Below are 72,089 nucleotides of genomic sequence, written 5' to 3' on the forward strand. Positions count from 1 at the left end.
TTCAATTTTATTTCTCAATAAATGGACTGTGGATAAGCTTCCAAAAAGATTGAATAAAATTATACTACCTATATATTTATATACGAAGTATATAAATTATTATAAAAGTATTAGATTGATTTAGATCGATATTCTATCGTGAGTTCGTGACAGTCATTTGGTAATGCCAGCCTCAAATAAAATTTCCAGCTATTATTCGAATGTCAATTGTCAATATTCTATCTCTTATTGATTTTGTTTCGGGTGCAGGATCCTTCGATGCTTTGACCCTTTCTCAAGGTTTATCTAAATTAATTTGTATGTGCATCTTTGCTTTTAATTTACCTAGATTACATTATGAATTTCTTAGTGATTATTTAGCAAACATGATTTTTTGCATAAATTAGCCCCCAAATATATATTTGAAAATGTAAACCAGATCACCAGATCATTATAGAGCTTGAAAAATGTTTTAGGTGATATCACTAGTGAAGAAAATAAGTTATGTTGTTGCTTAATAAATGGAGCAATGAGGAGTATCATTTATTTATATATATACACTACGCTATCTACTATATAACCTATATATATCCTGAAACTTTTTTGTTGCTTAAATTAATTGTTCGAATTTATCTTACACTTTTCTTCTCCTCTTATTATATGGTTAATTTGTTATTTATTTATTTAATATACTATGGCCACTCTAATCTAATGCATTTTTATTATCACATTCATCAATAATTAGGATGGATTATGTATAATTCAAATGTATGATAATAATAATCCTTTATTTAAAATACAATTTAGACCCCAATTAAATCGTCTCTAAATAATTACAAATTGTTAGGATTAAAATACAATATATAGTGGCTCATTAATCATCTTTTTTAATGAAAAAAGATATAACAAAGAATGATGCAGCAACCAAGATGGGGACCAAACTAGAGCTCACATCTTTTATTTAAGAAAGAAAAAAGTCGACCAATCTCTCAATTATAGCTTTAGAAAATTTCATGGGAAATATCTGTATGAGTTTATAGGAATTTTGTAAGACCATTCTTATAATTATATTAAGCAAAACTATATATTAGTATACAATAATACAACTATACATGCATATCACTTTCTGTGGTAGGACACGTAAAGATCTTTGTACGGTTGGTGTTCGATTAGTAGTACAAGTAAAACAAACGTAAAAGATTCACATAATCTTGAGCTAATTCCATGCCTACTAGCCAAGTAGATAGCAAATGCATATATATCGAATTTCATATTCATACAAATTTTCACAATTCGCCGCACCACATACAAAGTAGACTCTTATGTACTTGATAAAATTAACTACTTTTTAATTGATCGATCAAATTCTTTAGTCTAATTATCTTTTAGAGGCCTTCAATTGCATAATATTATATCGTTTAATTGACCGACACACATGTTACACACTTTTTTTTTTTTTTTTTTTTTTTTTTGGTGAAGGCACTTCCAATAATATAATGTGTTAAGTTCTTGTCAAAAAATAATGTGTTAAGTAATACTTTGTGAGTATGTATAGTATTAATAATTAAGATGTAATTGGATCATGTTGGCATGACTCGTAATCAAGTAAGTCCGCACATTGTATATAGTACGCGCGTAACCCTGAACATAAAAAAATGAGCAATAGCGAAATAGATAGTTAGCATGCGCGCGACTTCATATATATAGTGGATGCATCATGCATGCAATAATGATCTTTCGCGTTCATTATTGTGTTATGGTTTTGCAGCGCGACTTGATTATAATTTCTAGCTATATTAAAAGTTATGCTTGTGAGTTGGGTCAATTATTAAGATTACTAGGTTAGGTCCCGTGCAATAATGCACGGTTGTTTAAATTCCAATATATGTCATATAATTTTAAAATAAACTCTTGTTATATTGATTTAGTACATTTAAGGTTATTTACATTTTAGACAATCTTTATATACCTCTTATTAAAAATTTACATTAAATAAATTTTAATAAAAAAAAATAAAAAAACTCAAAACTAAAAGACACACCAGGACATGACACGTGTCATTGTTGGTGTGTCTTTTAGTATATAGTTATTTCAAAACTAAAAGACACACCAGGACATGACACGTGTCATTGTTGGTGTGTCTTTTAGTATATAGTTATTGATTGATTGGTTGATTCTTGGAAAATAATTTAAGGTCTTTTTTAGGTGTTTTTTTTTTTATTTATATAAATGAGATTATTGGGTGATCATTTAGCTTAGCTTGAGCTTTTAGCCTTCTAAGCTGTTAAGCCATTGGAAGACTACTTGTATATTACTGTTGTTTTCTCCATTAAAGTGAAAAAAAACTCTTAAACCCCCCACACATGAAATATGTCTAGTTGACCAAACTATGTACATCTGTTTTTATTATTTTCTTTATTTATTTTTCAACCTTTAATAATTCATTCATTGCCGCACAAGTCATACACATCATTTATTCCATAACAATCCACATACAGGAGTATCGTACATTTAATGCACATTATTAAACCATAAATTATCTTTATAATATTTCTTCCTTCAAATATGCATAGAAGAGTAAACGACAATAATGTAGTTGAGATTATATTCAATTCAATCATTGAAACATTGTGCATCACTCTCTAAAACTTTATCGACAAGATTAGTTAGTATCCCTTCCTAATATGTCATTGACTTATATTGTTAATGATGTACGTTTTAGGTGTTATGTTTGTATTTTGTACTCATTAATTTCATAACCTTTTGTACTTCGAAAAATTAACTTCTTTATAATAATCTTTGTTTGGCAATTAGCAAACTTAATTGGAAGACCAACCTGTAAAGCTACAGAGAAGAGTTGAATCAAAATCCTAAAACAAAGCAAAAAAAAGAAAAAATAAAGGAAGAAAGTGGAAGTAGTAGCAAATAGTGTGTGAGTTAGGAATACAAAAAAATGGGAGAAAGACAAAAAAAAATAACATAAAGCGATGATGAGTGGCACACGTAATTAGTTCCATAACATGTATCAAATCAAAAAGTAAAGCTAAATTCTCCATTAAACCCCAACCAATCACTTACTATACATTAATGATATCATAGCCCACCTTCGTCATTTTCATTTTCAACTGCTTCCACCAACCTGGTTTTCTAGTCAAATTTCTTATAAATTAATTTATACTTATATACTTTGTACTATACAATATGGTCGTTATTCAAAAACTATTGTATAATCTACATGACATAAACTAGCTAGTTATTTAAAAGTGTTTCAATTGAAGTCATATTTCACAAATAATGCTAGTATTTTTTCCGTCCTCAATTGTTAATAAATCGTTGTTTAAATCGCTTATAATTAAAAATATATATGATATTTTCGATTAATGACATAAGATAGATGTTACTAAAAATTTAGAAATTATGACTTTGATTTGAAAAGGTCGTCACACATCTAATTAATTATTTTATTCGTTCGATTATTATTTGGAAAGAAAAATAAAAAACTGATAATTGTATGTAATTTTATATAATTATGTCACTCAATCGAATTGTGTAACTATTGGAGGGAGCAATGAGAGTTTTACACTGTCACATAGATATTTTAGTAAAAAATACATGAGATTCTCAAGAGTATAATGTCTTAGGCAAGCAAACATATTCCATTGGTTCTTTAAGAATCAAGAGTCAATAAGTAGAGGTCATTATGCACTAAATCGTAAGCTAACTTTGGCTTTTTTACCAAGTTAATATAGTAGAAAAGCTACCATGCGCAGTGCCACCAACAAGTATACCTTGCAACTTGGCACAACTTGAAGGTTGTAACTTGTAACTTGTAACTTGCAAGGTATCCATATTTTTAATGTGTAAACATGTACATGTATTGGCAAATTGTGCTTGAAAGGAAGTCATTATTTATACGAACATACATCCTAATGAAGTTATTTTTCAACAAATGAATAACATTAGTAATAAATGACGTGTTTTTCCTTATCTTTTAAATATAAGCAACAATATCATAGAACATACATCTAGCGGACAAGGTGACTCCTAGGTCAATGCAATAGGAGGTCTTCCTCCTCATACAATGCTTTAATTGGCAAGGAAGATAAGTTCATAAACCAAATTCATCTTTGCAATAATATACAAAGTATATTACACCTAGTTAAATTTTCATCAATAAATTTGAATATATCCAAAGGACTAAAATACCTCAAGACCTTAACAATTAGAAAGTGTCTCACGCTAGGGTCTACTCCAACAAATAAAGATCTTTTTTATTATTGGTAGTAGTAGTATTAGCATCTCCCATAAAACAACTCACACTTCATATATATTATGCAATTTTATATCATAAAAAACATTATAATAACAACAAAATTCCAAAAACGCAAACTCACAAGAAATTTCCCTAATCACGTCTTTTGTCTCTATCTTTGGTGATGAGAACTTGGTTATAATGTCACACTTCACACCATGTCAACCTCACATATTGCTACATCTCATGACATTAACCTAGATCTTTTCTTCAAACCAAAACTTATCAAATTTTTCATTTTTTATTAAGGAGGTGCTTTTTCAACCTTCTTAAACGGGCAAGATAATAAATTAATTATCAAAAGATTCATGAATCAAGTTGAAAGATTCATTAACAAAGACTATTATTAGAAGTAATACATATCTCTAACCGACTTTTTCTTATTTAATTTCTATTTTAAGTAAAACTTTCACGTAACATATCACCTAACCTCCCAAATAGTATTGGGCCACACTTAGTTTCAAGCCCATTCAATACAACCAAGTCGGCCCAAGCCCAAAAACTCCATTGATTCTTTTGTATTTATTTGTGAAAATTTTCAAAATTTTCTCTGCTCCCGCCATTAACGTTTTTCTTCTTCAAGTTAGAGAGAGAAAGAATGGGAGATGTGAAGAAATGGACGGTGACGTACACAAAGCATGTTAAGCAGAAGAGAAAAGTTTATCAAGATGGCAGTCTTCATCTCCTTTCGAACAACAAGGTTTCGTCGTCTTCTTTCTGTTTAATGATCTCTCTAATTTTCCGATTCTACTGTTTTTTTTTTTTTTTTTTTTTTCTTTTTCATAATTTAATTTGATTCTGGAGATGAAATGCGCGTAAATTTATCTAAATTTTAAATGATTGCGATTAATCGATTTTTTTGTTGGTCAAATTGCAATACCTAAATTGTTTCCCGCGCAAAATTGAAGAAATTAGGTTATTTTCCCCTAATTTTTGAAAATTCGAGTTCAAATTGAATTGATTTAGCTGATCAACTAGCTTCGTGGCATATTTAGCTTGATCTTCTGTGTCATATGGACTAAAATCATGTAATATGAAGTTACTGATGCACTATCATTGTTTTATTTTTGGTAGAATTAATTTGATTTCGGAGCAAAGAATGCGTATAAAATTGTCAGCAATACGATCGATTTCCATTTTTTTATTGGTTTGCGAAATCGCAAAACCCTAAATCATTGGCGCGCACATTTCGATTAGCTGATTTGGCTAATTTTCCCTAAATTTTGATAAATTGTCGTCAAATTGACTCGATTTTAGCTGTAATCCACTAGGTTTTCGTCTATTTAGGCTAATATTTTACTACGTATACTGGAAATAATGTAATCTGAAGTTACCAGATAATAGTAGTTTGTCTATCAAATGTTCAATTTGGTTCTGAGAGTATTTCAGAACTGTTTCGGTTCAAAGTTGTTGCATTGTAGTTTGTTTGATTGTGTACAACTTTCAATTGCAATCTACCGATACCTAGTTACTTAGTTAGTATAGTAGCAGATTACTGTAATACCGTCATTGACTTTTTAGTGTGGAATGTCTGTGGAACAACATTTTTACCGGCATAATCCTTTAACAGGTGGTGCTGTATGATGAGGGTGAGCAGATATTAGACAGTAAATTCTTGACAAAAGATGAAGCAGTGAAATCAGGGGAGTCATTAACATTTGCTTCATTTCTTGTTGATATTGGTGATCTTGAAAACAACTGTAATCCAATCTCCAATCCGAATCCCAAATCCGAACGTGATTTTAAGCCTCGTGAAAACTCAAATGCCTCAAGGAGGGAAATTAAGACATACTTTTACTGGTTAGGACTTAGGTGGAAGTCCTGTTTTGTGTTTGGATTTTCAGCTTTACTAGACCTTATATGATTCTCATTTGCTATTGTTTTTATTTTCTAAGGTACGAAGCCTAATACAGCAGGAAGAAAGAACACAACAGTCTGCTTAAGTCCGTCTCAGAAGATTATCAGAGGTTTTCGCTGTTGCTTTTCATATCTACTTAAGCTTGATATTTTGTTAAGTTGTTACTTGTATATGTCATGTAAAATGGATGATTTGGAGAATGCTTTCATAGTTTCATTAGCATATGTGTGGGACAAGGAGTTGTTATTTAAATTTCTGTTGAATTTGACATTAATGTCCTTAATTATATTTAGAGTAACTTATTGCTAACTTATGGCAGCACATTGCAGAGTTCAAGAAAAATGAAGTTCTCAAGTATGGTGCACACAGCCCAACAAGTCCAGTGACTCTGTCTGCTAAAGGTTGGCATGTACATATGTAGCCACCTCATGATTTTTAAATTTTTGCATGGATGTGCTACTTTATTTTTATATGTTGTTTTGTCAAGTACATAGTCTAAATATTCAAGTTTTTTCTGAGACTGTAATTCTATGTTTAGTATCAGTAGTTTTGCAGATACAACATAGCACTGGCAGATAGACAAGTGCACCTTTTCCCTCATCAATCTTGGATTTCCACAATACTGTTGAAAATTTGAAAAGCTGAGGCACAAACTGTTCACGCATTACAGTCTCTCTTAAGCTGATGCATTTCCCCTCTTTCAGCTAAAATCCTTGTCTTGCATTGCAGAGTGGGAAGCATTGTATACAACGCAACTTACACAAAAGGCCAAGAAGTATCATGATGGCTTCATACGCATGATCTTTTGTGGTTCGCAGGGGAGGCAGGTTCTATTATATTTCATCTCTGTACTATTTTACTACAATGGATTTGAATTGCTGGAAACACACTAGTGACTAAAGCTTGATGAAGTTGAGTAGATGAAGAAAGCATGTGTAGAAATATTGTTGAAATTTATGTTCTAGCGCAAATTGTGGTCTAAAGTACACTTTCACACTCTCTGTGAGATATACTAATTCCTATTATTGTCAGTGGAAAGTTCATTGTTATGCGAGTAGTACACTTAGCACACTGATAATCTGATATGGAGTTACAGAAATCACAAAAACCACAACCACAACCTGTGGCTTGGTTGAGAAGAGCAACTTGTATGCATTCTTATTGTTAATCAGTAAGCTGCTAGTCCTATACATTAGCCTTTGGATCTGTGGATCTTGAGTAAGAGCTTTAGAGCAATGTGCTACATAACATTTACAAATTTAATGGTTCCAATCTCTGTCACTATTTATTCATTTCTTCGCCTGTTGTTGGTGATGGTGATCCTCCTTTCCATCCTGTAAAAAAATATTTCCCCCCTGCTCTATCTTAGTTGATTTTTGGTGGGTTTCACTTGGGTAGGCTGAATCAATTTTTCTGTTTTGGGTTTTGCTATGTTAATCCTTGTCTCTTTGCTGTTCACATAGACCCCTTTCTCACCTCCTTTCAGATTATGCTGTATGACTCCAGCAAAAATCAAATAGATAAGAGATTTTTGAAGAAAGATGAAGTTATCAATTCTGGTGGATCATTGACATTTGATGCTCATTTGGTTGATATTGGAGATCCTGTGGGGACCAGCTCAGATGATGCAGATGTGACGATAAAAGGAAGAAACAGCAATTCTATTGAAAAATCAGAGATACTTTCTGGTCGCCAATGGCAAAAGCCGTTTAGTGGTATCTAGCCTATCTGCACTCACAGTTGGACCAAACTGCTAAATGACTTATATAATCCCAATAATGTGTGATATAAAAAATTTCAGGCTGTTACAGTGTTTCATTCAATTTGACCATGCCACCAGAGCAATTGGCTGAATTGTTTATCTCTTCTGACAGCAGATTTTAAGGCTTCAAAAGCCAAAAGAAGCATAGAAACTAAACTGATGGATCAAGTTGGTTCTGGCAATTCCTTTGAGATAGGTCTGTTGGCAGTTACTTTCTACAATATTATGCATTAGTGGTAGAAATTATTTTCCAAATTAGCCTTGTTTTCTTTGTGGCATGTGCTAAAATACAACTCAAGTATATTTTCTATTCGTTCCTAACTTCATTGATTTTCTCACCAAATTAGAGATCATCAAGCTTCCAGTATGCATATCTTTGTTGTGAACTTCGTTGGCTGATGGATAAGTTATGTGACATCTATGCTTGTTTACAAGCTTATATTTGTTTACTCAATCACCACTTGCAGGGCAACCTCAAAATACCAAACATGTTAACTCTATTGCAGGAAGAATTGGATTTGATAAGATTAAACAGAAGAAGAATACTGCTTCTCACTTGCCTATTCGTGATGGTATGTAGCCTCTACCTCTCTGCACATTGTAGTCCAACGGGCTTTAACCTTTTCCTCTTAATGCATCTTGCTTTGAGAAATAAGGGGGAAAGTTAGTTCTGGAATTTTGTTACTGTATTTTATTCTAAACCTCTTTAAAGTAAAATGCCTTAAAGAGGTGCTCTGCTTTGGCCTTTGCCTTATAATTTTATGTTTTCTTTCCATAGTCCCCGGATTAATGGTTAAGAGTGAAAATTATTAATATTTGCGCCTGTGGTTTTGACCGTTTTGTATCATATTGGATCTGATCTGGGTCTATGTTCATGCCCGAGCATGAACTTGTGGGTGTCAAGACTGTTAGTCAACTATACATGTAGACTGGCTTTTTTAGCCTGTTATAGAAACATCACCTGATCTATTTCAAGAGCAGTGACTTTATGATTCATTATAGCTCTCTAGCACTAGCAGTTAAAACAGTTTCTGATTCGTTCTTTCTTCTGCAGCCAATCAAATCTTATCAATTATGAGGAAACCTATTACTCAGGAAACCCTTACCTCTGTCAAAGATGCTCCTGTGCAACAATGCCCTTCAAGTGCTTCAGTGCTGGTTCAGTTACATGATTATAGTCAACCAAGTCAGACATTTGACAGTTCACTTCCAGTTGATCAGTGTCAAGTGATAGAGGCAGATCAGGCAGTGGAGAAGCATAACAATGAGAAGGCTGCATCTGGAGAGCGCATTAACAATGAGAAGGCTGCAGCTGGAGAGCGCAGTAGCTCATTTTCTGAAGGCATTTGTAATAACCTTGAAAGGCCAGATTCCACAGAAGGGACTGCAATAATCAGATCCAATGCATATGAATCTCCTTGCAAGAACAAATCTGCTGCTGAATCAAGTGCTGATGAAAATATCAGCTGTCCTTCAATCTTCTGAAGGCAAGTTTAGCCTAACTAACATGCAATTAACGGCTTATGATATAATAAGCACTATCTCACCTTACTTAAAACAAAATTTGACTGAACTTCTTCAGGAACAAGCTTCATAGATGGTCCTTCACCTGTGGTTAGTGAAACTACAACCCATCAGGTCTGCAACTACTCACTTAGCATTCCTCGTCTTTTCTAAAATTTTAAGTCTAATTTATAGTTCAATTTGCTAAAGTTTACCTATTTCATGTTCTTATGTAGCCTTCTACAAAGTTGCCGAAGACAGACCCAAAAGGTAAAGAGCAAACAACTTCCACCAGAGACATGTCAAAATGGTTTGGTAATCTGGTTGGCATGAAGAAACCGAAATCTGTGAACACTGAAAAGTCGAATATTACAATGGACTGCCCAAGTTTCGATTTGGGAATTTAATGTGAGTTTGCAACGTGTTATTATAGCTGGTCTTGCATAACTTGCCTTTTTTTGCAACAAGTTGTTATAGCTGGTCTTGCATAACTTGCAATTTATTAGATACTTATTTGCTTTACTAATGTTTATAATTGAACGTGTAGGTGTTGAAAAAAGAAAGAAAGAAAGAAGTATACGAAGTAGTTAGTAAAGGAAAAGTATTTGAATTGCGGTACACAATTACACAAAACCTGGGTTTCAAACCCATCTTTAGATTATATATCAAATCCATTATTTTAGAAAATTCTTCAAATGCAGCATTGTGTTTTTAAAAAAGCATTTGTATCCAGTTATTCTTTCACCCAGCAATCAAGCTTAGGCAATTTTACACCCAAATGATAGGCAAGGATGATTAAACAAAAACAAATATTGACACAAATACTGGATTACTAGGTATCTTTAGAATAAATCTTGGCAGCACAATTGAAAAGAGATAAATCACTTTGAAAGAGCAAAGAGATCTTAAAAAAAGTAGACAACAAAAGGGTTAAATGACAATTTTAATTGTTACTGCATGAGAAATGACCTTACAATGCAATGCTAAAATCAAAATACAAATCACTCCCGCAAGAATGTGTGCATATGCACCTTCTCCGGCTCAACTAATTCTGTCTACAGGAAGTAGTAGGCTGTGCATTAAAACATCTTGCATCAATTGTTGCACTGGATATAGAATTGTTTAAAGCTAATCCACTACACGATCCTCTCGAGTTCCCTAGCATAACTGAGGGTTTGGTTGATAAGTAGCAGAGATGGAATCTCCTTGCATGGTGCAGATTCTTTTGCCTTCTGGAAATAAACACATCCATCTTTGATCTCCCAGTCAGGATGTTCCTGGAAGCGACATGCAGATCTTTGGTTAGAAAGAGTTCTATTTAATTAAAAAGGGCAACGCAAAATTAGGAATAGCATTCAAGTGGATAGAATTCATACTAACTTAACATTCAGCAAATAGGAGAATCATGCTAGAGCATATTAGTAGAATTTGCAGCATTCAAGCGGCTTAAGTTTTCAACCTATGCAGTATACACTATCACAGCCAATCTTTTCATGGAACACAGCTTACATACAATAGTTTCCCCTTACAAAAGTTGCTGGTTCAAATTCTTCAAACATTTGGTTTTTGTAATAGTGGCAGAAATCACGCATCAGCTCTAATCTTATCTGGTCTTTCTCAATCTATTGAGCTTCTAGAGGGGGAACAACAAATCATCCGTCCCCAGCAACACCCCCCCCCCCCCCCCCGGCTGAAAATATAGTGGACAGAAAAACACTAAACCACAATTTTGTTATGCTTACCTCGTTGATATACTCGAGCAAATCCTTGTCAGATGAAAAAAGCAACAATTCTTTAGCATCATTCAGTGAAAGAGAATCATATGCCTTTTCACTGCACCCAGCAATTTCATCTCTGCATTTACAGAGAATGCATTAATACCAAGAAGCATAGCAAAGAATGCCACCCCATAAAAGATAAAAAAGAGGCAAATATACAAATTTACAATCACACAGAGAGTCATACAAGAGAAAGTACCTCACAGTTTTGGCCAATAAATCCATGAAGTGCACGTAAGTTTCATGAGGAACAGACTGCCTAGCACTTAAAACACGGTTGTATGCTCCTTCCATGAAGGACTGCTCCAGCTCTACAGCATGTTTAATGCAAGGATTATCCAGGGCAGTAGATGAAAGCAACTCCAATTCAGTGTGAAACTCTGCTATTCTGTTTTGGACAAGAAGCCTTAACAAGTTCAGACCCAAGATTGGGTACTCCTGTGGAGATTGTGGTATACGACCCCTGTCCAAAAAAAAAAAAAAAAAAAAAAGTCAGCACTTGTCTTTTAAAAAAAACGCTACTAAATTGGTAGAAAAGAATGTGTAACAAAAAACACAACCTTCAGATTCTATTTTGGGACCTTAGAGGAATTTAGAAATACCTATTAACTTAACCCACTATATCAGAACCCAGCTGCATAAATATGACTTGTTAAAGGATGATCAACTCAATTGGTTCCCCCTCCCTCCCATGAGTTTTAACAGCTAATTTTAATTCCTGCATAACTCCTGTTCAGGATTGCTTTTGAAGGTAAGTAGATTATCTTGTTGAGGCAATAAGACCATTTGGATAAAAAGACTTCAGGAGCAATGAAAATTAGGAGAAATATTCTCCTGTGGTTGTGGGACTGTTGCAATACCACCAAGTAGGGTGACAAACTCCATTGCAGACTTGCTAAGATAAGCAGTCACAAATTTCACAGAATATGGCTAGCAAATCAACTCAAGGCGGCCTGAATTTCCTAGCCTACAACAATTTCTTAGCCTTCTGAAAAAAACACACATCAAGTGTGACCAGACACTCAGACAGTGCCAAGTTATAGGCCAAAAAGAACCAGATGGGTATGACTCAAACTGTGTCAAAGTGACAAGCCAACCCATATTTACGGAAAAGGTAGTTATGCCCTTATTACACCTCAATCTAAGGGGTGGAGTTTCACTTTTTTATCTGTACATCAGACAAATATTGTAAACTCTCTCAAGTTTCAACAACTACAAACTTCTCAAACAAAGACCTCAAATATTTCTATTATGCTAGTGAATAGTGCTACCTCTTCCACTTCCCCTAACCTTACTTTTTATCAGGTAAGACAGCATGACAACAAAGAACACGATTATCACCAACCTGGGGGGTTGGTAAGAGAAAGGGATTGGGGATGGGAAGATCAAGAACATTATGTTTGTTCCAACAGCCTAATGAACACAATAATATTGCTTGGTAAGTGAGCAGAATAAAGTACAAAATTGAACACCATTTACCTCATTTTCAGTTTTCACAGTATAATTAAGGTATTTTCAGATCCACAGAGATAGTTTGCGTGTCATTAACTCAAATTTCTACTGAACATCTATTTCTTAAGAACCTTTTGTACAATTTGAGAGGGAGCTACAAAAGAATTAAAAGTAACATCATTTAAATTGTCATTTCAGATTCACCTATTTAGGATTTCTTTGGAGCCTCGATAATTTGGCAAAATTCAGAATTTGAAACAACATTCCCAAGCATAGATACTCACAACTATGTTACAGGATTTTTATATTCGCTGACAATCAAAGAATCGGAGGACCAAATAGGAGAATTAGTCCAACACGCCAAAGCATAAGGGGAGTTCCCCTGTAAACCCAATTCAAAAAGTAGGGGTTTTCAACACTTGCATATCTAGGGCATACCTAACACTAACAATTGAAGTAACCTTTCCTAGAGCCAGTTGACAATTTACCTGGCATCGGTGTAGTAAGGTTTCAGTTGGCAGAAATCCCTCTCAAATGCTTCCTGATCCTCCATCTTGACACTTAGAACAACAGCATGCTCATAAATATCCCCTGAAGATTATCAAACAATCAATAAAAATTTGTAAATGACCATAAGTGATTAAATATCAAATATAAAGAGAGAATAAGATGAAAATACTTTATATGTCACAACATTGAAGGAGAAATACGGACACAATAAGGTCAAGAGAGTTACTTGCTAAGCTCAATTCGTGAACAGCATTTGGTGTTGCTTCAAACAATGGAGGAAGGCTTCGGAATTCTGTCAGTGATACCTGCAAAGCACAAGTAAATTGGTCCCAAAATAAATACACAAAGTCAAAATGCCAACCACGCAACTAATCTTATTAGATGAAGAAGGGACTATGACAATTGATCTACATGATCAGCAATCATACTTTAAGAACTCTATCAAACATATGCTCTTCTAAAAGCTCACACGTTCCTCTCTATTCAGCCATAAAGGAGCATGCCACAATGGTAAAGGAACAAAGTCAACGCTCGCAGATAACGAAAAATCTAGGAAGCAAAAACATGCTTTAAAATAGTTTGCTAATAACATATGGAATCTTCAGATTCCCTCCCAATGCATAAAAAAGCTCAAGGCGCGCTGAGGCGATAAGGGCTATGCAGCGCCTAGGTGCGCCTAAGGCGCGCCTCAATGCGCCTCCTTGAAGTGAGGCGCACTATATAAACAGTTGGCAGAATTTTGCTTAAGGTAAGGAGGCGCACTATATAAACAGTTGGCAGAATTTTGCTTCAGGTGCGCCTCAAGTGCGCCTTGGGTGCACCTCAGGCGCCTCAAGTGCGCTGCGCCTTATTAAAATCGCCTCGCCTAGACCCAAAAAGGCGCTTACCCCCTATCGCCTTGCGCCTCAGGGCCTAGGCACGCTTTTTCAAACACTGTTCCCTCCCATAACTTGATTAAAAGATCTCTTGTGCTTTTCCTTCCTTAACATATAACATGCAGTGATGTAGGTACTTGCGGCATAGAAAATAAGAAAACTACACTAAAAACTACGATTCTCTTAAATTTCAGTGCTGCCTTCTTTTTTCCATCAAAAATTAGCTGTAAAAATACTACTTACCTTCTTTATCTAGCTGTGCGTGATATCCTTGAACATTCAACTTATACTAAAGATAAAAATCTCTAATGTACTACACAATATATGTTGACACACAAATACACACTTACACTTTGTTAGGACAAGAAGGGATTGAGAGAAAGAGAGTGAAGGGAACAAGATCCCCCTTCCCTTCCTTTCTCTTCTAATTTGCTATCCAAACAAAGTGATAATTAGCATGTCAATCAAGTAGATAACTACATTCAGTAGAGAGGACCGCCAAAATTGATCATCAAGTAAAGCAATCCATAATTCAGGAATATTATTAACCTAAGAAATATTTCAAACTACTCATATAAATCCTCTATTCCTCTTTTTTAGTTTGCATCATTCCAGGCAAGAGCACCTCACAGAAAAGAAAGACTCAATCTAGACTAAGAATTAGGGTTTTCTTAAAATTCCACAATGTATTCTTCATCTCATCAATAATCGAACCAATTAACTTGTTTTGCATAATCTTCTCGTGCCTCCGATTAGAAAAGAGTAAGTGAAAATAGGCCAAATCAATTAAATTCACTTCGCTTAAATCTATATCAACCTATAATTCCTTCATCTGCAATCAATAATCGACATCAACTGTTTCAACAAACACAAAAAATTCAATCCCCAGTCTTCGATCCTAACTACAAAATGAAAGCTTCCTACAATCAAAAATCGAGATAATCGGCGGTCGAATTCAACACTCCAACTAAATTCAATCAATAAACCATCACTTACAGCAAAATCAACCCGAAATCTACACTTAATGCCGCATAAAACATAATAAAACCCTAAAAACCGACAAAATGGAGCAAACAAGTAGCAAATTGAACAAAAATTCAACAAAATCTCGTCAATTAAAGAAAACCATAGTAATAGTACGAATTCACAAAACAATAAAGAAAATTAAGGATCTAGGGTTTGAAATGGAGAGCAAATAAACCTTAAGTTGAGAAAGGAGACGAGTAGAGGTGTCGAAATCATTGCGAACAGAAGCAGCTTTGAAACGTTCGAAGGTCTGGGCAATCTCAGTGACTTTGGGATCCATTGTTACTGAATTTGCAAATTTCTCTCTCCTCTTTTCTGAGTTTTGCTCTTGTTCTTCCTTTCTTTACCAACAAGCCAGTTATTTTGCTCTACTTCAGCTCTTTGGGTTATTTATACCAAAGCTACTCCCTTTGTTAGAATAAGAAAATTTTGACTTTTGCTACCTATCAAATAGGTCGATTTCATTTTTGCTACCTATGAAAACTTTTATTTTATTTTACTACCTAACATATGCCCTTTTTTAACTTTTGCTACCAGTTAACGGAATCTGTTAGGGTTCCGTTAAGTTTATTTTAAAAATAAATAAATAATAATAAAATTAAAATAAAAATTAAAAAAAAAAACCCCAAATGCCCAGCCCTCCCGTCAGCCACTCAGCCACCCTCCCCTCTCCCCCCTGCCGGCGACCGATGCCGGCGACCCTCTTCCTCACCCTTTCCCCACCAACGCATCCCAGCCCCCTCCTTTTTCCCCTTGTTGTTGCCCCGATCCCAACCACCACACCGAAACCACAATCACCACACATCAATCTCTCTCCTCTGTCCTCTCAGCGTTTCTCCGGCGAACCTACAATCGCTACTCTGGTATCGAGCTCGGTTCTTCAGTCAACATCATCATCATTCGTAGTAGAAGGAGCTTCTTCTTCAACCTCAGAGCTTAATCAACTGAATATCCTGGAAATTCTTCAAAGTATTTCCAACCCATTTCATAATATCAACCCCACCTCCATTTTTAGCCATCTCCTTGCTTGAAGTCGCTTGTTGCAGAAGATTAAGGCTTACAGATGAACTTAAAGATAGAATTCTTGAAAAATTCTTCGACCCAGTTGATTATTTCGCAGATTCTTCACTGGGTTTCTTCGATTTCGGCTAATTATTACTTCCATTACTATGATTATTACTCATTTGGATTGAGATTGAATCAACCTTAGAAACGCACAATTGCAATCGCGAACCCAGAATTCATGATTAAATTGATTGATTGAAGAAGAAAACCTAGATTGAAGGAGGCAAAGCATTTCGTTGTTTGGCGATTATGATGGTTTCGGTGTGGCGGATGGGGTCGGGGCAGCAAGAAGGGGAAAAGGGAGGGGGATGGGTTGCCGTAGGTAGGGGAAAGGGAGTGAGATGATGTCGCCGGCGTCGGCCGCCGGCAGGGGGGGAGGGGCTGGGTGGCTAACGGGACTACGGGAGGGCTGGGCTTGGTGGCTGCTTTTTTAAAAAAAATTTATTTTTTTAAATTTTGGTGGCTGACGGGGAGGCATTTAGGGTGGCTAAGGAGGTAGTGGTGGTCGGAAGGTGGTAATGAGGGTGGTTGGATCTCACTAACGGAATTATTAACTGAAAACGTTAACTGGTAGCAAAAGTTAAAAAAAAGGGCATATGTTTGGTAGTAAAATAAAATAAAAGTTTTCATAGGTAGCAAAAATGAAATCGATGTGTTTGATAGGTAGCAAAAGTCAAAATTTCCTTAGAATAATTAAAATGGCTTGACTTTTTACATTATTCACCTACTTGACTACTTGTATGTATTAACTTCGATGGTAAATTGTGTCAATTATTCTCAAACAAAGCAATTATCCAACCAGAGTAATAACAAAAATGTAAATGAAAATATTTAAATAAAACTATAAACACGAGATTTGACATGCATTCCTAAATAAATTCTGCTTTTGAAAGTACTAGTATTATACAAGTAAAATAAAATTTTAAAAAAAAAATTATACAATGCTTATCGAATCCCCAGAGGCGTTCGTTAGTAAGATCCAATAAAAATTAAGAATTAGGGCCTGTTCTCTTCAGCTTATTTCCAGTTCAGTTCAGTTCAGCTCCAATAAGTTCAATTTAGTTCAATTCTTAATTTCCTTCTCTCATAAAATATTCAGTTTAGTTCAGTTCAGTTTAGTCAATCAGTTTAGCCCGTACTTCATATTAAGCAATTTTCTTTGAGAGTATATCTTTTTAGAAAAAATGTTTGTGGAGTTTGAAGATTTGAATATTATTTAATGTTAAAAGTTGAAAAAAATGACCATATACATAAAAAGTGGCTTGTTGGTAAATAAAGGTTAATGCTCTTTTTACTTCTTGTCGATCGTATGTTTAAGGTTAAAAATATTTTGCTCTCACAAACAACAAACCTTGAAGGTTTAAGGTTAAAAGAGCATTAAAAACTATGCTATCATAATAGGTGTGCCAAAATTAATTTTAAATGAGTATTAACTCAGTATGTGCTCTTTACAATGGCTAATGTTTTTAACATTGATAAAGATAACCAAACTATACTCTTCCACATCCATTGCTTGCCAAACACTACTTTTTTTTTTCTAGTTTGTAAAATGCTAACCACCACATCAAACACCACGTCGTCACGTTGAACAAGTTCATAAATACTTCTATGTCCAAGCTTTAAGTATAAAAACTAATCACCTCGAAACCGTCTGATATAGGACAATAGGAGAGCCACCCCAAAAGCCAGCTCAAGGGAGGAGAGCCCATTGTCCTATATAAATTCCACATCAACCCCCCATATGACTGATGTGGCCATGTGGGACTCAAGTCCCATACCTTGCAATGGATAGTCCTATAACACCGTCCTAAACTAAAATCGTTTTAAACTTCGACTTGTATTGATAATTGGATAAAGAATTTAGTACTAATGTACTATGTAGGAGTCAAATTTAAATTAGACACGATCTGACCTCACATAACCCCGACCCTAATTGACACCTCTCCAAGCCTAGTCAAAGACTCAAAATAGTTCACTCAAGTAAATAAATAAAAGGCTCCTTATCTACATCCATTATCAGACCATCGCAAAGATAGCAAGAAGCAGAGCCCAAAAACAATGGCGACATTTTCTCTCACCTCAACACTCCCTACTTCTTCACCCACTTCCCTCCACTCCATCTCCAAACTCAAACCCTTATCCTCTTTCACCCACACTTTCAACCCCAACCCAAGACCCGGTCGCCAGCCCAATTACGGCCCATGTATTAAGGCCCTATCTCTGGACTTCTCCGGCTCATTCTTCGAGGGTGGGTTCAGTGGCTTGGACGAAGACCCGCCTTCAACCCCGCCGTCTGGGTTAGCCGTTGAAGATAAGCCGGAACCCCAGTGTCCGCCGGGGCTCCGACAGTATGAAACCATGGCTGTTCTTAGACCTGATATGACTGAAGATGAGCGTCTTACTCTTACCCAGAAATATGAAGAGGTACAATTTTATTTTTATCTAAATTTTGTTTGGAGGTTTTTGGGGATGGATAATTTGGTGAAGTTTTTGTTGGTTTAGATTTTGTGGGTTGTTATTAGGGTAGAGTTTAGTGATGTTAATTGTTGATTAGTAGAAATAATTGATGATGAAAGTGGGGATTAACATTGCCCCTATAGCTCAGTGGTAGAGCGTCAGTCTTGTAAACTGAAGGTCTGTAGTTCGATCCTGCATGGGGGCATTATCAATTTTTATTTTTTTAAAATTTTTTTAGGGGTTATATATATTGGTGATAATGGTGAATGCATTGAATGTATGTAGTTAATTTGCTTAATTTCATGTCCTGTATGTTGCAAAGAATACCCTTTTGTTTTGAGTTGATGGCAAGGTATATAACTAATATAAGTATATTGCATAGACTTGATTGGTTCATTCATAGAGTCCACATTTGCGTGATTGCAAAAGACATGAGTCTATTTAATTAAAAAAAAAAAAAAAAATTAATCAGAATTACTTTAACACAACTGAATTTATTGCAAATGTATTGTGAGGATGAAAAGAAAAAGAATGAAGGGATTCTTAAAACATGGGTGTTGTGTAGTCTCCAATAACAAAGAACAAGGAAGAGATGTGGGAAGTTGATATTTTTATCCAATGGTTTGATACTAACACTTTGTTTGGATTGAAGGAAATGGAGGGAAAGTAAGGGAAGTGAAATGAGGGAAAGGAAGGGAAGTGAAAGGAAGGGATGAATTATCTTTGATTTGGATAACAAATAAGGGAAGAAGAGAATTGGAAGGGGAGAGAAATGGAGGGGTTAAATTGAAGAAATTGATTTCTTCAACAATGCAGAAATTGGAAGGAAAACTCTTCATTTTTCCCTTCCCTTCCCTCCCTTTCCTTTCCTTCCCCTTTCTTTATCCAAACACATCGTAAGAAGAAAGCGCATGATTGTTTCTGTGTTAGTTTATGACACATGTTAAAAACCTGGTGGGAAATAAGTCAATGTTCAGAGAATAGATTTTATGCAGCAAAGAAAGTTAGAAAGTTGAGGTGCTAATAATAATATTCTGGAAAATCAAGGTACTATTTAACAAGATAAATCCAATAAGGTACTTACTCACAAATCGACCTAAGTAAGGTACAATCTGACAACTCTACCAATTAAAATTGCTGAACTATAAAAAGTAGGGGAAAAAGAAATAAGGTTTGGATGATCTGGTGTGGTGTGTGTGATGCTGCAGCTATGTATGTAATGTATCATTTGTGTCTTTGAGGAGTAGAGATGCTTGATGTGTGTATAACAGTGAAGGTGAAAAAATGTTTACTTTTACGATATATTGCTGTACAACAAGGGACTAGGGGAGCATGAGTTTGATTATTAAGCCTTTTTTTTTCCCCAAACTTTTAATAATTAATAAGTAGTATTTCCCTTTACTACTGAAGCAATGACACTATCACTCTCTGTCTTAAAATTGTCATTTTATTTGTTCCTCCTTTGTCTATATACATTTCCCTATTTCAGATATTTCATATTAATTGCCGCATATCCATCATGAAATATGTTCTCTACATATCTCTCTTCATCATATGCGTCCTTCTCATCTTTCTCTCACTCTCTTATTCCCTAATTTTTACATCTGTATGTCTCCCCCGCATGTAATAGAGAATGGAGGAAAAAATACCATTAGTTTTATTTATTTAATATTTTTTTGATGGGGGTGGGGTGTGAGAGTATGGGTGGATTTTTTTTTTTTTTTGGGGGGGGGGGGGGGGGGGGGAAGGAGGATGTATAACAAGTTCAAATTTGCATTACCTATGGTTTTTAACAGGTATTTAGGAAGCTCAAAGGGAACTATGGCTTTCCTTTACCCTGTATTCATATCCACTGATTGGGAGGGGAGTATGTAATATGTACACATATTTGCATAACCTATGGTTTTTAACAGGTACATTGGGAACTATGGTTTCCCTTGTCCTCGTACCATATGACCGTATCCACTGACTGGGAGGGGGCATAGTAACTAATAAGTAAAAAGATTTGCATCATATGTGGGTTTTAACAGATACATTAGGAAGCTTAAAGGGGACTATGGCTTCCCTCGACCCTGTAAATTCATCCACTGATTGGGAGGGGGTGGAGTAGGAAGGAGGGAATTTGAATGCATACTCCTTTTTAATTTCCTATGAATTTTACTGGAGGAGATCTTGAAGAGCATTGTTCATTAGAGTAAAACTCTGTAAAACACCCTCTGAAGATTTTATATGGTTAAATACATTGGCATGACGTGTAAGTATTTACTGCAAGAAAATATGCTAATGCTCTAGTGCTTTGGGAGTATATCTATGCTGTTTAATTTTGCCCCTAGTTAACTGCATTGACATGTCAGTGTGGCTTTCTCCTTGAGATTTGTAGTGGAGGGAATATATCTTGACCAACATGCCTTTTTAAGGGACTCGAGAAGAAGGGGAGGGAGTATTGTTGAGGTACTGACTTTATCATTGCGTGGGCATTTGAAGTCTAGACTCAAGTTTCTTGGATTCACTCTAAGTTAGGCTAGTTGCATTTCGTGAAAAGCTAGATATTAGAGTAAACTATGTATATTGGAAAATGTATTAGAGATGTAGGAAAATATCTTATGTCGTAATATACTCTAATACTAGATATTTAATAAACTTGGAATTGCACTGATGCTGGTGTGGTGGAAAACACTGGCTATGCCATCTAACATATGGAATATCACCTCGAAGTATACTATGTAATTAGCACATAACAATATTTTATATATTTCCTGACAAAAAGAAGAAAAACAACTGTTAAATATTGAGTGGGAGAACCACTGAACCACATTACATAAATTGAAAGCCTAAGAATGAAAAAGTCATTTTCTAAGATAAGATTTTGAATTTTATAACACCTCACTGTTGATATGAGTTCTCCTGTAGATGCTACATTTATTTACCGGAAGGACTTGGATCTGATCAAAACATCGAATTAGGGATTGTAGAGATAATTTAAAATGACTTTCTGGTGGAATTTCATTGTGGATTAACTAATTTAGTTTTATGTATGTTGGACATGGACTATTTGCATACAGTTTTTATTGTTCTTACAATGGTTTGTGTTCCTAATCCATGTCCTCCTCCTCATTAATTACTTAGAAGGTTTGATTTATATACAAAGATGTATCTCTTCGACTGTTTGTTGCTGATGTTTCACTTCTACTTTCAGATCAACTCATCATAGTTAAGGATATGGCATATGGTATACATGATTTTACTTTTTTAATTTTTATTTTTTTTTTGGTGATAGCTGCCTTTTGTATTCTCTAAGCCACCGATTAGTTGGGGCAACTAATTACAGACCATTATAATGAAATGTGACAATAATTTCTAGACATCTATATATGTGGTTTTTAATGTGAGAAGAAGCGAGTGTTATGTAGGGTGAGAGTGGTTCTTACTCAGCTCTTAGATCTCACTCACATTAAGAGTACCAACATGCTGTGTTATTGACCACGATCGCCTGTTTAACTTTTGCAGTTGCTTGTTGCTGGGGGAGCCATGTACGTAGAAGTCTTCAACAGAGGGGTGATTCCACTAGCCTACAGCATCAAAAAGAAGAACAAAGCAGGAGAAACCAACACTTACTTGGATGGCATCTACCTACTCTTCACCTATTTCACTAAGCCTGAATCCATTTCTGCTCTCGAGGCAACACTCCAAACTGACGACGATGTCATAAGGTCAACAAGCTTCAAGATTCGTAAGAGAAAATACTGAAAAGTATATTTCGAACAGTAGTCTCTACTCTCTAGGTTCCAATCGAATGTCAATGAGGAGAATTTGTAGATTTCATCTGGATGTTGTGTACCCTACACACTGTTGCCTACTTGCCTTAGTTGGTCATTACTTTAAATTATGTAGCATATCATTTTTTGGAAATTTTAAGGGCATGTAAGTTCAATTTGAATCAATTTGTAAGTCATGTTTGAACTACAGTTTTTCTCCTTCCCATTACTGATATTCCTTTGAAATGACCCAACTTGGCCTCGAATAGAAATTCTTTTTCCTGTTGGTATGTTCCATGTGCAGCAATGACTTTAGTGTAAGGTACTCATGCTGATTATGACAGCCATTATCTTATGATGGCTTTAGCTGTGTTTGTTACCTCGATTAGACTGAGGTTGAATAGCACAAGTTATGATTACTTATAATGAAGATTTCTCTGATTTGGGATCGAAAAATTCTTCAGATAGGTGATTAATGCCAGATTTGGCTAATCAGCAGACTTGAACCAACCAATCTTGTCAAGATCCACTAGAGCTAGTCCCAGTTGGAAAGTTATTCTTGATGATGAACTGATCTTCCCAGCCGAAAAACGGACAGTTGTACCGCTGTTGGCTTGTGAACGTGGAACAAATTTTCTTGCTGTCTTGCTCATTCGACATAGAATAGATCCACTATGGCCGTATTTCCAACTTTCTTCAGTGCTATCTTTTTCTTTCCAAGGGAGGAAGTTTAAGTTTATATGAAGTACTTCGTATATTTTTTTTTTCTTTTCAAAATGCCCTAGAAGAACTCCTAGATCAATCAAATAAGTAGATTCTGTTGGAACCTCGTGTCAAAAAGAAAAGGTCTAGAGGAGGCCTTCATTCCTCATACTCGTAATAATTTTCAACTCTTGTAAAGCTCACTCGAGATTTTCTTTCTTATGTTTACCCTAATGTACAAGTCTCTAACCAATAATTTGAGTTTGAAAACACTATATTTTCATGGTGTATGATTAAATTTGATGAAATAGTCAAAAATTTTAAGCCATACAATATAATATAGAAAAGATCATGTATATATTAAGAAAAGGTATTCCTTAATCTGTATCAGACAGCACTAATCATGTATATTGATGCTGTTCAGTGAGTTGCAAGATATTTTGTTCACTCGACACTTTAAAGAGCCGCATATATAAAGCACTAAAGCCATAACCCATGATAATTTATAAGTACTAAACCTATATATTTGATTGGAAATTTGCGATTCTATGTATTAACTTTTTGTACGTTTTTCCGCAGCTCAATCATAGTCTCTTTGGTTGCTAATAGGAACAAGCTAACCCTCCACTTCATCCCCAATTTTAATAGAAAAAAAGTTGTACGTGTAAGATTCATACAATTTTTGGGCATATTAGAGAATCAGATTTGATGATGTTGTTCCATGATCTTATTGTTTATTGTTCTAGACATGACTTCTTTCTCATTTATCGGATTTAGACTAGAGGTTGTTTACTTTTTGATCCACTAACTCCGGTGGATGCCAATTATATGCACACAATATCGAGTAACCCCTAGTTAAGGTCATTGGTTATTATATATGGATGTCAACTAGCGCAAGTAGGTGGTAAAGTCATGTGATCGGCGATACATATTCGCCACTATCTAGCTATATTACTTGTAATAATTTGACGATATCCAATTGTATCCAATTATATCCAATTGTAGTCTGTATTTGCCACTATCTAGCTATTGCGTAATACTTCCTTCGTCCTATAATACTTGGGACATTGGGTGGACACGTAGTTTAAGAAAACTACAAGTGAGTTTATTTAAAACATTTGTTTATTGAGTTAAGTACAGAAGTGGGGTCTATGTGGTGTGTAGCACACCACGTAACTGCCAGTTTTTTTTACAGGTTCGGCTTTTGGAGAGGACAATGGAGGCTTCAACTTTGCATCTGATTGTATTTATACTCCCTGTAATCTACAACGGCTAGTTTTTTTTCTCTTTTTTGGATTTGTGTCTGTTTAAAAAAATTGTCCCTAAATGTCCTTCACTTATTTTTGGTTTGGATAAGATTCAAGAACCTGTATTTTTTGGTTTGACAAAATTGATGAAGGGACTATGTATGTTTTTATGAAGGGATTATGTTTTTTTGGCCAATATATAATGCTAAGGGACTAAGTTTTTACTCAGGTGAGTTAACTTGTCGGATTCTGAACTTTAGGTACAAAAGGTGAACATAAAAAACTTAGGCCCCAAAAGATAAAAAACTTAAAAACTTAAACCCCAACATTGTACTTAACTCTTTGTTTATTGTATAAAAGATTTTTTTTATATTTTTATATTACAATAAAACAACAATTGGGGTGGGAGTGGATTGTATAAAAGATTCTCTTTGGTGTTTTTATAGAGTACTCCCTCCATTCCACAATGATGTTCTTGTTTGGAATCTTTGACTTTTTTAAGAAAGAAAAAATCTTCTAAATTTCTAACTTTTATAATTTTTGCTAGTGTGAGATTAAAGATATTTACGGTCAAAGTTGGATAAAAAATTGCATCGATTTACGAAACAGGAACATCATTATCAAACGGAGGGAGTATAAGAAAACAACAAGTAGGGTGGGAGTGGGGTAGGTGAGGGGGGAGAAAATGTGGAAAAAAAAATATATTTTTTTTAATTATTGGTCTCATTTCATATTTAGTAATGTGTCAAGTTTGGTGGGACGGACGAAAATGAGAACTGTGTCAAGTATTATGGGACGGAGAGAGTACCACTATATAAGTGCAATTTTACTACAAATAGATATACAAACCTTTGAGTCGAAATAATGCATACATTTATTGATTTTTTTTTTTTTTTTTTTTTTTCATAAAGCACATTTAAGAAACTCATCTACTCATGCGATAACTACTGGTTTATGAGATCATTAAAGATCTTAATAAGGTGAATTAGGAGTATATATAAGATTACAATTTTGTCTTAAGGTGATAATGGCTGCCATGTCAGAGTTCTTCTGATGTTAAGAGCTGATGATGTGAAAGTATGCAGTGTGTTAATTGGTGAATTTTTAATTTTTAAGAGTTGATAATCTTAACCACTCCAACTAACTTTTTAAGTCCGTCTTCACAAATTCCTACAATCCTACATGAAAGACTTTATGACAACACTTTCGTATAAAAAATTAAAACTTTACTGTTTAGTTCAACAATGTCTCAAACTCAAGTTTGTGTAAACAAATGTATGTAGGACAAATTAGTCAAGTTCTAAAAGTTATAAAAATCTTTGTAGGTTAATTTGCCCCTTGAATTAAGTATATATTGCATGAGAGTCATTTCATTAGATGTTGTTATTTGATTCGTAACAACTTACTTCCATTAATTTACATACAAAAGAAAAAGTTTTCTATGCTTGTACTGTTGTACATATAGAGTAAAACAAGTTTGTACGTTGTAATCCTTAGCTAGTTAGCTATAGGTAATTTTTGGTCACTTTAAGATAGAGGTGAATAGGTGATCATTAAATGGGTCAGATCGGGTTTGAGCTGAGCCAAAGCATAAAAAAAAAAAAAAAAAAAACCCGACTTCTTGGATCAGACCGGGCCGGGTCAAGTTTCGGGACATAATTTTTGTGCCCGAACCCGCAAAAAATGATCGGGCTGTACGGGCTTTAATTTTCAAACCGGGCCTAAAAACAACTAATATGCATAAAAACGCATTCCCAAATCTACAAATTCTTGGCTGCATTCTAAATTTCTAATGCAGCCAAGATAGCTGCAACACCCACAAAACGCATTTTGTTATTAATAAAACGCATGCTACGTACCTTCATCTTCCTTCTTTCTTTATGTTCTTCCTGCAATTTTCTTCTTTCCTTTTTCTTTCCTTTTTTTTTTTATGATACATTCTTCTCTTTCATTTCCTTTCTCCTCTTTCATTTTCTCTTTCCTCTTTCTTCTCCATTTGACACTTTCTCTTCCTCTGTTTGTTACATTGTTTTGGGTTTGATTGTTGTTCTTGAAGAGACCATCAATGGAGATTAGTTTTTATGTTGTTGATTTCTAAGTAATTAGTTTAATTAGATTATATTTTGGTTAAAATTGAAATTGATTTTGTGATTTTTTACTAGATAGATTTCAATTGATTTTTTTTTATCAATTTGATGAATAGACTATCCTCAATTGAATTTTTGAATTTTGTTATGAATATTGATTTAATTGATGAGTTACTGATAATAGCGATGAATTTGATTTTCGTGATGAATTATTGAGTTGTTGCATTTGTTATGAATTTCTTTGAACGAAGATTATGTAGGGCTCTCGGTAAGCCCGCGCCGTGGGAGCATAGGGGGGAATGAAACCGGATGATGGAAGAACCGGGTCATTTACGCTTTGTTTGGATAGGAAGAAATGGATGGAAAAGAAGAGAAGAGAAATGGAGGGGGACAAAATCTCTTATTAAGGTAAAAGATTGGGGGAAGGAGAGGGAGGGATCCATTTTCCCTCTCTCTATAATAACCATAATCTCTCCAAAATTGGAGAGATTTGGAGGGAAAATGGAGCTCACCTCCCCCTCCCTTTCTTTTCCCTTCCCTTCCTCCATTTTCCCTCCCCTTCTTTTCCTTCTTTCATTGCTATCCAAACGATGCGTTAAGCTCAAGTTGGTCGAACATCCAATTATTTCGATTTGAATTATTCGGCCAAAGCCTGTTGGGATTCAGTGATCAAAAGCACGCTTAATATATATGATTATGTGTACAAGTTATAATTTCTTTTATTTAAAAGAAATCATTTTTTAGTGATGATAAAATTGTTTAGTTGCTAAAATAATGTGATAATTGAAAGTAGTATTCTGTCTATTACTTGGATCGAATACAATTTGAAAATACAATTGGAATAAACTATATAGCACAATAATGAAAAAGTATGCAACTATGCATTATATATACTAAGGGCCTGTTCACATTTACTTCAGTTCAGTTCAGTTCAGCTCCAATCAGTTCAGTTCCAATCAGTTCAGTTCAGTTCCGCTCTTAATTTCCCTCTCTCATAAAATATTCATTTCAGCTCAATTCAGTTCAGTTCAGTTCCAATCAGTTTAGTTCAGTTCAGTTCAGCTCCAATCAGTTTAGTTCAGTTCAGTTCAGCTCAGTTCAGTAAATGTGAACAGGCCCTAAGGGCTTGTTCTCTTCAACTTAATTTTAATTCAGTTCTATTCAGCTCCAATTAGTTCAGTTTAGTTCAGTTTTTAGTTTCCTTCTCTCATAAACAATTCATTTCAGTTCAGTTCAGTTCAGTTCAGTTCAGCTCAGTTTAATAAATCAAAACATAACTTTGTTATGATAGGAAAAATATGATCTATTCCATTATTATTGTCTTTTAATATGATAAATCTACGAGTATAGTTGATGAAAACCAAGAAACTTCGAACCGTTCCTTTAAAATCCATAACATTATCTCAAACTAATCATTAATTAATTTATTTATATCTATTTATATCAATTCTCATTTCCACGATAAAAGACAAAGTAGCAAATTTTTGGTGGTTAGGTTCTAACTGAAACACCACCAACCACTAATCAATAATCATAATCATGGTTTTCAAATGTACGTAGTATTCAAAGACAATATGTTTACTTACCTAGCTATTTAAAATTTAAGGTGGTGTGGTGTTGTGGTGGTGATTTGTCATTTGAATTGAAGATCTGTTAAACCAAACTTCTTGTCTAGCTCTATGCTAGGTCTTCAACAACATTTGCTCCTAACATTGGTTTAAATATTTATCTTCCGACAATTTTATCTTATTATTAAGATTGATAACTAACCTTGTCAAAAAAAGTGAAACAAACAATATTGGTAGATCAAAACTAAGATTCAATTTGTAGAAGGAAAAGTCAATTGCTAAGAAGTAACATGTTTAAGTTCCCAAAATAAATATAAAAAAATAAAAAAATAAAAATCAATGCAAATGGTATTTATTATTATGGTTAGTTATATTGATAATAATATTATAAAATGAAAATACCCTCTATACTTAAAGAAAGCTTTTATAACATTTGTGTCCAACCAAATTAAGACGATTTTCAAAAATCAAATTCACAACCAAATTATCATTTACATAAATCATACGGAGTAATTGATTATCGTTACAAGCCATTTTAAAAACAAAGGCATCATACTCCATGATAGACATTAAATGATGTTGTCCCATCTTTCATGTACTTTAATGTCACACCCATAAGCAATTAAGCATGACTAAAAACCTCAATTTACAAGAACTCCATTCTCAAATGGCAAAAAATAGAATTAACATTAAAAAAATAAATTAATTTTCAACTTTAGAACCACTCAATATTCTATATTTTTATTTCATTAATTTTAATTTTTAGTTTTTTACCCCTATACATTCTCCAATCATTTTAACTATCTTCCCTATCATCCACAGTTGAAAATGTAAGATAATGATTGGGCTCCATTTGGGCTAAAAGATTAGCATCAAGTAGGCCCCCAATTGTGCTTAATGTGTTACATTGGGCCCATAAAATATTTTTGATTTTGTATAAACTTTTTTCTCTCTCCTTTCTTTTTCCTCTCTTAGTGGAGAATTATGGGCTTGTCCCATCAAAATAATATAAATTGAATAAACACAGAGAATAATAATATTTCATCATTTGTGGTTCATTAAAAAAAAAAAAGAAAAAACACCCTTCTCGCCTCCTATTTTGTGTACAAAAGTTACTTATTTTTAATCGTCGTTTTCTCAACTGATCTTCTAAATTATTAAATCAATTGATAAATTGAAACCTCTTTATATATAAATAGAGCTGAATTGAAGCACCAAAATCCTCCTCCTCTTTCTCTTTCAACTCTAAATATCTAAAAAAAAAAAACTCATTTTTGTGCATTATTATTAATTTTAGTTTGATTGAATATTATTATGGGGAGACATGAAGATGAAATTCCTACAAATCCAAATTTATACCCAGAAGAATTACAGCTTAAATTATATCAAGCATTTATATTTTCAATACCAATATTATTTGCCATCATTTTGTTTCTTTTATTTTATCTCTTTTATCTCAAGAGAAGGGCCAACAATAATATGTCAACACATCCAAGATTACAGCAATCTGTTCATCATCACTCTGTCTCTTTCCTTTCCCCTGTAAGCTTTCTTCACTTACTTATTTTAGTACTTTACTATTGCTTCTTTGCGAACTTCATAGTTATACGGAGTATATATTGTTATCGAGCAATGATAAAACACTCTTAGAAATCCGACTTTTTAAGTGATCATCTTCAAATTTTTGTGTTCAAGAGGCAATTCAATATTTATTTTTATTATTTTTTGAAATAAAGTTTCTGATTTTTTTTTTTTTTTTTTTTTGTTGGGTTGTAGCCATGGAGTATAGGGATCAAAGGAGAAATAAAAGACAAGTTACAAGTAATCCATTTTGATGAAGAATTAAGAGCAAAAGATTCACTGTAAGTAAATGATTAATTACTGTGCTTAGTCTAATAATCATTATTATCAAAGCTTAATTAGTTTAAATATGCTAAAGATAATGCTATACTTTATGAGTTAGTGATTGTGTCACTTCTTTTACCTTCTTAAAAAGTGCATGCTTTATTTATATTCTTCCTTATTTTAGCCGATGTGTTAAATCTAGGTGGCCAAAATGAGGTTTAATTAGTGGAGGTTTTAATCTTTTAAGCTAGCATATATTATATTCTCATCTCCTGCCTTCTCAATCTAATGAAATTCCAAAAGAATATATTGTTAAGAAGCTTTTATCACAATTGCGGTCGACCGAGCTTAAAAAAAAGTAGCTGGAGTTTAGTAGGCTATGAATTATCTGATTAGAACTATTATATACTCATATTTTATTCATATTTAAATTTTGTTTTAGGTAAAGGAGTAGAAAGAATAACTCACACATCATCATATCATGCTTACAACTTACTCAAAAAGTTTTTACAAAGTACTTTTTAGGCTACTAACACTTTTGATGCGTATAAGGAAGAAATATTGACGCTTAGATACATTTGTTAGATTCTCTCTATTTTTGCTGTAAAACTTTGGTGTAGATTATGGCCAAAGTAAGAAAGAAAAGGGAAAAAAGTGTAAATTGTTGCCTATTTTTGTATTTTGCCTTATATTGAAGAATGTCATAATGCACTACCAGTACTGCCACTTGTATGTATATAAGTTTTGTTTTGCTTGTTTGATTGAACACGATAGTAAGCTAATTGCCTAATAGTTAGGTATTCAAAAGAAAACGAATGTTAAAAAGTCTACCATAATATCGTATATTCTTTTAATTTGCTTACCTTTTTACCCCTTTAATTAAAAATTAACTCTTATTTGTTTCCCTTCTTCAGATGTTGTGTTTGCTTGGGAGAGTTTGAGTTGAAGGAGGAGCTAAGACAATTGCCAATGTGCAAACACGTGTTCCATGGAGATTGCATCCGACTCTGGCTCCGAGCCAATGCTACGTGTCCACTATGCAGGTGCCATGTCATGCCTGCCCTAAAGATGGGCCGGCCTGTTGGGCTTGGTCCAGACCTTGTAAGCCTAGGAAATGATAACCCTATCTCACAGCTTGAGTTAGAAAACGTTGGAAGTAGTAGTACCTCAGAAGTTCACAACTCATCAACAAGAACAGAAGAGCATGTAATTGAAATTCCTGATGAGCTACCTTCAAGTAGCAACAATGCTTCATAAAATACCTATAAATATAATCCTAATTCAAACCAAGTAATGTCCAATAAATTATATTTGTCGTCCAAGTCCATGTTAGGACTTAGGAGGTATGAAAAAAAAACCAATTCCATCCAAATTTTGTACATGTGGTAGTACCTAGGATAGTTGCGGTGATACGTGACCTATGAGTATAGTGTACATGTTTGTATTGGCTTATAACTTCGACGGACTAGCACTGAAAATTTGTATCTGTTGAGAAGGATCTTAGTGTTGGTCTATAAGTTAAGGGGGAAAAGGTTGCCCCAAATTTTTGTAGCTTAGGATGAATATGAAATTGAATAAAGATTTGTAGCTTATACAGTTATTAATGTCTTTAATCCTTAGTTTATCAAGACATGAGGCAACAATGCCTTTAGTATTTAAGACTTTAAGAGTGCCAAATGAAACGATAAAATATATGTCTCACTTTTATGTATCACAACTTGTGTGCAATTTTGTACTCGTGCAGTATGCTTTTGGTTTTAAATTGAATGTGCTATACAATAATTTTGCCGGGAGAATAGGAAAATTTTCATTTAATTTGAATGAAACGGAGAAACAAATACTTTATCAATCATATTCTTAACATACATACAGTGTATGCCATACTACTTCCGTTTTTATTTAGTTGACACGTTTTGACTTTAGCACTATTCACACACCTTCCTTTGACTGTGTTTTGTATTATATACGTAATGAAAAATATAGTCATGTAAGATCTTGTTAGATTCGTCACGTTATATACTTTCAAAATATCAACTTTTCATAATTTTTGCTTATCGATAATTAAAGATATTAATGATTAAATCAGTGCATTGACAAATGTGACTAAAGAAACGTGTCAACTAAAAAGAAATAGAGGAAGTACATACATTATACTTATATTGTTATTTTAATGGTAATAATGACTGTTTACATGTTTTAAGATAGGATAAGCATAAGAGTATAAGACTTTGTTAAACTTGTCTCAATATATTGTAAAATGTGTCACTTAATATAGTACAACAAACTAAAAAGTAGTTGTATAAAACAGAGGAAGAAACATATAAGATGGTCATAGGATATAATCCAATGTAAACCAACTAAGAAACATACTTGCTTGTGCATGCATGTTTCAACTTGGATCAGACGTACGGTATGTGGTCAACTCAAATTTTATTTATAATTAATAGGGGAATTCCATTATAATTATATTACTAGTACAAACAAGTGTTTATAAACCACAGTTTAGCTTCCCACAATCAAAATTGAAGCTAGAAAAGCAGCAATTAAGGTGATTTTAGTAGGCATCCTCCCTTTGTCACTCCTAAACACCATAGCCTGATAAAGTGGCCAGCAATTAATCACCACAAATCCAGACAACAAAATCTGCAAAATTAGCCCTTCCATATTTTCCATTCCCTTTCTAAACACCCCTACAAGTCCCATAACAAAGGATATCAGATTGATTATGGCTGCCATTGTCATTGGCACAAACATAGGTGACGCGACACCAAACTCAAATGTCCCTTGATCGTACCTCTTGCTTAGTTCATCGTCTTGTAGTTTGCTAGTGACATCAAATCCACGAACCGTGATGCCTAAGGAGCCAAGGGTGTAGTCCATGCATCCAAAGAGGAAACTTGAGAGTCCACAAATCATCAACATTCTTTGAGAATTCCACCACCTTTCAAATGTTCCTTTCTCTAGAAGAAAGTCTATTAGGTCTTTTCCATTGGCCCCAATGAATAGAAATATGTACAAGAGAAACCTTGGGTCTGAAATCTGTACCATAACACACGTTGATTAGTTACTTGAACAATAGATTTAATTGTGTGTGATATTTTAAAAACACAAATGACAACTTACTAAGGACAATTTTGGTAGTTCAAAATTTTGAACACCAACTCGTCATGAGTTGGGTTATGTAATAGAGACATTAGTATATACTTTTGTTTTGTAAGCTTATAATTGTACCTTGTCATTTTAAAAGTATAATATATATCATTGTATTAAAATTTGGCATATCGAAAATAATAGTTACATATATACGAGTGCATACTATTTAGGATGGTCGGAAAAATTGTAACGTACGGAGTAGAAATTATATATTCCTTACCTCTGGGAAGGTGGAAATCCCTTTGATGAGAGCAAGTTGAGGGATGAAAGCATAAATGGTGAATGGAATAGAGATAATGGGCCAAAGTGTGTAATGTGTATAAGTGAAACTCATGACTAGGCCCAATTTCTGAATACCATAAGTTATTGTACTATATCTTGAGAAGAGAACGTCAAGAAGCCCATTCATCCACCTCTTACATTGGCTTAGCAAGTCAATTAGTGTCACTGGTGAATCCCCCAAGTAAGCCGGCCTTTGTGGGTTGCAAAACATGGACCTCCATCCCTCACATTGCATCCGGTAGCCCGTATAATAGTCCTCCACTAACGACCCGTATCGGAACCCCAACTATACAAACATTAGTAAATTACATTTTAGTATGAGTTAAATATGTTGCATACTCACAATAATTTATTGGTGGGTGACGTTTAATATCACAGATTAAATTAGTATAAGACAGTCTCAGCCAGTACTTAAAATTCTCAAAAGTATAAAATGAAAACGACATTAAATTAGTGAAAGACAGTCTCACCTTCTCACCCCACTCTTTGTTCTCATAATTGCAAGCAGCGACGAAGTGGGCCAAATCGAGAATCTCTTGTGATCTAATGGGCTTACTTACGACATGATCAGGGCTAAGTTCGGTGGTTTCAGGCTGGATCAAAGACGACGGACTTCCAAAGAAGGCTCGACGTTGAAAGAAGCATCCAGTTCCAACATAATTCGGGCCAGAAAGCCCATCCATTCCCAATGGGTTAATCTGGAAAAGACGTTTATGTTCACTGAAATAGATGTCACCTTTGTTAAGCCCACGAAAGATTTGTGGAAATTGAAGATATGCTAATGTGGGCTGAATTTCAGGGTCCAAAAAGTAACATAAAGCCCGTTTGATGGTTTGTGGATCGTTAGAGTATGTGTCACAGTCCAAGGTTAGCATTATTGGTGCATTTGTCATTATTGCTGATACACGAACCTATTATTAAATTTAAACAACAAAGTCAGTATATTAATATGAAACTGGAAATTTAGCACGGAAAAAATAAAAATTCAAACACTTTGTTCATTAATAGACAATTGACATTTTTTTTGACGGGGACAATTGACATTAATACATAGTACAAATATATAAGAACATATGCACTATGATACACAAAAATTGAAAGAAGTGTTAGACAAATCAAACTGAAAGCTAGTGGTGTATACAAAGGCAGGATAAGATTTTTTATTATTAATTTTTTTTAAAAAAAATAATTCATAATTTTGTGGTCAACAATCTTGATTGTTTTCTCTACAATTATTGTGGACATATTTCAATATTTGACCGGTTAGACTGGCGGAGTAATTTTCTTATAAGTGTTAATATGTTAAAGGACTTCAAAAGGTTACATGTTACTACTCATTTTATCTCATTTTACGTGTCTTATTATATTATCTTAAATGATCTCACAAAGAGGAGATATACAAAGTAGGGGTTTCTAGTCTAAATTGCTTGGGTAATGTCTTATTAGTTGAGCACTTGACCTGGTAAAAGAGTTTATCGACCCCTTCATTTCTAGGAGAACACATAGATGTATGCGAAATTGAGACTTACCAAAGCATTGAGGGCACCTGCCTTGAAGTGATGGTGATGGACCTTACTTTTCTCTCTTGATAAATAAATTAAGTTTGGCATCAATTTACCAGTAACATCTTTGTCCTTCGTAGTAGCTAGTAAAACCTATATACAGTTAATATAACACCATAAAATATCTGATTAATGATTTTAAAATAATAAATAAGAGGATTATTTTAACAAATCTTACATGAGTATGTTTTTTTTATAATTTACAAAAGTTAGTCAAACTAAAGTTTGTAAATAGTGTCAAAAGTCAAAATGTGACATCCAATTAGGAGCAGAAGAAATATGATTTAAAAGATGAAATTGACCTGTATTACGGTAGGATGAACTTGACGTGTAAAGTTGTCGGTCCATTTGGCTAAGGCGTCTAGCATTTCGTCGTCAATATGCCTTTGTTCAACCTTCCCTCTTTCTTGTGCATTTTCTACTCTTACCTTCATGCTTTCGTACATTGTCTGCAACCATAAATAATTACAAATTGTATAAATAGACAAAAAAAAAAAAAAAAAAAAATCTAATTAATTGCGCATGTGAGTCGATTTTATAAACATGTGGGTTGTGAAGAGCTAGATTAAATATGATCATTCAAATCAATACTAGGGTGGTAAAATAGTCTTTAAGATGTACTTTAATTTGAAAAACTCCAAACAAGGACATTTACGAAGTAACAGTAAAAATAAATCGTAAAATAAAGCTATAAAAATGTACAGTTATTCTTATGAAACAAGGAGATCACTTCAACTGCTAATTAGATATCCTTGTGTTAGTTGTGTACATTTACATTCTTAGCTTAGAGTTTACTTTCCGGCCTTATCTCATACGAAGTAATAGTTAAAACAATTTAACTTTAACATCTCTTTAAGTCTTTAACATATAACTTAATTATTAATCAACATTTTGATATTGTTAATGTAATTATTACAATACAACTAATCTAACTAGGAGTAATACAAAGTATTTATTATGTATATACAAAAGAATATGGAAGCATAGGAATAGTAAAAGTTAATTAATTCTGAAAAATACCGATTAAAAGAATTTAGAGTCTTATTACAAATTGTACACATAAAAACAAAAACAAATTGTGCAGGGGCATATTGACATATTGTACACTATCGAAGTAGACAAACCTCGTCCAAGTTAAAATTGAAAAATATACCGAGAAAGTTGGCTCATACAAACATTTTAAAGCTATCACCTTGAAGTTGAGCAAATACAAACTCGTATTTCGTATAATAATTGCGGTTCTACCGCTTCCATTATTGGTCAGCTCACGTGAACTTCCATTGCTTTACTAAATCCAAAATCTTGTTTTATGTGCACAACATGACCTAAATTGAGTTGATAAAATTATAAGTTAATTGATAAGTTTCTGTCTAAGATTTTTTTTTTTTTTTTTTCAAACTAATGCATTAACACGCATGTGTGTAATATTTGACTGTGTCATATATTATGAGACACAGAAAGTATATAAATATATAATAATGATGAGTTTGATCTATAAGAGAGTTATCAAGTACATACATACAATAATTGGTGTTCTTTGAACAAACAATTTTTTTTAAAATGATTTTTTTTCAAACGATTTTATGTTTGTAAGTTTAAAATGTTGTATTCTTGTAATTTGTCTCTAAATATTTTTGTAAGTCGAATATTTTACTTTAAGACAATCATTTATAAAAGTAGGAATCAAACAACATTTAGAGACGGATACAAAGAGATTAATAAAGTATAATACTTGTAACAAAGTAGTAAAATGTAAATAAAATACCTTCATTTTGTCAGCTTCAAGTGAACGACTAGTATTGTAGAAACCGCCATTAAAGTAAGCTTCAGGACACCTTTCAACCACACTATTTTCCCTACAAAAAGGTAACCAATGGCGGCCAAACTTAGCAGCTTCCATGAAAGCAAATAGAGTAACCTGGGACCCACCATCGTCGGACACGTAAACCGATATCTTCTCCGGTGGGTAATCATAAGCCATGACCGACAACGCCGTGTTCACCGTCCCCATGGGTGGCTCCTTGTCAGGATCCGCTGTACATATGAATATGTCAACCGATGGGAATGCTTCCTCTCCTTTGCTTAAGGTTAGTGTTTCGAGGTTTTCAAGGTGTTCTTGGCGGCGAATAGGGCGGATGTGGTAGGATTGGGTGCAGACCCACCAGAAGGCGAGGACAAGGTCAGAGATGAGGAGGAGGAATAGGGGGAGAGTAAAGGATGAGTTGAGGAGTGTGTGTATATGGTGGTAGAGAAGGGTTAGTAAAGCCGTTGCGTAAACCGCCGTGTAAAGGCGGTTAAAGGTGGCTCGACGGAGAAGCTTGTGAGTGTGGAGTGGAGGGTTGGTGGTAGTGGTGGACATTTTTTCACCTTCCATGTTTGTTCACTTGTGTAATACTTTGTATGGAATGTGGGAAGGGTGCCTAGATATAGTGTTGCTATATACGGAGTACTAGTACTTTGTATATTGACAAATTATACAAAGTATTTATTATATTTTAAAGGTAATTAAACAGACGGCTTTATTGATGGAAACTTCTCATTGGTTAACCTAAGTCGATTTAAATAGACATTAGTCTTAGGAATGCGACCTAAAATGTACTTAGTATTTTTATATTGCTACGTATTTTTGAAAGGTTCCACAAAAGTTGGAGTATAATATAAGTACAAGGCGCGGTATGAAATACTTTGTCATGTTATTGTTAATTTGTTACTTAGTGATCTAAAAGTGTAGTTATACACTTATGCTCGACTCTATATCTAGATTATGAGGAGTGGAGCTCTTAATATTTGGTAAGAATGATTACTATTACTTGATCAAGAATTTTTACAAGTCAACTTCGTAAAATGCAAGTACGTATTATACTTCTTCGATTATTACTAAATTTTACAAGTTTTTCCACTTGACAATTACTATTGGATTTTGTTTTGTATTGTTTATGTAATTTTTTTTTTTTTTTTTTTTTTTGTGTCCCTATTAAGTGACAAATACAATCACGCAATCACGCACTAATAGTCACTTAATCATATACTTTGACGCATTCGGAATTAATATTTATAACTCACTTTTTTTCTTAAATAATGTAATACTGGTATATATTTGTAGCTTTAAGAATTGATATTTAAATATATGGTCTTGAATTTGTATCCCTATATATCTTTGTTGATATTGATGTATCATCAAATCATTGTTTTCCAGTTGAGAGGTACATACACTTTGTTGAAGTACTGATAATGGAGTTATGGATTATTTTGGGTGCAATTTGATTATATACGACTATTCTGTAACTTTTTCCCCACACGACTGAGTCTTTGTTTTAGATCTACAATAATTGGAAGTTTCGTGGATATTTTTCTCATCATCACTTTCAATGTCTCTTATGTTTGTTTGTGGTCATGTCTAAATAGAATAAAAACAAATTGAGAAGATATATAATGACTAATTAATTAGTTTAACTTTATATTATGAAAAGGATTAGCATTACGATTAGGAGGGCACTCCATGTATGACTAAGTACATGACTAGTGATGATAACAAAAAAAAAAAAAAAAAAAAAAAAATATGAACTCATTCGATAAAAAGTTAATTACAAAGCAAATGTATCAACCAATAATCATGAATTTCTGATGGAATCGTATAAGTTTAAAATCAAACATATTGTATTCTTACTAATTAATATAAGGGATACTATAACATTTAAATTACATACACTGCAAACCTTGAAGGCGTTGAAGCAAGAGAAAGTATTATTGCATAGAGTTTTAATTTATTGGAATATTAAAAACCAAAATTTGTGCTCTTCATACTTCGGTGGCTAACATGATTGATGTATTATTGCCTTGTTATTTTACAGAAAGCTTTAACTAATTGGTGACTTCTTTTGCCCTTTGCTATGTCTACTAGTACCGAGTATTTTTTTTAGACAAGATAACTTGTATTGATGGTCGAAATCTCTCACAAATTAATTCAGTTGTATTACTCATTCTATATCTTAATATGTGCTCCATTTTGACTTTTGTCCTTTTCATATATGCCATTTTAACCAATTTTAATTTTATACTTTATTATAGATAAGATACATACCAGTAATTTAAATTTATACTTAACGCTAATTAAAGATATTATTGGTCAAAGAAACACGTTGTCAACTTGTCAAGTGTGCTAATTAAAGACACAGACTTTGTGATGGAGGAAGGATAAGGGGATTCTTACTGCTGAAGTGCCCTATCCTTTCCTTACACTAGGTTGGCCAACACTAGGGGTGTTCGGTTCGGACCGAAAAAAAAGTCCGGACCAGGCCGGACAGGTCCGGTCTTTGGGTCTTAAAATTCATTTTCCCGGTCTTTGGTCCGGTCTAAAACCCTATAATGATCGGTTTTGGACCGGGCCGATTTTTTCATTGATTAAAAATATATCCGTGAAAACTGAATTAAATAATGGTTAAAATTATCCTTAATAAGCTTAGAAACTTTAACTTTATAAGTTTTTTTATACTAAACATATAAAAAAAAAAGACGTTAAAATATAGTTTTTCCTTTACTTTTTTCGTGTTTTTCATAATTTTATTAAAAATTTAGTATTCTTTTTTAAAAAAATTCTTAAATCGGTCCAAAGCGGTCTGGTCCGGGTTTTAGACCAATTCTTTCAATCCAGTCCTAACTTAATCAGTCCGATCTTCGGTTTTTAAAATTCTAATTTTCGGTCTTGGACCGATAAACAGCCCTAGCCAACACTTGGTTGGTATATGGTGCTATGTCCAATCCAATTAAATTGGTTTCGTTTATGTTAAATCCCATTATCACAAATTCTCTGTATATCCTCTACATAGTAAATACCAAAGTTTTGTTTGGGCACGCACTCACGCAGTTCTTTGCCGAAGCGAGTATATATTATCGAAGACACTAGTTTCTCTCCTCACTCAATTTCATTATATGAGTATTTAATATATTTATCGAAAGGCAAATCACTCAGCAAATTGGGTAGCTTAATAATGTAAGTCACTTAGGGCCTGTTCACATTTACTGACCTGAGCTGAACTGAACTGATTGGAGCTAAACTAAACTGAATTGAACTAATTGGAGCTGAACTGAACTAAATTGAGCTGAACTGAAAATTTTATGAGAGAAGAAAATTAGGAGCTGAACTGAACTGAACTGAACTGAACTTATTGGAGCTGAACTGAACTGAAATTGTAAATATGAACAGGCCCTTAGTATTTAAATAATATGATATTAATGTTTGTAATAATTCTAACATGTTTACTATTCTTTCTTCTGATAGGAATTCTCCTCATGACGAGGGCTTTCAAATAATTACAAACTTATTTTATTTTATTTTTTTAACCTTTACCTAAAAACTAGGATCAAGATAAAGAAAAAGTTAAGTTTACTGGTCCTTGGAAGATTGAAAGACTTGTACTATAAATATAATTGTAGATTTTTTTTTTTTTTTTTTTTTTTTTTTTTTTGGCAAATACTTGCATGAATTGGGCAGTTATCATGGGCCAAAAACTCAAGGTCGTTTAGGACAAGCAAGACCTGGCCCAAGTGCCGGGCCCTAACAATAACTGCTACAATCCCTCTATATATAATAAAACGTTGAAAAATACCACTTACAAAATGTCGACGAATTCTATATTTTTGTGGATATCAAATTATCAACTATCAAGCTAATTAGCTAAGTGATAATGTTTCTACTTTCGAAACACTTGGTCAGGGTGTGCTCATCTTCCATCAATTCAAATATTTTTTCCCCTAAATTAGGAATACGGAGTACGACTATTTGGGAACTTAAAAAAGCCCAACATTACCAAATTAACAATTGGATAAAAAAAAAATTAAAACTATTTGGCTTCTTGCTTCTTCAATATTCCTGTCAAATCTATACCTATATATTTTAAAATTCTAAAAAAAGCACTTTAAATTTAATTGTTAAAATAAAAGTTAAATACTGTAACAAGATATTTGGGCTTTGTTGATTAAAAACAAATGAAATACAACAATTATTACGTTGTTTATTTTCCTCAAAAAAAAAAAAAAATGTTGTTTATTTACATTAACATCATTGCTTCAAAAAAAAAAAAAAAAAAAAATTACATCAACATCATATGTGATTTAAAATTACACAAAAAAGGTTAAAAGTTAACACAAATGACATACACAAAAGCTTTTGTAATACTAATGGACGAAAAGCCCACTATTTTTCAAAAATATATACAAATATACAATAGTTCAAATTTCACACTTGGCAACATAAAATTTTGACCATTAACATTTTTTATTGTATGTTTTAGAGGTATAAATATAAAATATGGTAAAATAGGTCAATTTCTATTCCTACCTTTTAATTTTAAACCATCAAATTTCACACTTGGCAATATAAAATTTTGACCATTATCATATATAATTGTATGTTTTGGAGGTATAAATTTGAAATATGGTAAAATATGTCAATTTCTATTCCAAACCTATAATTTAAACCAACTATAGGTTGCATTGCATGCCTTATATTCCGAAAATTTTCCTCTTATACATAGATAAGTTAAATGAAACTTTTCATTGACACACATATATATACTAAATTACTAATAGAGTGGATTAAAACATGAATTTGATTATTAAATTACATATTATGACATCGGCATTGCATGGATCTAACTTATTTTGTATGCCTTTTCTAACATCACATAGGGAATAGAATACAGGATATACTACTAATTTAATATGCATGCGGTTGTGTATGATGACTACGTAAAATCTTGAATATCAAACATTAAAGTCTTATACTCCTTTTAAACACTTTTTATTATATGGATTAGATTGAACTAAAATTGAATTCACTTTGTATTTTTTTCCTTCTTAATTTAGAATCAATTCATTAAATGAAAGTCACATATAAATATAGTTCAATAATTATCTCATATATACTACGTACGCGTATATCAAATTGAATAATCGAAATCTTCCCTAACAGTGTGTTTGGATAGATTATTGGCCGGAGAGGAAAAGAAGGGGAGGGAAAATATATGAGTTTTCCTTTTAAATCTAGAGAGATCAATATCTTACAAATTAATCTCTTCATTTTTCTCCCCTTCAACTCCCTTCCTTCCTCATTGATTTAATGTTTTTACATGTGCAATTTTTCATGTTATTATTTCATACAATCATCTAAAAAAAAAAGGCACATTCTATATTTCTAGTGTAGTTTTGAAATTATAAGCTATATTTTGTTTTATTTGATTAATATTGACGAAAACCAATATATCACCTAATTAAACTCCCATCACTACCATTATTGAACAATGTAGACGTTGCATAAAATAACATAGGTACTCCCTAAATTCTCACAAACTTGATAAAAAAAAAGAAATTTCATTGTGAACTTTAGCCTAATAAGCAATTAATAACGTTACGATCAATTGCCTAGAAGCTAAGACCAACGATAAACCGATAGTCTCTAGAGTTACAAAGAAATAGCAAGGATTTTGATTTTTGAGAGATAGAAAAGAAAGAAAATTGACCAAATTGCTAACTAATTAAGTACATAATTACGGATAATGCATGCATATATGTAAATAATCTTGTTGACTAGAGAAAAATCGAATGAAGTTCGGTCACCAAATCTTCTTGACTCAGACTGAAATCCGATTTCATCTACAAGTAAGAAAAATATGATTGCATAAGGTTGTAACTCTATATATATTATATATAAAAACTACTTTAAAACAAAGATTCTAACGCCATCATATACAATATACTCTTTCCGCAAACTTTTTTTTTATTTTTTAATTTTTCTCAAAAGACTACCTTTGTTTCAAATTATTTACAACTGAAATCGATGCAAATAATTTGAAATAGTTCACCAACAAAAATTCTAAACATAAATAACTTTGAAGGAAGATCGATGAAAATACATACCTCAGCGACAACTGTTATATGGGATACATTACCATTGACAGGTACAACATTCATGTTTGTAATAAAGAGATGACAATCTTCAATCTTCATGGTTATTTTACTGAAAACTCCCTTTTGTATGACACAAGTAATTCTGATTAGGACATTTTTATCACCTAATTGAGCATTGATCTCTGGTGGATTGATTTCTGGAATTGGCTTGTTGTCATTATCCATTTTATCTGCGCTCACATTTGAGGAAAAAAAAAAAAGTAAAAAAATATGGTCCTTTATTTAATGATATTGTTGAAACTTGCTCTAGCATATTAATAAAGATTTCATTTGTTTGTCCCATAAAAAAAATTGAAGGTTTCATTTATAAACAAAAAAAATGTTAACTTCAAGATCTTCACTTTCATCAATTCTAATTTCTCACCATGTAACAACAGCAAGAAATATCAATTAGTTGGATGGAGAATCTTAGGCTATGTGACATTGTGACTTATCCAGCTAATGGATGGAGAATCTTAGGCTATGTTTAATTGATATATCTAATCAGACAAGGATAAGTTACATTAGATCAGATCAAATCAACATCTCCAACTTAATAATTAGGGTTTGTTCTGTTCATCTTATTTTCACTGAGGGCTTGTTCACTTCAGCTTAATTTCAGTTCAGTTCCAATCAGTTCAGTAAATGTGAATATGTACTGAACTAAGCTGAACTGAACTGATTGGAGATAAAGTGAATTGAACTGAAATAAAATTAAGCTGAAGTAAGCAGGCCCTTATTTCAAATCTAATAAGTACAAATAATAAGTGCATATAAGTTTAGTTAAATTCAGATAAGTTCAATTCAGAATTAAAATGTTCTAATAAGGATTATCTAAGTTCAAGTTACAACTAAATTACGAGTAAGTTTTAATAATAAGTTCAAATAAGTTTAAATAAATTAATATAAGAAAAAAATAAGGTAGAGTATTTTTCAAAAAAAAAAAAAAAAAGTTAATAGAATACCCCCTCCTTACTAAATTGTTGACTACATTTAGTTTATTGGTGTAATAATAGTTGAATTATGGACAATATTTGATAATTTGAAATTGTTTCCATCGGATCTAAAAAAATAGAAATATCAAAAATAATTCTTGTGCATTAGTGAAAAATTACAATGAAAGCTATAAATGGGAAATTTTTGACCCGGCATCAATAATTCAATACTATCCCGATAAAATTTGGTCATGAACACAAAGCTCAAAAAATTAAATTTATGTGTGAATATGAAGTATCGTAAGTCGAAACCTATCCAAAACTACCCAAACCCAATTAAAATTGATCGAAAAACAGTTCTAATATTTAAACTTAAAAATTGATCTTAGCATTCAAATTTCAACACTTATTTTCAAATGGTGCTAAATTTATTAGAAACTCCATCTAAGAAAATCAAATACAATAATAACTATCTACTGTATAATATCATATCAAATTTATAAACAAAAAAATAATAATAATAACACCAAATAAATCCAAATCGGATAAGATCATATCACATGAAACTGAAAAAGTTTAGATTATATGAACAAATTTCATATAAAATCAGATTAGCTAAACTGAACGAACATAATGGCCATAGTCCATAGATAGTCATATATATAAAAGACTTAAAGACATGCAATCTATCATAACTTCAAGAGATAAAATTAAAAGAAAATTTACACCAAACTTTAATAGTTCCACAAAAACAAAACCAAAAAAAAAAAAAATTAAATTAATGAAACCCCCAATAATTTTTATGTAGTAAGTCATGAAATGGGCATTTATATACAAATATATGCCGTTCATACATGTGAATGAAGTAATCATGACATGATTTAGATGAATGATACTTCCTCCGTTCTATTAATATTGCAACAAGGAAGAAATTACACATCCCAATGCACATTTTATATGCTAAATATCTATAATTGTGTAAGAGTAAAAATTATAAAAACTTAATATTGTAAAAGTATTTTATGAGACGAATCCAACAAAATCCCACATGACTATATTTTATTTAACGTATAAATCATAATTATATAGTCAAACAAGAGTGATGAATAGTGCAAAAAGTCTATTGTTGCAATATTAATAGAACGGAGGAAGTATAAGTTACAAAACACTGTAACAAACTAATCTACTCCATATGAAAAGATTGGATGATTACGAGCATAATTAGCCTTAGCTTAGATGGATGAATGAAGTAGAAACATACATATATATCCAGATTTACAATATAATTAAAAGAGATTACCTGAATTTTCTAGAGCCTTTCAAGCTAAGGTCACAAACTAACCTCTTGGCCTCTTGTTGAATGTAGCAAGCCTTGTAAAATCAACTTATAAAGTAATAGAAATAGATACTGTCATATGTGGTCCTACATTTATTTTCATTATCACCCTTCCATTTCAAAGTCAATCAACTAGGGTACCACTCTTACCATAATAAGGCTATATAATGCTTTATCTTAATAATTAATAAGAATAATAATATATGGTAAAGGCCTGTTCACAATTACTGAACTGAACTGATTGGAGCTGAACTGAACTGATTGGAGCTGAACTGAACTAAACTGGTTGGAGCTGAACTGAAATTAAGTAAATGTGAACAGACCCTAATACTATATATAGCCCTTAGGAGTTAGGGCTATGAATAAGCATTTAATAATGATACATACATTTAAAAGAATGTATTCTAATCTTTCATTTTTCTTTTTCTCCGCTGAAGTATTTTTTTTGTCGATCCATTATACTTTTATTACATACTCCCTTCATATATGATTGTTCGTAACACTATGCTTGTCACATGGTTTAAGAAAATATAGGGAGAAGACTAGAGTAATATGTTTCTGATAATTCATAAGTATAAAATATAGCTGGTGGAATATATATGTAATTGTTAATGGGATGGATAGTATTTTGTAGGCCTTTATAAAGTAAATAAGTGGTGCAATAATTAATCTAAAACTGATAAAAAACAGAAAGTGTTGCACTTAAATTAGAGATCAAAGTGTATCAAATATGTTTTTGACTGGCATATATTTTAATAACGTTTGATTTGATCGATCTCCAATAGATGATATGTATGTAGGGAATATCTTGCAACTCTAGCTTGATCATTGGGTCAGAGCCAAAAATAGTTTGGCCAATCAAATTGTTATACTAATAAGCAATAAAACAGAATTAACTTATCTCTTGATGCGTGAACCAAACTGACAATAGCCGCGTCGTGGAGAACCACTGACCTGAACCACTGACCTAAAAGACGATTCCGCGCTACCTCCCGGTGCAGTAGACAATTGCGGTCGCCCTCCAGGATAAGCACGGCGCCGGAGTTTATGTGCACTCACAAACCCGACTGGAACTCAAAATACTTGCCCAGAAAACAGAACGAAAAGAACATGTGTTTAGATAATTTTAGAGAGGAAAGAAGACTGTTTGTGTTGTGTGTTCAACTGACAAAAAGGAATATTCCGTCCCAAGACACCAAGTCCCGAGGCCCGAGCCCAACTCGACGCGCGCGCTTGTGTGTTTGGAGTAACACACACCTCCAACTCACTCAACTAAGTAGTGTTAAAACACTACAATATAAAAACAAGGAAAAACCTCATTCCCCAACCAATGTGGGACTTTTTCTCCTCAATTGTTTTTTCTCTCTCTTTGTTTTTTCCCAACACTGTTGTTTTATATCTTGAACTTTCAACACAAATTAGTTTGTTTAAGGATAAAAAAAAGGAATAAAAAAACTTTAAAAGATTGGAGATTGGTACATAAACAACAATTAATTTTAAAACTTACTTGTAAGAGTTCCTCCATGCATTTCTAATTTAAGTTGCTCCCTTTTTGACGATTTTCTATAATTAATTGACACATTCTTAAACATTGCGAGAGATTTCTGATATCTAACCTACTATATACTATAGACTATAGAGTACCTCAAGCCAATAGTTCCACATGTCACACCCCTTATTTAATTTATTTGTAAACGTCTATGATTTATAATAGTAAAAGTAATTAGTCTTAAAACTAAATCCCACTATGTCCCACTAAAACTACAATTGTATATATTATTTTATCACAAAGAGCGTATACGTTGCACAGACCATTCGCTAGTTTTTAATATATTTGCAAATCCCACTATGTCCCACTACTTAGGCAACAAGTGATGCACGGTTCAGCAAAAAGCAAATCATGTTATTTGGCTCATTGATTATTTACATACAAAAATTGATTACTAATAGTTAACACCAACTAACAAGAGAGAAATGAAAAAAGTAGTGATAAGAAATCTGAGGTAGAAAAAAAAAAGTTTGTTGTCTGCTGCTGGAAAGGAAAACACATATTGTCTGTGTGATGCCTGAATAAGATTTAAGTGTGTCTATCCTATGTTATACGTGCAACAAGCTAATAAGCATAAAACATTGTTAAATACAAGGTATACAACACACAATGATATGTATTTTGATAGAATGGACAAGCATAGAGTTGTTGCCTCATTTAATTTTGACTTTTTACACCATAACTTACATTGGAAAATGGGACATAATTAGCAACGTGTGGAATTGTGGTAAATGTTGACATATCAAGATAGGTGCCTATGTTGTATTCCCATCCAGTCTTCCATGTACAAAGTAAAAACAATTTATGAACCCTTTGTTATCTTTTTTATTTGCCCCATTGAAATAAATACAACCTCCGGTCCAATTTACTTGCAACAAGGGAATATTTTATGTCTCACAAATAATATCCCTTTGTTGCGAGTAAATTGGACCGGAGGTAGTATAATCATTCTTTCCCTTTTTTTTGAGTGGCTAGAGTTGATGAGAGAAAATTAATGAAACCAATCGTTAGACTGAAATTAAAGTGAGATTATTAAGAACGATACTATTGTACCTAAACTTGTAGACTTTTAGCTAGCTAGACTAGAAGGAAAGTAGGGCTACCTAAAATTAATGATACTATTGACGTTCTTATTTCCAAAGCTATTTGTTACTATCTCCCGTCCCACAAAATTTCCTAAGCTAAGAGATCGAGCAAACAGATCAAGTTACAACTTACAAGCGAGAAAATTTAGTTCCTTAATAAGAGAATGAATTGAAACAACTTTCAAGGGCATTAAACAATAAAAAAACCCCCCAAATCAGGATGTAACTTTTGTAATTTTGAATGACCCTCCTGAGTTAATTGAGGATGTATTATTGGAGGATAAACCTCCCTAACTTTCGTGTAACTTTGCTAAAATTTTAATCTAATTTCTTGCCCCCGGCTTTGCATAAAATATATATATATATATAGGGGAAGACTCTCGTGAGAATTTTTCTTATGTGAGAACACTCTTTATGTTCTAAATTTTTATTCATATGTTCTAAATTTTAAATCTGATAATCTAAACTTTTCTTAGGTGTTCTAAATTAAATTAAATTTTCTAATTTAGTACTCTCATGTTCTAAACCATAAATTAGTTAAGTTTGATGTCATAAATTTTAAATAACTTGTTCCAAAATTTTAACTTATATGTTCTAAATTTTAAAACGTGTGTCTAAGAATTTTAATTATATGTTCCAGATTTCAAAGCATATGTTCTATTTTTTAACTCGTATGTTCTAAATACTTTACTCATACTTTCTATATTCTATATTAGTTTGTTTTAAATTTTTATTCACATGTTTATAATCTTAAATCAGATGTTCTAAATTTTTACTCACATGTTCATAATCTTAAATCAGATGTTCTAAATTTTACTAGTATGTTTAAAATTTCATAAAGCAAATTTTATAAATTTTTAATCACTTGTTCTAATTCTTAAATCAGATGTTCTAAACTTATTACTCACACAAATGTTCTAAATTATTACTCATATGTTCAAAATTTTAATTTGAGTCACATGTTCTAAATTTTAACTCGCATGTTCTAAATTTTTATTCACATGTTCTTAATTTTTACTCACATGTTTTAAATTTTAAATCAGTTCTCATATAAGTAAGAATTCTCACATATGAAGCTATTCTCACCGGATCCCTCCCCTATATATATATATATATATATATATATATATATATGTAAAATAAATAACCGAGACGAAAAAGGAATGGAGCAAGTAAGTGTCGGTTTTACCGAATATGTGGTGTGAAATACAGGGTTTGCTGGAGTTTTGGATAACAGCAGTCAGCAAGGCCCAACCTTGCTCCTAGGCCGTAGCATTATATTGGTACCATATCAAAATTAGTAGTGGACCACTACAACTGCGGCTGTCGTAACTTCTTAAAAACTAACGGTTGAAATTCATACAAACAATTCATTTATGATTGCATCTAAGGGCAGTAATGGACTAATGGTACTCCATTTAATAGATTGCATAAAATTTTATTTAGATGATTAGATCTGTTGGGATACCTAATCAATACACTCCGCACTTAAGTATAAGGTTAAAATAAAGTCACTGTTTTCATCACTAACAGGATAAAATGGGAAATTCCCTGTTTCTCGTATTGAGAAACGGAATTTGTTTCTCATGAAGACATTTTCGTAAATAAATCAACGACTATTTCATTATTGTGAGCTCCATAATTGAGTAAGTTGAATAAAGTTGTTGGTTTATTTATAAAAATGTATGTGAGAAACAACCACAATGAGAAAGTGGGGCATCTCCGAATAAAATCTCGCTCCAAAATCACTAGATATTTTTTTACGATTTGACAAAGGCATTGTGGTTTATTGATCTCAATACATGCATACAATATTAAACATAATCTTTTTGCATATTATCATCAACAAAAATTATTCATAAATAAATAAAGATAATGGATTAAAGTCTTAAGCGTGACTCGATATAAAATACCTCAAATCAAGAAATAAACAAACAAACAAAATATAGTTAATAATAGTAGATGTGAAGTAACTATAATAATAGTACGGAGTATCAATTATAACATATACTAAAAGCGAACCTGAAATGACACTTGTCACAATGTCATTAACAATTTTCCCACCCATTTCACTTTCCGTTTTTACGAAGATTCTTTAAGGAAGTCATTTTATAATAATGAAAAATATCTTTCTTCCACTTTAAATTCTTAACAATAATAACTCTCCATATACCCAACTAATATATTTTTATATTTACTTTTGAATTAATATCATGAGTATAATTTTTTTATAAAATTCAATACAATAATAACTCTTTAAAAATTTAATAACAACCGTGCATTGCATGGGATTTAAACTAGTTATTAATTAAAATTAAATCACTACTCCGTAACTTTTTTTTTTTTTTGAAGGGATTATTCTAACAAATATTTTACATAATAATAATATAAAGATAGGAAAATATTTTTCATCATTGAGAGTGCACGCGTGGCACATCAATTTAGAAGCCCGGTTGTGTTTTGGGTGAATCCAAGAGGACTAGGAGGTACTATGCTTGCACCAGGTGGTAGAGGACAACCCGGTGGACTTATCGGGCACGGGGCTCCATTTAAGAAATAACACCTACATTCCCAAAGATGAATAAAACCACCAGGGGCAGCACAATCAGCTTGTATATTGCCAGTATTTGTAAAACATGTTGAACATGTATGTAGACACTTCTCCAAGTCCGGGCATCCTCCTGTTATTTGTGAATAATATGTTGAGCAAGTATCATCTCCTCGAGCTTTCCCTGCTTTCGTATTTTTATATCGTAATATATAACAATGTTAGTTTTACAACTTTTAACCATCAAACTCCTAGCACTAAAAAAAATTACTGTAAATAATTACATAACTTTTCATAACTTTCATGTTTCAATATAATATTGTTTTCCTGTACAAATACATGTGATATATCATACTAATTTTTATAATAAATTAGTTATGTCTATTTATAAATGAGGTTTGTTTATGCGTGCATGCATCATACATGCATTATTACATCACTAATATACATGTGATATGACACACGTAAGTCTTTAAATAACAACCGAATAACACAGTTGCCTCCACTAATACTTTAGAAACTATTGCAAGTGAGAAATTATAGTGCATAATTACATATATCAATGCATGAAGCTTTCATATCACTTAAATCAACTCTATACGTATAAATCATCGTTAAACTACTTTGTTGTTATATAAAAAATATAAGCCAATTTTGCAAGCTAAGAACAATTAGATTACTCCATAAGATGTAAATTGCAAAGTACGTAGTAAAAGACATCTTGAACAATATACAACTAACAAAAAATTGAATTTGCAAATTGAAAGAAAGGGCAAAAACTAATTACCGGAGAAAGTAGCAACAAGAACAACCAATAAAGATAAAACTGCAAATTTAGCCATTTCAAACGCAGAAGATTGTTACGCGCGCACTTGTAAGCAAATTCAATTAGAGTTATGGTCTTTGATTTTGGGGTGCGAGGAGTGCTATTTATAGTTAAGTGGTGAAATTAGTTGAATTGATTTTATGGCCGTAATATGTAAAGTTCATGTATTATAGAAAGACTAGTTATAAACATTAAGATCATATTAAGTAACTATATATGCAGTATATGCCAGTTAATTATGAGCTATGCGGATAAGTAATTATGTAAAGTTCTTAAATCATGGTTAACTTAGCTATATATGTTAAGATTATTTTAAGTATGATATATATGCGGTTATGAGTAACAATGTGCATTTGCAAAGTTTTTGAATCATGGAAATATCAGCTACTATATATGTTATAATTATAATTATTTTGAGTATAATGTTTATAAATGATACTTCGTAGATGTCAATTAATTGTGAGCAATGATGTGAATATGTGAAGTTCTTGCATCATGGAACTATTAGCCATAAATGTTAAGATTATTCTGAGTATAATGTATGTATATAATACATGTAAATTCATCAATGTAAGCAGTAATATGCATTTGTAAAGTTTTTTTTTTTATTATTTTTTTAAAGAAAATTATGCATATGCAAAGTTGGATTGTGGAAAAACTAGCATCATGTGTAAAAGTGTAACAGTTAGGTCATGTTCAATCCGCCTTATTTTTTGCTATAATGGAAATTATGTTTGTTGAACTGAAATTTTTTTTTACTTAACTTTAATTTTTTTTTTTGTTGAACTTCAATTATTTGTTTTTTTATTTTTACTGAACAGGAGTTATTTTTACCGAATATTTTTTTTAAGGCGAAGTGAACATGGTCTGACTCTACTTAATTCGAAAATCTTCTACTGTAACACTCAATCTTGTTTTACTCACAAAAAAAGTCTTCCTGTCGGTGTCAAGGTTTTATTATTATTATTATTATTATTATTATTATTATTATTATTATTATTATTATTATTATTATTATTATTATTATTATTTTTAACGTTTTCAGTACACACATTGAAAACAAATGGTTTTTCTACACGTAGTAATGCCCCTGTGTCATTGGGTCAAGATCGAATTCTCAAATTTGGGTGTGTTATTCGAAATTAAATTATATTTTCCAATTTTAGTGATTGTCATTCATACTTTTCATAGTCCCTAGAGGTGATCAACATTGGCCCGATCCAAAAATAAGGCGGGTTGGGCAAGCATAAAAATGTGAAAATTATACCCTACACCCTAGTGTAGGATGGTCTACCTACACCCCCTGATGCTACGTCGTTTTGTAGCTTGCGGGGAGTACTCACGAGCTACTTCATGCTTCAATTCTTTCCCTTTTTTTTTTAATAAATTTTATTTTTTAATTCCTTATTTCTTATTATTCAAGCTATGTATATAAATGATTTTAAACCCTATATTTTCTCTCTCCTCAATTGATCAATTTCCATTTTTGTACCTACATTCTCTCAGTTAATTCATCTTCTCTATTTGAATTTATACTAATTTTACAGTTTATTTTTCCCACGATTTTGATAATTGTTGTTCATCATCAATGGCTGATTCTTCCTCTGCTAATTTCGATCGCGACTACGAAAGTGTGTTTCTATCTAGAGTTCGATTGATTGATTCGTTTGTTCATCAACAATGTGAGTAATTACAATCATAATTTTGTAATTTTAATCATCAATACTTTGTTGTGTTATAATGCTCTGTTTATTTCAACTTAATTTATGTATTATTATTCTTTTCGTTGTCAATTTTCAAATTTTGATTATGATTATGATGAAAGTTTTTGGATTGTTCATACTTTGTTATGAATATTTCGTTGCTTCAATTTATTTCATTGCTCTATGTTTGAAAATTGCATGAATTTGTTTGTATGCTTTTAATTTTTTTATTTTTTTGGATCATTTTTATATTTTAAATTAATCAATTATGTTTTATCATTTGTACTTACTAATATTTTTTATGTCATATATGATTATTTGTTTTCACCATTTTTTTCTTGATAAAATTATGTGTAAAAAATTTCCATATTGATCATGTGCAGTTTTGTTATTGAACATTTTATTTGTTAATTATTGTTCATTTTTGAAACTTGTTATATTCATTTATAATTGTATATTAAAACTTTGTGCAGTGGGAAAAAAAGTTGATATTTCATATCTTGCTAAGGTTTTTATCTTATCTCTTTATTTAAGTGTTTGTAATTGAACATTTATATATTTTAATATGATCATTTAACTTTTTTTTTTGTAGGCGAAGGATTTAGTGTTTAAAGGATTTAATATGATCATTTTTGAAACTTGTTATGTTCATTTATAATTGTATATTAAAACTTCGTGCAGTGGGAAAAAAAGCTGATATTTCATATCTTGCTAAAGTTTTGTTTTTCTTATCTGTTTATTTAAGTGTTTGTAATTGAACATTTATATATTTTAATATGATCATTTTTTTTTTTTGCAGTCGAAGGATTTAAATGTTCCTACAAATAAAAGTGCTGCTAGTGTTTCTGTTGTTCAAGCTCAATGTAATGTTCCTATAAATAAAGGTGGTGCTGGTGTTAAAAATAATGCTCAAGTTAATCTAAAAGTTCAACCTACGGTTTCCGGCATTGTTCAAACTTCAACTCAGGATTATTCAAACTTCAATGAAGAAATGTTCAGGCCTCATTCCATGAATGATCAATCAACAAATGTTCAAGTTACTCCTCCCACACTTCAAAGAAATGATCAAGGTGCTCATGTTAGAAATGTTCAATCAAGAAATGTTCAATTTGATTCTGGAAATATTTCTTCTAAGTATGACAAGTTGTTAGCCTTTTTTGATACAAATATAGCTAAAAGTTTGGGTAATTAAAATTAATAAGTTAGCATATTAGAACTTTATAAATGTTGATATAACTACTATTTTTTTATGTTGAATTTTTTTTTTTTCAGGTATGTAAAGGACAAAAATTTGTTCCTATATAGTACATTTTTTAGTAAATTGTTTTTATAAATGTCTGTATAACTTTATATATGTTTATTTAGTAATTTGAAAAAGAACAAAATTAAATAATCAACAACCAATTTATAAAATTTATAAAAATTCAAAGATTAAAATGAAATATCAATTACAATAATTTTTTAACAAATAAAATCCATAAGTCTGTGAGAGTGAGGGATAGCTCAAGTGGTTAGAGCTCTCTCCCGATTCCAAGAGATCCTGGGATCGATTCTCACCCCCGCCCTTGTGGCTCTCTAAACACCAAAAAAAAAAAAAAAAAAAAAATCCATAAGTCTGTTTCTCAAAAGAAAAAAAAAAAACATCTATAAGTCTATATATAAGATATGAACATATACATATTTGTAAATGAACATGTGACACTACTCCTTTGCAAACTTTCTAGATTTTCTTCTATTTATCCTTGATTCAGTGTTTTTTTCAAATAACATCAATTCTGTTATGTATTGGATCCTTAACTTCCTAATTTGGTCCACCTGTTGAACAAAATGAATTAACAAATGTTAATTATTATGCACAATTTTATAAATGAACATTATATCTAATATTATTGAACATTTATCACACTTACATTGTTGGGTTTTAAATTACAAATCCAACTCTCATTAGGATCAGCAATGAAGGTTTCCATATGCTTCATGATGTATACTTCGCAATTTGTATAATCATCGTTGCTATGCCATTTCATCTTCTCCAAAATAACTGTATAGTCTTCAATAGTTATTATCATATTTATATATGTGCATTATGTTTCAATAAAATGTACATTTGTTATTTAAGCTTCAATGAATACTCAAATGAACAAATATAAACATATGATCATAACTATATCTATAAATGAACATTATGAGCATCCAATACGATCATATATTTCAAAGTAAAATTTAGGCATATAAACATATCTGCTTACTCAAATGAATGAATATTATAAATTTTATAAATGTGCATAACATATCATACAAATGAACATGTTTTATTTTGGCATATAAAGTCAAATTTAAATTCAAATGAACTATTGAACATTTATAAATCAGTATATGTTCATATATTACCTCGGTACAGGGAAAATATTACTATCTGTACCATAAAATTGTTTAATATCTTTTAAAAATTCTGGATCTATAACTTGAGACTTTTGTTCACGGTTTTTTTTTAGTTTTTGTACATCTTGCTCTCTGTTTTTTCACAATTTGTTAATGTTTTTGCAAATAAATACAGTGATAAAGTTGAAATTTTACATTAATTTGAAATAAAACTTACACTTTTTCTTCAACATGATTTTCTCCAAAGTATTTTTTTCCTGTAGTACTCTTCTCTAAAACATCTTTTTTGGTTCTACAAAAATAATTAGAAATGCACAATTATGCATAATAGTAATTATAATGAAGTTAGATATAAAGTTTTCGAACCTGCAATTTCATCAACAAATTATAAAATCTAGGGTTTACACAAACAATTTTACTAAAATGAACAAACCACTTACTCTTTTCGTAAAGGTTGTTGTAATTGTTTAATTTCTTCTCGAATGTCAGACATTTCTACTATTTTGAAGTAGTTTCGGAGTTTTTGAAGCAATTTTGCTGTAGTTTGAAGCAGTTTTCGTTCCAATTTGTTGGGTTTGATGAGAGAGAAAGTCTAGAGAAATGAAAAAGAAGGTTTTAGAGAGAGAAAATGATTTGAAATAGATTTTTTATTTATGTAGATATATATGTGGGGTAGGGTTATTTTACTACAGTTAGTGGGTAGAAATAGTGGGTTAGTGGGGTGGGTAACACTCTAAACACATCGTTTAGAGGGGGTGTAGGTTGGGGTACCTACACTAGGGTCTAGTGTATACCAATTAATAAAAATGTATTTTTAATCAAAAATCCGGCCCAAAAGGCATCTTATCTTTCTACGGATTTGGGCATGAAATACTATGTTAAGGCCCGGTTCAGCCCGATTTTTTTATCACCTCTAATCAAAGGTGGAGCCCTCCCCCTTGGCTCAAGATATTAATTAAATTTGCTCTTAATTGTCATTAATTTTGGTGTAGAGGAGTTGATTTTTTCCATGTAATAGTATGCAAGATGTCAAGGGATCAAATCTTGAAGCTAACAAAATTTGTTTTTTTTTAAAAAAAAAAAAAAGTTAATGTAATCAATTCAATAGTTGCGAAATTATATATACGTATGTATAATCTTGGCCCCTCACTTAGAAATTCTGGCTCCACCACTGCCTCTAATAGTCCCTAATTTGTATAAGGTGGTGAATTGGTGACAACAGGCAACTATGTAAGTATTTAACAGTTCCTCCCTGGGTGCATATGTCTAACATCCACTCAAAAGTATAAAATAGATCATCCACTGTTTTCACATTCAATAAAAACATTTGTAAGTTTTTTTTTTTTTTTTTTCAAAGCTCAAACTTGAATGTATCAAATTTTATTATCCTTTAACTAAGACTATAACAGTATAACCATGGACTAGAAAGGATTGTTTATTTAGGATCAACAAAACGCGGTGCAAGTCGGATCTAGGGTGCTCAATGGGCTTGATCATTGTCGCGGCAATGAACTGGGCGGCTTAGGGCATGTAGGGCCACTGCCTGGTGGTGAGCAGGGTGCCCCGTTCCTGAAGTAACACCTACACTCCCAGAAATGGACGTCGCCGCCCGGTGCCACACATTCTGGCAGTATAAGCCCTACTCCTCGGTAACAAGGCCTGCATGTTTCTGTGCATTGCTTAATGTCAGGGCACCCTCCAGGTACTTGTGCAAAATATGTGCAACTTTCCCCTGTTGTACTTCCTACAAAACAACACCAATCTATTAAAAATTTGCAATGAGATGAAATTTAAATTGCATGCAACAGAAGAAATAAAAATCACATACTTCATAAACATTGATTTAATTGTCGGATTAAAAATGTCACTTTCTAAAAAAAAAAGAAAAAAAAGGGCCTCTATGTAATTATTAATACAAAGTAGGTCGCATTTTAAATTTTATAGTAGGTCGCATTTCTATTTTATAGTGTCTAAAAATAATAAGACTGGTTACTAGTTTATTAAGCTAGCTAGATTTTAAATTTCGGCATTAACAAAGAAGAAAAAATAACTTAAAAGCGTACGTAAATCGTAGGAGAAGAACAAATCACCGTACCAAAGATGGAAGCAAGGAGAACCAAGAGGAGGAAAACCGTGAATCTAACCATTTTAATTGCAAAAAAGACTTTGACGTAATAAGCTTAATTGGATGGATTCACATTGCTTTCAGCTGAAGAGAAAAATGCTTTTATAAAAGCCTCACTATTATTTAAAATTGTAATTAACTTTTATTTTGAGTTCAGAAATTGGACAATAGACCGTGTAAGGTGCATCTGGTGATAACAACATTGACGAGTGTAATTAAAAGCGGGGTTTCTTGCATAATTACTAGAAATGGATAGCAAAATCTCATAGTATGTTGAGAATTTAATGAAGAAGATATTTTTTAAATTGGCTACCTAATCGGCTAGTGCTTTAAGGGTTAAATAATGCAGAATGCGTCACTTTACATATTTGTGCTTTAATATCGTATAGTTGTTACAACAGTTAATTCGGCGGAGTCAAAAGATGTTTATTTCATTATATAGAGTACTCCGTATATCTTATTATCACCCATTTTCCCAATGTCCACATTCAAGTTGACTGAGTATACATGGATGTTTCTACTGTGTCATTTTTCAAAAAATGACACCATAACATGATGATGTGTCATGTTATGATTGGTCTATTTTAATTTATTTTTAAAAGCCTAAATGTACTATACATGCATGTATAATTCCAAATACATGTATTTTTTTTTTATAGAATACGTAATTATAGCTTTTTAAAATCCATTTTTATCTTATTACAATTATTTTTGAAAATTAAATTATAATTAAAAATAAAAAAAATAAAAAAATTCATCATTGTTCATCAACGTTCTTCATTCATGTCATAAATTACCTACTCATTCCCAAAATCATGGTTATTTGTTAATGAATTCTCAAATTCGGCCTAAAATCCTCATAAAAATTTGTAAATGAATTGTGTTGTAGAGTCTCATTTTTTTCAGTTTTGATTTAGGTTTTTGTTCATACAAAAATCTCAACAACAATTTCATTTTTAAGTATTTATTAAGGAAGAATTATCCGCATAGGTGTTTTGCAATATTACCGTGGCTGGTGGCATAATGATTTAGGTTGAATGATTTTTATTCTTCCGACTTTCTAATCAGAGAAGACAACCATTTTATTTTTCTTTTCGAGTCCCATCAGTTTGATCCGCAAAAATTAATTAATTTTTTCGCGAATTTGTTTGTAGATTAGGTAATGACCTAAGCTACTTTTGGTCATTACATATAGGAAAACAATGTTTTATATGTTCTGTTTATATTTAGGGCAATTATCTATGTTTACTTTGGGAATTACCTCATAATTATATACAAAACCGCAGCACTGATGGCTACAAATCTACAATCAAGGGGTCAAAGCTACAAACTAGGAAATCATATCTATAACCTACTAATTTACAGTTATACAAGTCAAAGGCTATAAACTAGGAAGGAGAATAATACGCCTAACTTATTTAAATTTACAAAGATAGATACAATATACTTAGAATATAATATATTTAACTCTTCCTAATATAAATCATAGTGGTTTTTTTTTTATTTATTTTTTATTTTTTTATACGGAAAGTATATCAATTATATCCTAAGAATATATTTATTATTATAATTACCGAAATTTATCCTACTATTAATTAACACTTATTATCTTAAAAGTTTATTTTAATACTATAAATACCAAAATTATCCCTATTTAACTAATTTACATTTACAAAGATGTATACAATATATTTAACAGGTAGTAATTAAAACTACAATAATCTTATTTCTCCAAAAATAATGTGTAATAATTATGGATTGGTTGTGCTTTTATTTTATATATATATATTCTTAAAAAATCTACATAATAGTTATTTGATTACGTCGTAATATATTTTTCAGGTAATGTGATAAGTCGATATTATACCATTATTCTTGGGTTATTTGGAATGCGTTTACTATAGAATTTCAACTTATAGTTTGTGTTTTTGTATGTTTTATCCAAGTTGGACTCGATTTCTTCTATTCTGGTTGTTTGGTTGTTATATTGTGATTTCAGGATGAAATGGAGCATTTGGAGTGATTATGAGCATGCCACGACATTTTGAGGTAGATTGGAGAGCTTTGCTGGAGTGATAGATGATGATTGATGGTAATGCTACATGGCCGTGTACCATAAGCTACATGGTCGTTTGATTCTTCCATCCACGCTTACATGCTACATGGCCGTGTACCCTTAACTACACGGTCATGCGATAATTCCAAGTATGAATGTTTGCTACACGGTCGTGTACCACGAGCTACACGGTCGTGTGATTCCATCACCTTATGAAGTCAGCCTACACGCTCGTGTACCTCTCAGCTACACGACCGTGTACGTATATGATGAAATTTGAAGATCAAGTATAGGTCAGCTACACGGTCGTGTACCCATCAGCACACGGCCGTGTACCCATCAGCACACGGCCGTGTACATGTGCGCAGGAGATTTATTTTATTTATTATTTTATGTTTATTTTTAAGAAAGTATAAATAGGGGGTTTAACCCAATTTTAAAACATCTAATTTTTATTATAGCCTTTTCCATTCTACGTTGTTTTGGAGAGAACACATAGAACTCCATTGAAACATTCATCTTAATTCAATTTCAAGTATTTCTCTTTCATTTTTAATCTCTTTAATTTTCTATTGTTATTATGTTTTCTTTAATTATTTGTCTTGTTATTTCTATTATCATGTGTGAGTAGTTTCATAATCTAGGGTTAGGTTGAACCCTAATATGGATTGATGTATTATTTGATTCCCAATTCCTAATTGAATTAATTTATAATTCCTCTTTGTTAGGGTTGGTTTTATTATCAATGATTAACTAGAAATAGTATTATTGAATGTGATTAGGTTTACAACGAAAGTTGATTCTTAATTGATATTAGAACCCTAATTAAAAGTTGGAGCTTTTATGCATGAAAATAGCTAATTGTTCTTGCTAGGACTTATAGGATGCCGTTCTCAATGTCTTTAATATGTATGATTCCATGAAAATAGCCATGATTGCATGTTAGGGAAGCTATTAGTTGATCGAAAGAAACTCTTAGTATTGTTTTAGGGAGCATCTGTCCTGTGGAATATTAATTGATTTAATTGAGGGAAAGGGATTGTTCTATTGCATTGATTCATATTAGTGGGGATACTTAATCTTAGATGTTTTTAGTTCTTGATTAATTCCATAGTATTATTATTTATTGCTTATTAGTTGATATTGTTCTTAGTTATTAATTCTCACTTATTTGATTTGGTTACTTGCTTAGTAGTTACTTGAGTCTAATTAATTAGTTGAACTATAGTCTCTTGGGATCCGACCCTTACTTGCCCGTCTACATAGTAGTGGTCTTGTTAGGTTATTTTTGTTAGGTACGCGACACGCCTACCAAAATTTTGGCGCCGTTGCCGGGGAGGGTGACGGATTGATTTGGTTTGCTTAGAATTAATTAGTTTGTGTTTGTAATTAATTTTTATTTCTTTTTGTTTTTTTTGTCCCTTGTTCGTATTATCATTTGATCATGGATTGGAATCAATACAATGGTGAATATTCTTATAATTATCATCAAGATTATAACGGCTATAATGCTTGGGATTATCATGTTTCTGATTTTGATGCTTCTTATCAAAATTCTCAAAACTTTTGTAGGAACCCCTATGATTTTGCCCATGATAATCAAGCTTATGAGAATTATTATGACCCTTCTCCTCAATATGAGTATCAATGTGATAACTCATATTCTCCATTTGATTCTCAATTTTCTTATGAGCCTCAAGCATCTAAATCTAGATTAGAGCTTCTTGTTGAAGAAAGTGCTAAAATATACAAGGACATTGAAATTCAAACAACCGAGTCAAGATTAAAGTCTATTTTTGTAAATTTCATTTACGAGGTTAATTCTAGTTTGGAGCAACTAACTGACCAATCAAAGAATTTACAAGCCCAATTGAATTCTATTCAACAATCTCTTGATTGTCAGTTGATGTATGATGATGATGGCTTAAGGTATGATGAGAATGAAATCCATGTAGAGGAGAGGAATGATGAAAATTGTGAGAATTTGAAGGAAGTTAGGGATGAAATTTGTGAATTTGATAACGAGGATTATAAGGTTGAGAGAGTAGAGATTAGTGCGCCTTTATCCAAGACGGTGTCTGTTGAGCCTCGTATTCCTTTCTCTAGAAAGCTTGGTCTTTACCCTTGTTCTCCCCCTTTACATCTCCCTTCTTTTGTCTTTTCACCTCCATTAATCCATGATAATTTTGTGAACAAGGATTCTCATATGGATGTAATTAATGTAAATATTTCTTTTGTTTTTCCAAGTGAGTCTAATAAGGTCGTAATTAATTTTCCTTTGTCTTTTGAGTCTTGTTTTTCTTTTTGTATTTTTAGTGGAGTCTTTAGTATTCTATACATTCTTTCTCTAATGTTTTTCTATCTAATATTTTCTGAGATGTTTGCAGGAACATATGATAAGCTTCTCAGAGCACTAACTTGTTCTGCATTGGTCTATAATTTTTACTAGAATTTTAGAACTTAAGGTTTTCTTAATTTTGTTTTTTTTTTTCCCCTGTTTGACGTTTGTGTAGCAAGTAGTTTAGTACTCCATAGTACTTTGGGGTTTTATTTTTCTTGTTTTTTATTAAGTTAGGTAGTTTTGTTTTGTTTCTTTCTTTGTTTTTTTTATTATAGCTTTGTTTTTTATTAAGTTAGGTACTTTCCCCCTCTAACTATTTGCTTCTGTATGTGTTTCTATGTGATTGCAGGTGGTTGAAGTTGCCATCCACGATCATCTACTCACCAAGAAAGCATCACAAGCAACATAGACAGAATGGTCCGCAAGCAGGTTGCGGCAAATTCATCTTCTACGCAGCCTAGTTGCGGCAGCATTCTTCTTGTGCATCAAAATCAGTTTAGCCCGCAACTTGGTCGCGGCCAACGATGCTACACCGCAGCCACATTGCGGCATAAGGTTCGTAAAGTAATAAAAAAAAAGGGGAAGAACCAAAGCACAGAAAAACTTACAGACGACTCAAGGACTCCTCGTCACTTGGAAATAGCTCGATCATGACAGCTCGAAAGAAGATCACATTGTTCGTATTACTGCTTCAACCGTCCCTTTTGCACAGATTCTTATTCGATCATTCTCAAATTACCAAAATACGAACCTAGGATTCGTAAACTCTGTTCCATTGAAAGCATAGGACGAAACTTGACGAGAATCGAAGAGAGTGGTTAATTTGGTTTTGGATCCTTTTTATTGGTTGCAAATTAAGGTTAATGTTTGTGGGTATTAATTTATTGCTACATTGGCAGATTTTCGAGAAGCAGGGCCTGGATATGATTATATAGATTTTGGGCCAATTGAGATACTTTTATGTGACACTATTCCCGTGTTCCATTGATTCTTGAAGACCCTTTTGATTAAGCAGTTTGGTTTGACGACTGGTGAATGATGACTCTTCTAGTATTGGTGTTGCAATCATAAGGGTTGTTACACCCTCCCTTCCATACTCTGTTGAGACTCTGTGAGTATCTTAGCTTCCCTCTTTAATTAATCATACTCTACTATTATTGCATTGTGGACACTGCAAATTTTAAGTGTGGGGGAGAGTTTTATTATTCTTTGGACATTTTAGGCTTTGTCATCTTAGTGTCATCTTGAACCTTTATTCCAAAATGTGAAACAAGTGATTTTCGGAAAAAAAAAACATTTTCTATTTTCTTTTCATGAATTGATTGGCATTAGCTTGAGTAATTCGATAAGTAGCGTAAATCCTTTTGATAACAATTGTTTGTGGTTAGATGGTATCGCTTTCCTCTTGTGCGATAAGTACCTATTGGAGGGCCACGAACCTCGTAAGACTCAAATCAAATACCCTCATTCTTGATCGCCCCAATTGAGACTTGCATTTTAGCTTCCTGAGATCGATTGCCGAATTGTTTGGGAAATATGATTGAGGCATATTTTTGTTATTTAGAGCTTTCAGAGTCATCTTTAGGAATTTTTCTTTATATGTTACATCCTTCTCTTGATAGCCCCTTTGAGCCTTATTTCTTTCTTGACTACCCTTGTGTTACAACATTATGGTTTCATAATGCATTGTTTGGATAAGAAGAGTATTTTGTTAAGGCATGTTGATTTGTATGATGAGCTAGTTGAAGGAAGGTGGTATAAAAAAAATAAAAAAAATAAAAAAAGAAAAAGAAAAAGAGAAAAAAAAAAAGGAAAATATTCAAAAAAAATATTTTTTAAAAAAAACAAGTATTGAAAAAATGATGGGAAATAAAGAGGGGTGAATGTTAATGTTGAATCAATGGAGTTGATAAGGAAGAGTAATGCATTCATTGTTGGCGGTGTGATGTTTGATGTCATTAATTTCATTGTTGATGTTTCTTTACTCCTTGCATATTACATTCAAGGATGTTAAATATGAGTTTTATTGGATTGATTTTAACCACCACATTCCCAAATTTACATCTCTCTCACCCTATCACCCAAGCTTACCCTTTTAAAGTCCTCTTGATTTTCCTTGCAATTTGGTCCTTCTACTGGTGGAGGGCAAGATTTTGTGCAAGTCTTGACGAAGGTCATCAAATCAAAGTGAGGTATGAGCTAATATGGTTGAGCATCCTTAGGGAAGGTTCAAGCTTGAGGAAAGGAAGCGGCAAGATTGGTTGGTTATTGAAGGGTGCTACAATTTATCGTTTCATCCATGTCATTGATCTGTGATACATAAATTGAATTTTGATTTAAAATGATTTTGGTTTTTAATTAAGTCACTTGGTTGAACAAATTGGTTTGGAAGTTCTTGAGTCGGCTTTGTAGGTATGTCTTCTGAAAACCTTCACGAGACCATACTCGTCCACTAGGGTAGCCTAGGGGTTTAAAGGGCTTGTTGCACATGCTAAGTGCAATCGTGATTCCTACGATAGTGAGTATTAGGATTTATTTCTTTCTAGGTTAGTTTTGTTTTTCTTTTGTTTACTCGAAGGCGAGTAAAGGTTAAGTGTGGGGGAATTTGATAGGTCCTAATTTGTACATATTTTAGGTGCTTATCTACACTCAATTGTTTATGGATTTAGAAGTCTAAGTTGTATTTTTACATTATTTGCTTAGGTTATGCTCTACTACTCTCCGTTTGTGTGTTTTGATGAATTTCAGGTGATTTAGATGCAAATGGATTATGGTTAGCTAATCTTGAGTATAATAATAATAAAGTATGAAGCTACGTTGCTCTAGGATCTCATATCATGTCTTCGAGATGAAAAAAGGATAGAAAGAAGCAAGGACGTTGATGAAAGACTTGGCAAATATGAGTCCCGTCCACTATTTTGATCATAACTTTTGATCTACAAATGATATTGGAGTGATTCAAATTGCATTGGAAAGTAGACTTCAAGAGCTTTCCAACGATATATTACACGCCTCAAACAAAGATCTGGCTCAAGTTATGACCGTTTTAAGAAGAGCTACGCGTGCAGCAGCGAGATACACGAACGTGCCCTATGCTTACACGCCCGTGTGTGGACAATTCTTGGACGATTTAGCCCGAATTAGTTTCCTAATTCTATCCTAATTCCTAGCTTTATTATAAATACTCCTTGGCTTTATTATCCCATAACCCCCCATTAGTTTAGAACCCTAGTTTTCTCTCTAGTTTTATTTTATTAATTCAAGTATTATATTTTCTTCATCTCTTTCATTTATTTTATTTCTTTTATTATGTCAGAGTAGATTATTATTCTAGGGTTAGGTTTAACCCTAGCCATGATTGATACTTGATTTATTCTTTGAAATTCTCAATTAATTGTTATATTGTTCATGCTTAATTAATTGTGCTTATGCCAATACTAGATTAGAGATAATTGGTATTGTGATTATTCCTTTGTTTTAATCGCAACGAAAGTTGGGTTTTAACGGAATCGAATAGATTAATTAAGGGTTTGAAGTTCATCATGAAAATAGTTGAATGGATGATTAGGAAGTTAGAGTAATGTGCTTAATGTCTCTAATTTGCATGATTCCATGAAAATAGGCTTGATTGTGATTAGAGAAGCCATTGATAACTCGAAAGAGACCTTTGGTATTATATCTAGAGATTACTTTTCCTTGTGAACATATAATTAATTGGTTGGGGTAAGAATTTGTCTTGCATTGATTATGCTAGTGGTGATACTTAATTCTAGATGTTTTTATTATTTGATTTTCTTGTTTTAGTAGTATAATATTTTGATATTTTCAACCCTATTTTGATTGACTCGACTAATTTTAATTCATAGTAACCAATATTGATACTACCTTCTCTGTGGGATCGACCCTGACTTACCCTACTACATAATTAGGAGGTTTAGTTAGGTATTATTTTTGTTAGATGTGCGACCGCCTATCATAATGCCCAAAGTAAATATAGGTAATTGCCTTAAATATAAACTGAACATGTAAACCACTGTTTTCCTATATGTAATGACCAAAAGTTGTTTAGGTCATTACCTAATCCACAAACAAGTTCGCGAAAGTTTAATTAATTTTTGCGGATCAAACTAATGGGACTCAAAAATAAAACTAAAATGGTCGTCTTCTCCGATTACAAAGTCGGAAGAACGCCAATCATTCAACCTAAATCACTATGCCGTGACCATTGTGATATTGCAAAACACCTGTAATTTTTCCTTAACAAATACTTAAAAACGAGATTGTTGTTAAGATTTTTTATAAACAAAAATCTAAATTCTAAACTGAAAACAAAACAAAACACAACAACTAATTCACTGAAAAAAGAAAAAGCAAAACAAAAGAACACAATTTATTTACGAATTGACAATTAACAATGATTTTGGGAATGGGTGTAGTGGCTAATCTATGAGATGAATGAAAAACATTGATGAACCATGATTGACAATGATGAACAATTTTAATTTTGTGATTTTTTTATTATAAGTATAATTTCGAAATTTAATCACAACAAGAAAAGGGCCGTTTTGCGACGGAAATAATTCGTCGCAAACTGGCAAAATTCCGTCGCAAAGTGACTTTGCGACGGATTTCCGTCACAGGCATGGCGTCGCTCGAACTTTCGTAGCAAACAGTCCTTTTGTGACGGAATATCCGTCGCAATTCGTTTTGCGACGGATTTTGCGACGGAAAGGTAGTTGTAGCTGAAAACAACATTTGCGACGAAAATTCCGTAGCAAGAGGAATCATTTTGCGACGGAATATTCCGTCACAAATTTTGCGACGGAATGTATTTCCGTCGCAAAATGGAGTATTTTGCGACGGAATAGTCCGTCACAAATTTTGCGACGGAATTTAATTCCGTCGCAAAATGAAGTTTTTTGCGACGGATTATTTTCCGTCGCATATGTGCGACGGAAAATAATCCGTCGCAAAATACTCCATTTTGCGACGGAAATTCCGTCGCAAAGTTATTGTAATTTTAATTTTTTTTTTTCTTGTATTTTGTTTTTTTTTCCTGGAACCTGTATACCTGCAATCCTGTTTAATTTTTTTGTATTTTGTTTTGTTTTCCTGGAACCTGTATTCATGCAATCCTGTTTAATAAAATACGTGCATTTAAAATAATTTCAGTCAAAAAGTCCACGCCCTAACATAATTCAAATATATACAACACGTAGCCGTAACTACCAAGTACGGTACATGATATAATTTTTAAAACTACAATGTCATCCATATACAAAAATCGAAGTGTTGCTGATTTTTAAAACTACATGATATACTTGCCCCTCCAAAGCAGGTGCCCAACTGTAATGTTGCTGAATATACAAAAAACTCTATTAGTTACATATTCATTTGGTTAAATTTATGACACCTATTATTTATAAGTTAAACTTATACCTTGAACAAGGTGAACCAATGTTCCTTGGTGGGACCTTCAACCTCGCTGTAGTTCTTCCAAGGAGCTTTGTAGTAGCCTTGAATTACATCAGTGACATTCCCCTTTACAGCGTCATTATCAAACCTATGAAACAAGGGTATTTGTATTAGCATTATATGAATAACAAATCAGAATTTGCCCTTTTCATTTAACATCTTACCAGAGCATAGAAGGTTCCAACACCGGCATGTTAGACCCGGTTGAGCTAGGTTGCTCAAGCTGAGTGTCATCCGTATCCATACTCGAACGGTGCACGGTACTCGGCTCCGCCTCTGAATGAGGGGTGGGTACCTGAGTGTCACCCAACCTGGTGGCATCCTCCTAATGTGTATGTCTTGAACGGGTATCTAGGAATAAGAAGATGCAAATGCTTTCAAATCTTAGTGAACATATATAATTAACATACATACCATAATTGTTTAATTTAAACAAGTTTAAAGCAAGTGATGAAACACATATAATTAACACACAATTACCCACATTCAAATAAACATACATACACTAACATGTATTTTTAAATTAACATATATTTTAAACTAATCTAACATATATTTTAAACTAATCTAACATATATTTTAAACTAAACTAACATACATTATAAACTAACTAACATATATTTTAAACTAAAATAACATACATTATAAACTAATCTAACATATATTTTAAACTAAACTAACATACATTAAACTAATTCTAACATTGCAATATATCTTAAAAATTAAACTAATTCTAACATTGCAATATAAATTAAACTACACTACACTAAACACAAGTAATTAAATAATAAAATTTAGTTACAAATTAAATTAAAAAACATAATTAGAAAAAGTTAGGGTTTACATTAAAATTAAATTGAAAACAAAAACAAAGGGGGATAGTGGAATACTCACCGGGATTTGAGGGTGTTGTGGCGGAAATCCGGCTGCCGGAAGGAGGGTGGTGTGGTGGCTGCACACCGCCGGCGAACGGAGGGGCGTGAGTGGGCTTGAACGGAGGGGGTGGCGTGGGTGGGCGTGAGTGCGCGTGAGTGGGAGTGAACGGAGGGGGTGGGCGTTAGTAGGTGTGAGTGGCCGGATTCCGGTCGTTCCGGTGGCGACAGCGGCGGTGAAGTGGCCGGATTTTCTTTCTCTCTCTACGCTTTCCTCTATCTCTCTCTACGCTTTCCTCTTTCTGTTCTTCGTTTTCTTTTTCTCTCTCCTTCAGCGAAACTTCAGTTTTTTTTAAAAAAATTTAAAAACTTTTTGCGACGGAATTTCCGTCGCAGAATCCGTCGCAAAATGTTTTTTTTTTATTTTTTTTTTAATATTGTTTTGCGACGATTATTTCCGTCGCAAACAAACTTTTGCGAGGGAATAAATTCCGTCGCAAACTTTGCGACGGAATTTCCGTCGCAAAAGTTTGTTTCCGTCGCAAAGTTGCGACGGAATTTATTCCCTCGCAAATTAACCCTTTTTGCGACGGAATTGTAGTCCGTTGCAAGGTTTCCGTCGCAAAATGACCTATTTCTTGTAGTGAATTAGTATTTTAAAAATAGATTTTCTAATATAATTACGTATTTCTAAAAAAAATACATGTATTAAAAAGAATACATAATATAAATACAATTTTAATACATTATGGGCATTAAAAATAATTCAAAAAGAAAATCAATATACTAAATATGGGCCAATTAAATTTTGCCACGTAAGCAAATTGTGGTGCCTTTTTTGAAGAATGACATTGTAGAATTTTTAGAGTATACATTGTTTCGTTGTAAAAATGATAGTTTTTATTTATGAGAACACATTTTAGATAGCTAGTGATGATTTTGACTTGTATAGTGGGGTGCAGCCGTGCAAGGCATCCCTTAGTGGGATTGTTGATTCAACGACCCATATAGCATGGCCATGGACGCATGGTTATGTCAGAGCCTCTACGTGAGGTGGAAAGCCTTTTTTTTAATGACAAAAATATTATCTTAAGTACTTGACCTATCTCATTCTTGGACTTGATCAATGAAAATACTTTGATATATAATTTAAACTAATACGAGATAATAGGGTGTTTAATGCCCTTTATTAACTATTAAATTTGCCGTTTAGTATCTTAGAAACAAGGGTGAAATACAACATGGTTAAATAAATCGATATCCATCTCCGCATTGCAAATGATGGTGTAAATAGCACATACATGTCCTTTGCAAAAAAAATAAACAAGTCATTTCAAAAATTCAAAGAAAATATTCATCTTTGATTCCTCGTTGTAAACGTTGTAATAAATAATTGTGAGATTAAAATGGCTTTTATATTATGAATTTGCAATGGATCAAGACCCATTAATTATATTGCAAATCAAGGCCCCTTTTAAATTCCAACTTTAACAATACTCTTGAATTACCATCAAGCTAACAACTGTTTTGGACTTTCTGATAACATAAGCCCATCACAAACCTAATTGTCTTTGTCTTTGTAAGTTACATTCTGCTATCAGCCTATCCTTCTAAAATATCTTGGATGAAAGAAGACCACCTTATCATCTGATCTCTAGTCTAACATCTTATCAATCACAATTTAACACGCTTTATATTCATTTTCTAAAGACAATCTTTAGCCTCCTTCGAAAAATCTAGAACTTATTGGTCAGGACGACAAATAACATGGTGGCAACAAACTACGTACAAGTGCTCGTTTGTTAGTGAGGAAAACAGAATGCAGGGTTACACCTAGAATAAGACTTGTTGCATACACACCGAAACATAAAGTTGTACACACACCCCCCCCCCCCCCCCCCCAAAAAAAATACTTGCATTATCATTTTAGCATAGTACATTAGTATGTGTGTGCGCTTTGATGTTGCATACCATTAGCTTGAAGGAATCTCTGACAGACCATATCCTGAATTCTGAATTGGATAAAACCATATCCTGAAGTGTCTCCTTTAGCCCTCACGATAGATTAATTGGATTTAACTGCTTCCTTTCTAGAAATAGAAGATCCAAATTCTAATAAAGATAGTCTAAGACAGATGATTAGTATGATAGTTAACAAAAACCACTAAGAAGAAATTGACCTATAGCATACTAATGAGAAAAGGATGTAAGAAAGGAAGTCACCATATTTTGCATAAAAGCGGCTAGACTTGACTTCAAAGAAATTGGAAATTCTCTACCCAAAACATATCATTCTCCTATGAAAGGCACAAAGAAAATGAATTTCTCAGCTACTCCCTCTTATCACTTGAAAGGCACAAAGTTTGTCCTTTCGAGTTTGCCCCGACTTTCTCTCAAGTTAGTCCCCTTGACTCCTTGAGGGCTTGAGTTTGCCCTGAGCTACAAATGGTCATAAAGTAACACAATTTATTTCTCTTCCAAGCAACTTTACCCTAATAGGCGGCCGGGGAAGGTAATAATGTAGTCACACTTTCACTACTGCTAAAGCAAGAAAATGACCCAACTTCAGAATTTTTAATACTTGCAAAGTTGCAAGAATCATCCCATGTAGTCCACTAAAACTAGTTGGTCTATATATGGTAGACATATAACAAGAAATAACTCTATTTTGTTTGTATATACCAATAATACCATAAAACTGGTAAAGGCAAAATAAATGACTAAATTGCCACAAGCCAAGTACAGTTATTTACAAACCAAACATAGAAAAGAGAAAGAAAGAACCACTAAAAATGGCTTAACATTTTATATATTCACAACAGTCTAAAAGTCCTAACATTTCTATCTCTCTCTCTCTCTCTTCCCACTAATCATCCTGATGCTTTGAAATTGATTTTTAACACTTGAAAAAAACCCAACTTTAGTAGTTGGCTTTTAGGACTACTACTTAGCCTACCAAGTTTTTATAAAATAACTCCCTAAAAAGTGAGTTGCCAACAAAAAGGAAAAGAATCCTTTTGCTCTAAGCTCACCACATTAGCACTAACAATTTATGAAACAGTTCCCATTTCATCAAAATGAATTAAAAAGACTAAAAAAATAAATAAAAAGATTATCACCCAGAAGGAAGGTACTAAAGTTTTGATTAAGAGCCCCTCAATTCCCAGAAGATTCCATGCTTACAACAGTGCCATCACCTTCTAATGATGACGAGGGCAACTTGCATCCCGCGCTCATTTTCTTCACTTCTTGGCTTGAACAGATATAAAGTTTCTTGGCCATGCTACAGAATTCACTGCACGAAAACAAAAATAAAAATTGAATCAACAAATTTGGAAATAGACAGTTTTTGTTTCAGTTTAATGAGACCGAGGGAGAAAGAAAACTCACAGCCAAGGATCATCGCCAACAAGCATCATATCACCTTCATCGTCTGTGAATACAATTTCCCATTTAACTCTGGGCCGAAGTTGTCCTTTTATATCGAAAAGCTCTTCCAATTCGTTGATAAGCTGATCATAGCTTTCCAACGTTGTCAAATCAACAGCCCGACCAACAGCAACACCTTGCATTTGCACCTATTCCAGCAAATGTAGCCTTATTAGACTAATAAACTAGGAAAATCAGGATCATAGGGTACTATCTTATGCATCACTTGTATATACCTTTGTACGACTTCTAGTAGAGGAACCCTGCTTGCTTGGCATATCTTTGGATGAAGCCAATAGTAGCGTTTGCTTCTTTTCTTGAGAAACCTTTGAAAGATCGGATTTTTGTTCAGATTCAGCAGCTGAGTCTAAGCTGCGCCCCTGTTCCTCTTTGGAGACTCCATTCACATTTGGCTCTTGCACAAAGTTCTCCTCCACAGTTGTCGGTGTGGAAGGTTTCATTAGGTCAATACCAAACAGCCTGTAGCTCGAAGTGGCCTCGGTTTTCTTCCCATTTTCAGTTAGGTCACCACTTGGTTTCGCAGACTGTGGGGTTCCATATCCAGAGAAAACGGACCATGCAGTTGCAGTTTTACAGTCCTCGATTTCTCCCTGATATCGAATTTACATGTAAGATAGAAAAAATATAGCAGTAATCCAAAAGAAATCCAAATGTCGAGATTCTTGATAATAAATATGTTTTATG

General features: G+C 32.7%; 7 protein-coding genes and 1 non-coding gene across 9 annotated transcripts in view; 4 read left to right on the forward strand and 4 right to left on the reverse strand.

Annotated features, from left to right (window-relative positions):
* The first annotated feature begins 4,883 nt into the window (after positions 1–4,883).
* LOC145597556 (uncharacterized) lies at positions 4,884–6,245 on the forward strand. Its single transcript, XM_081653748.1, has 3 exons — positions 4,884–4,991; positions 5,862–6,091; positions 6,187–6,245. Exons 1-3 carry the CDS (start codon positions 4,890–4,892, stop codon positions 6,197–6,199), a joined length of 345 nt encoding a protein of 114 aa, XP_081509874.1. The 5' UTR covers positions 4,884–4,889; the 3' UTR covers positions 6,200–6,245.
* A 3,981-nt stretch (positions 6,246–10,226) lies between these two features.
* On the reverse strand, positions 10,227–15,422 carry LOC145598051 (26S proteasome non-ATPase regulatory subunit 8 homolog A-like). The gene is made up of 6 exons (XM_081654340.1): positions 15,231–15,422; positions 13,381–13,459; positions 13,133–13,235; positions 11,392–11,655; positions 11,157–11,268; positions 10,227–10,691 (listed from the first exon to the last, which is right to left on the reverse strand). Exons 1-6 carry the CDS (start codon positions 15,333–15,335, stop codon positions 10,551–10,553), a joined length of 804 nt encoding a protein of 267 aa, XP_081510466.1. The 5' UTR covers positions 15,336–15,422; the 3' UTR covers positions 10,227–10,550.
* Positions 15,423–18,120: 2,698 nt separating this feature from the next.
* LOC145597629 (small ribosomal subunit protein bS6c alpha-like) lies at positions 18,121–22,622 on the forward strand. Its single transcript, XM_081653840.1, has 2 exons — positions 18,121–18,544; positions 22,085–22,622. Exons 1-2 carry the CDS (start codon positions 18,179–18,181, stop codon positions 22,322–22,324), a joined length of 606 nt encoding a protein of 201 aa, XP_081509966.1. The 5' UTR covers positions 18,121–18,178; the 3' UTR covers positions 22,325–22,622.
* Positions 18,711–18,782, forward strand: TRNAT-UGU (transfer RNA threonine (anticodon UGU)). Its single transcript has one exon. It is a non-coding gene; the product is annotated as a tRNA-Thr (tRNA).
* Positions 22,623–29,004: 6,382 nt separating the features above from the next.
* Positions 29,005–31,411, forward strand: LOC145598970 (putative E3 ubiquitin-protein ligase RHA4A). The gene is made up of 3 exons (XM_081655370.1): positions 29,005–29,478; positions 29,713–29,798; positions 30,696–31,411. Exons 1-3 carry the CDS (start codon positions 29,251–29,253, stop codon positions 31,036–31,038), a joined length of 657 nt encoding a protein of 218 aa, XP_081511496.1. The 5' UTR covers positions 29,005–29,250; the 3' UTR covers positions 31,039–31,411.
* A 638-nt stretch (positions 31,412–32,049) lies between these two features.
* Positions 32,050–37,220, reverse strand: LOC145598219 (cellulose synthase-like protein G3). Its single transcript, XM_081654544.1, has 6 exons — positions 36,544–37,220; positions 35,081–35,227; positions 34,746–34,871; positions 33,687–34,127; positions 33,155–33,502; positions 32,050–32,820 (listed from the first exon to the last, which is right to left on the reverse strand). The coding sequence occupies exons 1-6, from the start codon at positions 37,150–37,152 to the stop codon at positions 32,284–32,286; spliced, it is 2,208 nt and encodes a 735-aa protein (XP_081510670.1). The 5' UTR covers positions 37,153–37,220; the 3' UTR covers positions 32,050–32,283.
* A 4,884-nt stretch (positions 37,221–42,104) lies between these two features.
* LOC145599471 (transcription factor bHLH18-like) lies at positions 42,105–45,066 on the reverse strand. The gene is made up of 3 exons (XM_081655845.1): positions 44,958–45,066; positions 42,693–42,913; positions 42,105–42,428 (listed from the first exon to the last, which is right to left on the reverse strand). The coding sequence occupies exons 2-3, from the start codon at positions 42,906–42,908 to the stop codon at positions 42,363–42,365; spliced, it is 282 nt and encodes a 93-aa protein (XP_081511971.1). The 5' UTR covers positions 42,909–42,913; positions 44,958–45,066; the 3' UTR covers positions 42,105–42,362.
* Positions 45,067–70,735: 25,669 nt separating this feature from the next.
* Positions 70,736–72,089, reverse strand: part of LOC145598874 (auxin response factor 9-like) — a 4,365-nt gene continuing 3,011 nt past the window's right edge. For both annotated transcript variants that reach the window (XM_081655273.1, XM_081655272.1), the window contains exons 13-15: positions 71,621–71,995; positions 71,346–71,533; positions 70,736–71,250 (exon numbers count right to left, since the gene is read on the reverse strand). In XM_081655273.1, the coding sequence (XP_081511399.1) occupies positions 71,112–71,250; positions 71,346–71,533; positions 71,621–71,995 (702 nt within the window). In that variant the 3' untranslated portion in view covers positions 70,736–71,111. The remainder of the gene's footprint in view (positions 71,251–71,345; positions 71,534–71,620; positions 71,996–72,089) is intronic.

This window comes from Chenopodium album, chromosome 20 (assembly GCF_948465745.1).
Source record: "Chenopodium album chromosome 20, dcCheAlbu1.1, whole genome shotgun sequence".
In the NCBI taxonomy this organism is placed as follows: domain Eukaryota; kingdom Viridiplantae; phylum Streptophyta; class Magnoliopsida; order Caryophyllales; family Amaranthaceae; genus Chenopodium; species Chenopodium album.

Excerpts from the sequence above, each read along its gene's own strand:
- LOC145597556 (XM_081653748.1), top strand. The coding sequence starts at position 4,890 with ATGGGAGATGTGAAGAAATGGACGGTGACGTACACAAAGCATGTTAAG. Across the intron at positions 4,992-5,861 it reads ATCTCCTTTCGAACAACAAG|GTGGTGCTGTATGATGAGGG; the intron begins GTTTCGTCGTCT and ends ATCCTTTAACAG.
- LOC145598051 (XM_081654340.1), bottom strand. The coding sequence starts at position 15,335 with ATGGATCCCAAAGTCACTGAGATTGCCCAGACCTTCGAACGTTTCAAA. Across the intron at positions 13,460-15,230 it reads GTCTCCTTTCTCAACTTAAG|GTATCACTGACAGAATTCCG; the intron begins GTTTATTTGCTC and ends TGTGCTTTGCAG. Across the intron at positions 11,269-11,391 it reads TTATTGGCCAAAACTGTGAG|AGATGAAATTGCTGGGTGCA; the intron begins GTACTTTCTCTT and ends CTGTAAATGCAG.
- LOC145597629 (XM_081653840.1), top strand. The coding sequence starts at position 18,179 with ATGGCGACATTTTCTCTCACCTCAACACTCCCTACTTCTTCACCCACT. Across the intron at positions 18,545-22,084 it reads TTACCCAGAAATATGAAGAG|TTGCTTGTTGCTGGGGGAGC; the intron begins GTACAATTTTAT and ends TAACTTTTGCAG.
- LOC145598970 (XM_081655370.1), top strand. The coding sequence starts at position 29,251 with ATGGGGAGACATGAAGATGAAATTCCTACAAATCCAAATTTATACCCA. Across the intron at positions 29,479-29,712 it reads CTGTCTCTTTCCTTTCCCCT|CCATGGAGTATAGGGATCAA; the intron begins GTAAGCTTTCTT and ends GTTGGGTTGTAG. Across the intron at positions 29,799-30,695 it reads TTAAGAGCAAAAGATTCACT|ATGTTGTGTTTGCTTGGGAG; the intron begins GTAAGTAAATGA and ends TCCCTTCTTCAG.
- LOC145598219 (XM_081654544.1), bottom strand. The coding sequence starts at position 37,152 with ATGGAAGGTGAAAAAATGTCCACCACTACCACCAACCCTCCACTCCAC. Across the intron at positions 34,128-34,745 it reads CAGGTGCCCTCAATGCTTTG|GTTCGTGTATCAGCAATAAT; the intron begins GTAAGTCTCAAT and ends ATTTAATAATAG. Across the intron at positions 33,503-33,686 it reads ACAAAGAGTGGGGTGAGAAG|TTGGGGTTCCGATACGGGTC; the intron begins GTGAGACTGTCT and ends ATGTTTGTATAG.
- LOC145599471 (XM_081655845.1), bottom strand. The coding sequence starts at position 42,908 with ATGGATAATGACAACAAGCCAATTCCAGAAATCAATCCACCAGAGATC. Across the intron at positions 42,429-42,692 it reads ATATAACAGTTGTCGCTGAG|ATGAAATCGGATTTCAGTCT; the intron begins GTATGTATTTTC and ends TCTTACTTGTAG.